The sequence below is a fragment of the Periplaneta americana genome, chromosome 13 (genome assembly GCF_040183065.1).
Source record: "Periplaneta americana isolate PAMFEO1 chromosome 13, P.americana_PAMFEO1_priV1, whole genome shotgun sequence".
Taxonomy (NCBI): domain Eukaryota; kingdom Metazoa; phylum Arthropoda; class Insecta; order Blattodea; family Blattidae; genus Periplaneta; species Periplaneta americana.
In genome coordinates, this window is record NC_091129.1 from 148,614,193 (window position 1) to 148,686,281 (window position 72,089).

Consider the following 72,089-nt stretch of genomic DNA (forward strand, 5'->3'; position numbering starts at 1 on the left):
CAATCGTAGTCAGAGTTTGTACACAAAAAATATGTGCTATCTATAAGGTTTGTACAAAGTTTCATAACAATCCGTTGGAATGAAGAGAAGTTATGAATTTTGTCCAGCTAGATTTGCGTTATTGCACATTGTGCCCCGCCGGGAATCGAAGCTAGGCCGGCAGACTCGCTACCACGGAGCTAACTCGGCGGAGCTAACGGAAGTCGATACAAAATATTAACTTGTAGTAGACGTAGTAGTCTATTTTCCATTACACAGATACAGTGTTAGCACATGGAATGTACGTAAAAAGAATAACAAGATTATAGAATAATATATAATTCATAAATCGTAATTACAACCTTTCAACAATGGATTTGTCTCCCAGAACTTTGAATATTTTTTTAACATATCTTACTTGTTTTCCTTGAATGCCATATTTCAACATAGTACCCAACTAATTCAAACATTTAAAAATCAAATCATCAAGAAACCGCTTTTCAGTGCAAGGACATACAGAATTGCACTGTGAGTATTCTATTCTATTCTAGTGTGTATGATGTATGAATATTTTTTCTATTCAATTGTGTATGTATAATAACATTTGCTAATTTTTATGTTGCGTTTTTCCAAGTACAAATTAAAAAAAAAAATTGGGGGTTTAGAAATTTTAGGGACCGAGCGGGCTAGCGGGGTGGTAGAGGGCTGGCCTCGCATTCGGGAGGTCCGGGGTTCGATCCCAGGGGCCGGCAATCTTAACTGAGGTTTTTCATGGTTTCCTCAGTTATTTCCAGGCAAATGCCGGGATTGTACCTCTTGAAGGTCCGGCCATGGACGGCGATCCTTCCCTTAATCCTTTCATATGTGTGAGTGAATGCTGCGTAATGTCTCAAATGTTTGTGTTGTATCGGAGGTGGCCCTGGCATAGAGCTGATCCCTCGTCCGGGGAGGCCCTCCATGTCCTTGTGTGGTCAAAAAAGTATGTATGTGATCCAGTAGATTAATTCCTCTCCCGACAGGTCGCGGCCCTGTAAGGCCCGGGTGGCGTGGGTCGTGTAAATGAACCTAAAAGGGAGAGGTTAAAGTGATGGAAAGAAGAAGGAGAAGAAGAAGAAATTTTAGGGGATTTTTAATATGATATAGGGGGATTTCTTATTCATTGGTTGGCAACACTGTTTATCCGTAATCATTATTAATTAATGGAATAAATTTTGCTCAATACTAACGCCAATTTCCATTTGAGCTCGCTACAACAGACCATTTACGTATCTATATAAACACAGTATAGCCTACAGTAAATGATACGTATCGAATTAAAATATCGAATATTTCGATAGTTCCTTGCTTCGACTGTTTCGAGATATCCAAGTATGAATGACGTAGCCCAGTATAAGAAATACTGTGGACTTAGTGTAGTGTTGCATCCGGGTAGCAGCGGGTGTCTGTGGTGAACGGGGAAACGTTTAGTCGAGTCTTAATTTTTTGTTTTTTGTTCGTTCGTTTCGCAGTTTCTTCGTTGTCTCGCTGCTAACATTGCATAATAAAATAAATCATTTCGTGATGTGTATGAGGGTTCACAGAGTCACTTAGTGAAAATGATACGGCAATATTCATTATGTCTTTTTTCTAGTTTGTTTTCTATTGGAGAATTGTGTCCGTAGAACATTCTGAATTGCTACAATGCTTGACTGGTAGAATATTGAAGCAGAGATGTCCACTCTACATATTAATAGTGAAGTACATTTCAACGTGTCTTTCAGACGCTTCCTTGTCAAATGGTGATGCGATATAGTGATTGAAATCTACAGGGTTTAGTGTCATGTTATCTTGTGTGTGTTTTGTGAACATTTATGCAAACCAAGGACGGCAAGAAGTTAAGGTAGGAGCTTTATTTTAAACTGTATTTAAATGTTACTCAATTTGTATGGGAATGAATTTGTTTAAGGCTACAGTTTACATTGGATTATCAGTTTAATAACATAGAAATCTCATTTCGGCCAATCTGCGTTATCTCCCCACAGCATACACGGGACTGACGTCTGATTTGCGTTTCGTTATGATTTGAATGGGTTAAATGAGGGGATAGATAAGTGACATGAGGCCGAGGTATGCGACCAGGTCAGTGAGTTGATTGAGGGAATAGATAAGTGACATGAGGCCGAGGTATGTGACAAAGTTAATGAGCTAATTCATTATTTGAGGGGATAGCTAAGTGACATGAGGCCGAGGTATTCGACAGAGTTAGTGAGTTAATTGAGGGGATAGATAAGTGACATGAGGCAGAGGTATGCGACAAAATTAGTGAGCTAATTGAGGGGATAGCTAAATGACATGAGGCCGAGGTATGTGACAGAGTTAGTGAGTTAATTGAGGGAATAGATAAGTGACATGAGGCAGAGGTATGCGACAAGATTAATGAGTTAATTGAGGGGATAGCTAAGTGACATGAGCCCGAGGTATGCGACAAGATTAGTGAGTTAATTGAGGGGATAGCTAAGTGACATGAGGCCGAGGTATGTGACAAAGTTAAAGAGTTAATTGATTATTTGAGGGGATAGCTAAGTGAGATGAGGCCGAGGTATGCGACAGAGTTAGTGAGTTAATTGAGGGGATAGCTAAGTGACATGAGGCCGAGGTATGCGACAGAGTTAATGAGTTAATTGAGGGGATAGATAAGAGACATGAGCCCGAGGTATGCGACAAGATTAGTGAGTTAATTGAGGGGATAGCTAAGTGACATGAGGCCGAGGTATGTGACAGAGTTAGTGAGTTAATTGAGGGAATAGATAAGTGACATGAGGCAGAGGTATGCGACAAAATTAGTGAGTTAATTGAGGGGATAGCTAAGTGACATGAGCCCGAGGTATGCGACAAGATTAGTGAGTTAATTGAGGGGATAGCTAAGTGACATGAGGCCGAGGTATGTGACAGAGTTAGTGAGTTAATTGAGGGAATAGATAAGTGACATGAGGCAGAGGTATGCGACAAGATTAGTGAGTTAATTGAGGGGATAGATAAGTGACATGAGGCCGAGATATGTGACAAAGTTAATGAGTTAATTTATTATTTGAGGAGATAGCTAAGTGTCATGAGGCCGAGGTATGCGACAGAGTTAGTGAGTTAATTGAGGGGATAGACAAGTGACATGAGCCCGAGGTATGCGACAAGATTAGTCTGTTAATTGAGGGGATAGACAAGTGACATGAGCCCGAGGTATGCGACAAGATTAGTGACTTAATTGAGGGGATAGACAAGTGACATGAGGTCGAGGTATGCGACAGAGTTAGTGAGTTAATTGAGGGGATAGACAAGTGACATGAGGTCGAGGTATGTGACGAGAGTAGTCTGTTAATTGAGGGGATAGCTAAGTGACATGAGCCGGAGATATGTAACAAGATTATTGAGTTAATTGAGGGGATAGATAAATAACGTGAGGCCGATGAATGTGGAGGTTTCAATTATTTTAGTACATGGTAATTACGTTACCGGTCATGACAACACCGATAAAATATAAAAATAATATTTTCAAAGTTAATGTCTGTTTAGGCGAATTTATTTATGTCCAAGTAGTATTGGTTATGTAATAAAAAGTTTCTTCTGTGTTTATTTGATTTTTGTGATTTTACCTGCTTCTTGACAGAATACGACCCTCCGGTGACTAGAGGTCCGTGTGTTTCTTGAAATTGTTAAATTACTGTGACTGGTTTTTTTCTGAATATGTACTAATTGGCATTCGTATAGATGGGAGATTTGATTATATTTCACGAAGTTAGATCATGTTATTGAGTGTTTTGGTTAACGATCGTAAATGAGGCAGTGCCCAAGATGTATGATTTGTGCGACGTTTGTCAATGGAACAGTTCCACAATTTCCACAAACATAATTTAGCAGATAATATGCCGTGTTTAAAAGAATTTATCGCATTATGCAAATCTTCACGGTGAAACGAGCGTTGAGCGACTTCCGCCGATTTTGGAATAGACACCGACGCACTTGAACTGCCAACATAGAGAACAAAAAAATCACACTCAATCGCTTTCACCTTCATCTTGACGGGATAATAAAAGCCTAACCTAACCTAACCTAACCTAACCTAACCTAACCGCGTCGGTGTCTATTCCAAAATCGGTGGAAGTCGCTCAACTCTCGTTTAACCATCTTCAGTATTCAACAATGGCCCCTTTGAAAATCTCAAATGTGGTATGTCTTGCATATTTTGTACACGCGTTTTGATAAATATGTACATAAATAGAAGTACGGTATAATTGTGCTACATTTGTGAGAAGTAAGTTATTTTGCCTTATTTTCCGTAGAATTATCCCTTTTTAGCCGCATTTTTAAATTTGGAGTTTCTAACATTTCGTGAAGTTTTAGAAATGTTAACTGTGTTTTCAGCGATTTTTCAGTAATTTTTGTTTATGAAGTACCACAAAATATGGCCATTTTAAAATAGAAAAATAACAAAAATAGGCCGTCATGACGGACTACCAAGTACCCTGAGTGTGAGGAAACATCGAAACTTCACGCTCATGTCTTGTGTATCATTCACAATTTTACAATGACGGGACATACGCAACACGACGTTACATAAATGACGGTCTAATAGGAAATCAGAATTTCATGACATCACCGCACAGATCGCGACGCAACGAAAGTTTAAATGGAATTAATCTGATCATAATTTCTCTGTGATTTTATAGTACATTATGCAACGAGCCTATAATGATAGTAATTAAGACGCAAGTATGGACGTTTATGAAACGAGCGCAACCTTGATTATTGAATTCGACATTGAAAAATGAGATGACAAATTGAATTTATTTGAATATTATTTACAATTAACGCTAATTATTATAGTAACAGAACATAATCTTCTGCGACAGTATTGGATTTCCAGCCTCCGTGACTTTTCGCTAATTCTCTTTCGATTGCATATCCGAGAATAATCGATACTTGCGGTTTTATAACGGTACAAAGCTGACTTGTCATTGGCTGAACACCTGTAAGCTGAGTTGTCATTGGCTGAACACCTGTACTTTAATGAGTAGGTGTACTTTAGTGACATGCATTAAAGGACAGCTACCAGGTGTATAATTACTACATTTCGGCATGGTCGAGCATAAAATTACTTAATCTACTAATGAAAGCTATAATTTAAATATTCCCAAAATAAAATTCATGAACATTATAATAACAGGTGGACTATTTAAGGAATTTGTGAAGGATGTAAAGTCGTGTAGCCCGTATCGAGTGTACAAAGTTATCGTTAAAAGCGAAGAAACAGCCCGCGCACTCTTACAAAAGCTCGTCTGTAAACTAAGACGGCGAACACGTATAAGATGAGTACAAAACCGGCATATGACACAACTGGTGTATAGTCTACTGTAGGCAATCGCGTTTAATGAGTGCTATTGGAATTTCAACTGTAATAATTTGTATTAGTTTTGCAATACAGTATTATATTCTTTTCATTAAGTAAATCAAGTACTGAAAGCTTTCCTACATAACCGAATCTATCATACCCTATTAAAACCGCGGCGAAAATGCGACTCACGAGCACATTGTGGCTCGCAGTGCTTTTCTCTCGCTTCCTACCTACAACCCCCACCCTCTCACTCACTGGAGTCAAAATCCGTTCCATGTATATTTGTCTCTGACCTGCGAGTGGCGTATCGTCGCAATGTCTCTTTCGAAACCATGTACCTCTATAAAAACGAAAGTTTCAAGTAGGATGAGAGGATGCATTCTTTTGCTTACAATATGATGAAAATATTAAATGTATGATTTGTTCACAAATATTACTAGGAAAACGGTTGTATAACATAAAACGGCATTATAAGTTACTACATGTTACTGATGAAACATTAAAAGGTTAAGTGTTATTATTATTATTATTATTATTATTATTATTATTATTATTATCATTACCATTATCATTATCATTATCATTATCATCTCTGTACGTCGATTCTTTTACAGCAGATGTACGAATAATGCGGTTAGATTTTCAATTTAAACTCACAGATTTACAATGTGACGTTAAATGAAAGCTAGATGTAAGGACTTGAAAGATATTGAACTTTTCAAATCTTTGGAAAAAAATAAATATTTGAAGCTTCGTTCTTTCGCTTGCTCTGTTGAAGCCATGTTCGCTGTAACTTACGTTTGTGAAAAATTATTTTCAACAATGAAAATAGTAAAACTCAAATTTAGATCACGACTGACAGACAAATACCTTCGTGATCAACTACGGTTGGCAGTAAGTGACATAATTCCTGATTTTGAAACTTTGTCGCAGAGACATTCTGAAGACAGTTAATTTTAGGTTGTGATAATGTGTCCTATGTTTCCTTGTTCATTTCTTTCTTCGTTACACGTCCTAAACATTAACTTCCCCTTCGGTTGTCCGCCTCCCTCCATAGGTGCTATGCACGTTGCAGCTTACACAGTGGCTCGGCGCACCATGGCCTTTTCGCCACGGCTGCCCTATTAGATCTTATGTAATATGTCGCCGTACAGTAAAATTACATTTAGATGAACTACGGGTTATAGCAATAAAATTTAAAATACTGCTACGATACAAAGTTCTAGTATAACTGTATCAATTAATTGCAGTTTTCCCCGTTCAATATTCCTTCTAGTGCATCGTTCAATAGGCAGTTTCTTTTCAGCCAGTGACCCAAAAAATTCCTTTTTCTCTTCCTGACCAGTTTCAGCCTCATTCTTTCTTCAACCACTCTTTTCAACACAATTAATTTCTTAATGTCTGTCCATTTCATACACTCAATCCTTCTCCATATCCACATTTCGAATACTCCTATTTGCTTCTCTTCACTCCGTCCAAATGACCATGTTTCTGCCCCATACAATGTCATTCTCTACACAAAGCACTTATCTAGTCTATGTTTTAGTTCTTTTTCCAGAGGTCCGCAGAAGATGCTCTGTTTTCTATTAAAAGCTTTCTTTGCCATTGCTATCCTTCTCTTGACTTCCTGGCAACAGTTCATGTTACTGCTTATAATACGTCCGAAGTACAGGGTGTCCGGGAAAGACCTGACGAAAATGAAGTAATTATATATCTGAAACTATTACAGTTATTACTTCAATGTTTCCACAGTTAGAAAGAGAAACTCAATAAGTTTTGTTATCTAGCAGCATGTTACACGCGTGTGCATACCATTGCGCTAGGAGGAAACGAGAAAAAGCTCGTTCTGCGCAGGGTATATAGTCAGCCTTGCTGTCAGAGCTGGAAATGCAAGTTGTGCGTGTACCAAGTGAACAGCCGAACAATGTTTACCACAGTAGAAAAAGCAGAATGCGTTTTATGACTGGCGGAATTTCAGTCAAGCGTGTACAACGTCGTTTTCAAATGGACAAGAGCTCACAGTAACAGGTAACACATACCTGGATATGCTGCGAAATTACGCTGTCCCACAACTACCACCAGAAACCGTGTTTCAACAAGATGAAGTCCCCCACACTATGCTAACCATGTGCGCGCTTTCCTCGATGACACGTTTCCTGACCGTTGAATTGGAAGAGGCGGACCTACACCATGGCCATCACGGTCACCGGATATGACCACACTTGGAATTCTTTCTGTGGGGTTTGTGAAGGACGTGAGTTACGTGGCCGAATCTACGAAACAATAGGCCTAGTCACACCGGAGATGCTTTCGTGTGTGTGGCAAGAGATTGAGTATCGCCTGGACATAGCCCTGGTCACAAATGGTGCTCATATAGAGGTACATTAAAACTTATTGTGTTTCTCTTTGTAAGTGTGAAAACATCACGACAACAAATGCAATAGTTTCAGAGATATAGTTATTTATTTTTCGTCAGATCTTTCCCGGACACCCTGTATTTGAAGTTGTCCACTTGCTCTACTGCCTCATTTCGAATTCGCAAAATGTACCTTCTTTATTTTTCTTCCAATAACCATGGTCCTCTCTTGTTTGCATTTATCTTCATTCCATACTGCTCACAGCTGCCATTTAGCTCCAGTAGCATATCCCTTAATATCGTGGCTTGTGCTAACAACGTCATATCTTCAGCAAATCTTATGCACTTTATTTTTATTCTTCCTACTGTAACCTCTCCCATGTTATGAAAACAGTTCTTCACTAAATCCTCCAAGTAGATGTTGAACAGGGTAGGTGATAAAGGGCATCCTTATCGTATTCGTCTTCCTATTTGACTTCCTTCTGACATTTGTTCTCCTATCCTGACTTTGATTCATTGTTTCATATAAACATATAAAGGTTACTGAATAGCCTTATCTCTTTCCAATCCACACCAGTTTTCTTCAGGATCCTCATCAATTTATTTCAATCCACTCTGTCAAATGCATTTTCCAGTTCCATAACACTTATATTAATGATATGTTTAAGAATATTGGTTTGGATGTAACAAATCAACGCCAAACATACAACAAATGTTGCTAAAAGTCCACACCTGTGGCGTAACGGTTAGCGAGTCTGGCTGCGAAACCAGGTGGCCCGGGTTCGATTCCCGGTCGGGGCAAGTTACCTGGTTGAGGTTTTTTCCGGGGTTTTCCCTCAACCCAATATTAGCAAATGCTGGGTAACTTTCGGTGCTGGACCCCGGACTCATTTCACCGGCATTATCACCTTCATCTCATTCAGACGCTAGATAAGCAAAGATATTGATTAAGCGTCGTAAAATAACCCACTAAAATAAATGTTCCTAAAATACGTAAACATCCTTCACTCTAGTAGTAGAAATTTAAAAGAAACAGCCTTAATAAATTGTATTACACAATCTTCTTCCTCTTTGATTGGCGGGGCGGATGGATACCAGTGCTTCGTCAACCATAACAACCAGTGGCGGCTAACCCATTTTACGTAAACTTGCAGACGCAGCTTACATACAATTTTTTAGATCAAGAAGGTGCCATTATATAGCACTTGTTAGGCAAACAAGATGCAACGTACGCCATATTTTTACTTGAAGTCGGCCTGGGTAGCGTAGTTGGTATAGCGCTGGCCTTCTGTGCTCGAGGTTGAGGGTTCGATCCCGGCCCAGATCGATGGCATTTAAGTGTGCTTAAATGCGATAGGCTCATGTCAATAGATTTACTGGCATGTAAAAGGATTCTTGCGAGACAACATTCCGGCACACCGTCGACGTTGATATAACCTCTGCGAGCGTCGTTAAATAAACCATAATTTAATTTTTTTTTTTAATTTTTACTTGGGAACGCAACTTAAATCTTCCCATAGTGGTAAACTGCGTTGTTGGTTCTCTGTAGGGAAACTTCATGCATAGTTATCCAGATTTTACACAATATCCAACAAATGATAGGAAGATGGATGGTTGGCTGTTATGACTTGCACATGTTTGCAACTATATAATATACTGAACAGACATTAGAGATCAAAACTGCCTGATGCTTCTTGAGATTAGGATTTTATGTCAGTGCTTAGCAACTTAGCGGATATTATCAGTAGCGTTACTTTAAAAAATGTGAAAAGTGCCCGCAAAACTTTTTTAAGATACAGGGTGTTTTGAAAAATGATAAAAAATTTATGGAGGAAAAGTAAAGACGAAGATAAGCAAAAACGTTCCAGTAAACATGAGTCCGCAAATTAACCGTTTACGAAATACAGCCATTTTGTGTCGTTTGAGCCCATTGAATGCTAAGTACTAATTCCAACAAAAGCAGTGACAATTTTATTAATTTATCAATCATGAAACCGTAAAATTCATAATTTTAGCTTCAACATCACAAAAACGTGATTAAACATACACAAAAGAAACTTTCTTGTTTGAATAACAGTAAAGTTTGCGGATAAACAAGGTACAGTACAGTATGAACATGTTAACTAAAGAATTTTACCGCACGTGTTCAAAATACTGACCCTGCACATGTAATTATGCATCTTATGATCATCTCCGCAAAAACACAAGAATGCGATCGAGCAATCCTGGGCCGTTCATTTGCAGAAAGGCATCTACTGTTCTCCAACGAGGAGATTAACCATGAAAGGAATGTGCTTACTATTGCGTCATCTATTGGAGCGAAGTAGATAGATAATATTACCGTTATATCGTCAGTTTAAAAAAAATGCGCTCTCCTGCATATGTTATTTCCTGTATGGAGGGATTAAAAGAGTGGTATAATTCAGTATAATACTATAACATAATAAGCTTACAATATAAAAATAGTAAATTATGCAACGAGCCTATAATGGTAGTAATTAAGACGCAACTATGATTGTTTATGAAACGAGCGCAAGCGAGTTTCATAATTTTCATACGAGCGTCTTAATTACCATTATAGGCAAGTTTCATACGAGTTTTTATGCTCGACCATATTTCTAACTTGAAATTATTTAAAATTAGGTCTTCTTATGGTTATGTGCGAACTGACCTGAATTGTGAGATGTGCGCAGACGCGAAAGTATTGCTTTTTTCCGAGGCCGAATGTCATTGACCTTGGCAGAGAATAAGATGAATATTACTCTGATATAACCTGGAAATTGATTTAGAATTGAAAAATTAGATGACAAATTGAATTTATTTGAATATTATTTACAATTAACGCTAATTATTATAGTTACAGAACATAACCTTCTGCGACAGTATTGGATTTCAAGCCTAATTCTCTTTCGATTGCATATCCGAGAATAATCGATATAACGGTACAAAGCTGACTTGTCATTGGCTGAACACCTGAACTTTAATGAGTAGGTGTACTTTAATGACATGCATTAAAGGACTGCTACCAGGTGTATAATTACTACATTTCGTCATGGTCGAGCATAAACAATATTAATATAATGAATCTGAGTAACTGTCAAAGCACAAACCATAACCAGGAGATTAACCGTGACATAATTTTGTAACTAGGGTAGTATAAGTATGTGTGTATCAGTGTTATTGTTTGTACTTTGAGAGTTAGTCAATGGAGATGCGTGTACCCACGTGTGTGACCTTATAACATCTTATGACATCAACTTTCAATCACAGCATTACCCCGCTGCGTCTAATTCCCCTCACACTTTCTCCTGGTTGGACTACAGTACAATTCCAGGTTGCAGTTCTTCATGTGTGGTGGGTCTGTTGTGTAAACTACGGCTTTTTTCATAATCCCATACACAAAAATCGAAAGGATTTAAATCCGATGATCTAGGTATAGGTCCTCCTCTACCTATCCACCGTTCACTAAATTGTCTGTTAGATATCGTGTCATAGAAGGAAATGAGATAGGGAAAGTGCGGCATACATACGAAGCATGAATGTTGCCGCTTTACTATATCCAGGAACTCGGTTTACTGGCGGCGCCAACGATAAAAAAAAGACTATCTCAAACGCTTAATTTGCGGTCCCATGTTAATTGGAACTTTTTTGCTTTTACTTCTAACCCCAAAATTTTTTTCCAACACTTTTGAAACACTCTGTATAAGCCAGGCAGTCAACGTTTTGTCAGTCTCCTGTGTTTGGGTTGCATATCTGTAGAATAACTTTTAATTAAGGGCTGAACGGACTTAACTTACACGATCTCATTCGCTAGTATTTCATATCTGCTGAAATAAACTCTTGCCTGAAGCTGTTGTTGTAACAAACTGTCTAAAAATCAGTACTTACCAGTAGTTTGTGCACCCTTGCAGGGCAACGAACAGCGCCTGGTTGCAGTTGATTTCAACATCGACATATATGTAACTGCGAAGATGCAAATTGAAATCGCGTGGGAGGGGAGATGGGGACAATTTAAGAGCAAATAATCCACGCAAGTTGTGCGAATACGACCCTGTTTGAGGGGTGTTTTGAGTTCGAAGGGATGAAATCGTAAACCTCTCCTCCCCCGGTGTTATCAGCGTGCCCCAGCTTTGGGGAAGGGGACAGAATCGATTTGTCCGAGAGCTCGACGGCGCGTCTCAGTTATTTCAACACCTGCGATGTGGCCCAAAACAGCGTGTCTGTTGTTTAACAAGCTGTGTGCTGTATATTGCGACACGCTACATGCTGCTGTCTACAAAGATAGGGAATTATAAAGAAGTTGAGATTCTTCTGTCTGCCGCTGTTGAGTAACGTTAGGCGCATCCGACCGTGAAACGAGCGTGCCCGGGTTCAAATCCAGATGAGGTAGGCCTACAAGTTTCCGAGGTTTCCCCCATTCAATCACTTTCGCCTTTGGACTTCGGAATCATTTCGTCTTCATTAATTTAAACTTCATCTATCAAATGTATCGTGATTTGCATGCAGATACCTACTGAGCGAGCTGTAGAAGAACAGAGGACCGTTCAAGGATCACTTTTATAGAGCCTGAGTGTTGTGCAGCTGAATCGATAGATGGTAACAAATAGTGAATGATGATACCTACAGTAATGCGATCTTCAGGTCAATATAGGATGCAGCAGGGTGTAGTGCCGTGACTAGCATATAGATTGCATCGATCTGATGATCACATGACGATTTGTGGTGAGCTGATCAGTAATGCTGATCATAACTGGAGACGAAACGATTCGCAACTGAAGCGACGCCATTATCGCCACGACAGGAAAACCGCGACAATACAGGTCAAAAGGCAAGGTGATGCTTGAACTGTTTTTTGATTCAAATGGAATTGTTCACATAGAATTCATCCCACAAGGTGCAACTGAAAAACAAGACCCGATACAAGGAGATTCTTGGCCGTTTACGCGATTCAATTCGTCGTAAGCGTCCTGACCTTAGCAACCAACGGCGACTATTTTGAGGGAGGATGTGGATCTGTTTAAGTGTACACCGTGTTACGCAGCATCTTGTGAGACATCTAGATTCTTGTGGGTGCATACTCTCCAGGCATCAGTCTCAGAACTTAATGACTGTAGCACGTAGAAGGACGAAGTTTTATTCTAGAATAGTTAGAGCTGGGATGCCAGTTAGATAGAACAACGTGCTAAGTAGAGCAAGCATACAAAAGTATTTCATTGACTATGAGAAATAAGGAAGGAAACTATTGTGTGTTACAAGACAAACATATTGGCCCGTGCAGAAGTCGGTAGTTCCATGTCCTCTTGTACTGAACCAGCAAGTGTAACGAATCTTCTGAACGGGCAACTGGGGTTCACTGCAGGCCAAACTGGATGAGGATCACCAAATACGTGATTGTTGTTGATAAAATCTGAAATAATACAGTTACAAGTGTAAATAATTGACAATACTGGTCTCCCTGGGAAGAGGACACTGAAAATTTGGAGTTCATTGTTTTTTCCTTGAAACTTGAAATTTGTTGTATACTGGACAACCGTACGTATAAAATTTAAATTTGAGTATTAAGGTTTTAAAAAAAAGGGGGCCCAAATTTGGCAATTAGCCCCAATTTGTAATTATTTACAAAAATTGATATAACTCAGTTTTTTTTAAAGATATTTGAGAAATTCTTTTACCATTAGATTCACAGGAAGATTTACTATAAAATGGCTTCACTTGATTTTTAATATGCTTTACAGAAACATTATAAGTGATTTTAGAATACCATGGATTTTGAAACCACTTATTTGCATATTATTATTTTCATATTCAAATTAAACATCAAAATTATAAACAAGCAATTTTTTTTTCAATAGTCTGTTTAAGATCTGTACAAAATTTGAACTTGTATTATTGATAATTTCTGAGTTAGATCAGTTTATAGTGAACACGGTGAACAAAAAATAAATTTATGGAAAAACACATGTAAAGAGTCTCATGATATGAACTCATAGAATATGTAATGTACTTTACAAAATATAGTATACCCTTTCACACAAAAGTACACATAGCCAAATTTGTTTATCAATATTTGTTGTTTTCTTATTTACTTACTTACTTTACAAATGGCTTTTAAGGAACCCGAAGGTTCATTGCCGCTCTCACATAAGCCCGCCATCGGTCCTACCTGTGCAAGATTAATCCAGTTTCTATCATCATATCCCATCTCCCTCAAATACATTTTAATATTATCCTCCCATCTACGTCTCGGCCTCCCCAAAGGTATTTTTCCCTCCGGTCTCCCAACTAACACTCTATATGCATTTCTGGATTCTCCCATACGTGCTACATGCCCTGCCCATCGCAAACGTCTGGATTTAATGTCTCTAATATGTAAGGTGAAGAATACAATGCGTGCAGTTCTGCGTTGTGTAACTTTCTCCATTCTCCTGTAACTTTATCCCGCTTAGCCCCAAATATTTTCCTAAGCACCTTATTCTCAAACACCCTTAACCTATGTTCCTCTCTCAGAGTGAGAGTCCAAGTTTCACAACCATTCAGAACAACCGGTAATATAACTGTTTTATAAATTCTAACTTTCAGATTTTTTGACAGCTGACTAGATGATAAAAGCTTCTCAACCGAATAATAACATGCATTTCCCATATTTATTCTGCGTTTAATTTCCTCCCGAGTGTCATTTATATTTGTTACTGTTGCCCCAAGATATTTGAATTTTTCCACCCCTTCGAAGGATAAATCTCCAATTTTTATATTTCCATTTCGTACAATATTTTGATCACGAGACATAATCATATACTTTGTCTTTTCGGGATTTACTTCCAAACCGATCGCTTTCCTTGCTTGAAGTAAAATTTCCGTGTTTTCCCTAATCGTTTGTGGATTTTCTCCTAACCATATTCACGTCATCCGCATAGACAAGAAGCTGATGTAACCCGTTCAATTCCAAACCCTGCCTGTTATCCTGAACTTTCCTGTTTTCTTATTTTCGGCATATTTCTGAACAAGGTAAGATTACATTCTGACTAGCGCTAGCGCTTGAGCTCGTAACAAATTAAGGGCCGTATTCATAGACATTTTTAGCGCGGGCTTCCGGTGGATGATCAGCGAGACTAACGTTTTTCATATTCATAAACCAATGTTAGCGATATGAATAATTCGTCCCTCCTCTGGCAAAGTCGGGGCTAGTTTAGCACGCTCGTAGCGGGGCTAGCGAAATGTCTATGAATAGCACCCTAAATGTTCAGGTACTGTCCACTCTTCACGAGATGATCTCTGCGAGGGGGAATGGTCCATGCGGGGTAAGAGACGAGGGTAAGGAAAGGTACAATAACTTAGCGCGTCTGAAAGAGCAGGTAGATGAGGGGGTGGCATTGACTGGCTGGGACAAAGTTCAGTAACACGCGACCTGAAAACGTTGGTTTTGCAAACTATGCAAGCATTTTAGTTACTGTTGAGATTTTATTGTTTGATATTGGTATTGCGAATACTGTGGATAACAAGTATAGTTTATACGGGGACATCATTTTATTTTTACTTCAATTTTTATTGTACCTGCGTTTCTGATTGTACTTGATTCCTACCCTTTCACTAATGTCCTTGCTAACGTCAGCCCGGTCGCTGACAGCTAGCAGTAAAGAAAACAGTACAGAGTATATACTTGGCTCGGAAACATGACGGCCTCTCTTCTTGGAATTGGTAATCCCTCATAAACCCCCATCCTCTACTCTACCCCTGGCCGCGTGGCAGAAATACAATAGATCCCAGCATTGCCAAATCTAGTAGTCATTGCCTCTACCTGTTGGGTTTCACCCGTTCTCAGTGTCTTTTTAGACATTTGTCGACGTGTTGTCTTATACCGTTGTGCGCTTCAATATGTGTAATTTATTCCGGCCATGATTAATGAGTGTTGGAGCAGATGATCCGCAGCCAGGCCTCCTGATTCACCTGAAGATCACGACAAGAACAAATAACACCGTTGAAGAAAACAGAATATCTTATTTGCAGAGGAGCGTAGCTAAGAAAACAAAGTGTTAAAATTGTGTCTAACGTTAGAAATTCTATCCATAAAGTAATCGAAAGTTCAGGCAGTTTAATAAGTATAAATCTTAATCACTTAACATCGGACGCAACCGGCGGAGTTGGATATATGGGCATAGAAATTAAGAATTACTGTTCACCGACTAAAGAGAAAATAAACAAATTAAAACAGAATTCGGTAAGATAGACGATTTTATATATTATTTACTTCGCCGAACAGTATGTGAACAGTACGCGAAAGAGATATCGCCAACAGCAACACCGTCCTTAGCAAGCTAAATAATAACATTATTCACAGCAGTGCTTAAAAGTTTTCTAACTTACAGCAGTGAATTAAATGTTTTTAAATCCCTCTACATGACAACCAACATATTAGCAATAGTAAAATGAATATATATGAACTTCTTCGCCAATAACACAGTACAAAGAAAAGCCCTACAATTTAAAATTAAATTTACATACCAGTAATGAATAAAATATTGTATAGCACACTAGAGTAAACAGATTTTATGCGTTCGTGGAAATTATCACCCAAGGCGAAGCTGATAAAATCTAACTTTACTCTTTTGTACTATAAATTCTATAACTATTCAATGATCACAGTTTCAGAAAATTTTACCAGCGCAACATTCTTAATTAAGTATAAAATTCTGGAACTTCAATAACATGACAATTTAACACTTATTATAGAAGTCTGCATTTTTTTTGTTTATTTAGGCAAAACATGTTAGTGAAAATATAAATATAAAATGTTTTTAAAATAAGTTTGTTCATTTTTATACCAATTTTGTTTTAGTAATTATAAATTAAGGTATATTTACAAAGATAATATAGTCTTTCTGAAAATCGCAGTTTCACGGAACACAGTTTGAAAAACGTTCGCAAATCACAATGACTTCAAGAATTGGCAACTCGGCTAAGGGTTTATCCCTTGCGCGTGCCTGCAGTTAACTGGTGAAGGGGATGAGGGAAGGTCGTCATGTTTTCGTGCGAAGTATAGTCTGTTTCAGAAATATGTTGCATTTTCTATAGAAGAAAGAGCTTATATTATTGGAGTTATAAAGAAGGTGTGGTGTGTAGCATAACTGAATTTATCTGTGTGGACTGAGCACAAGTGAAGATTAGAGTTACCGAAAGTACGGTACCCTATAATATGGTACAGTACTTCACAGCATTATTTAAAGAAGAGTTTTGTTTTACTGTTAGCAGGTATGAAGGACGATGATGGAAACTGGAATTGCAATATAACCGAATGTGAACAACAGGTTTTTTTTTTAACGCTTTCCTGATTATATCATTACGGAATATTTTCGTAGAAATGTCATTAATCTGGTAGATAAATTTAGAGCAACAGAGTGTACAGAAATGAAGAAAAGTGTAAGAAGGCCAACAAAGGTGACAGAAGATGCTGTAGAAGATGCTAGAGAAAGGATGCAGCGAGGTAGTAATAAGTCGGTCAAGAAGTTAGCTGTAGAAATTGAGGTTTCTTACGGAAGTGCTCACAAAATTCTCAGGAATAAATTAGGTTAGTAATATGCTGAATAAAATAGACATTAAAGTAGACATTACATAATGAATATAACTACCTGAAGAGTTGGGTTTGTGAAAAAAAAAAAATGTTACTACTCTACTGTCTTTTGATAAAATACCGTAAATGTAATGATCAAACTGAAAATCGTAATACTGTATTTCCCTGTAACATAAATGGCTACACTACTTTTCTCTCCTCCTATAGCTAGTAAAATGATTTGTTTACATATTGCACTAGCAACTCCAAACTCCTGTAATGGAACGGGGTAACAGTGTTTCCGAGTATAGCCAGGTTAATGTTAAAAATGTTGGTAAAACTAAAGTGATGTCCCCGTATTAAAACATTGTAAGTCAGATTTTAATTTCTTAAGTTAACTTAAAGATCGTGCCGGATAGGCTGCATTACGCTTTAATTAGGCAATTATCTTAAATTAGTAATTTAGTTAGACAATGAGTTACGAAGTTGTTTAGTCAGTGAAATATTTAGTTAAGTAGTTTTAAAGCGATGTAGAGTTCTGTTTGATTTCAAGTGTCGCACATCAGTTATCATAATGTTTACAAAGCGTAAAAAAGGGGAAAACTATACATAGTGAAGCACGATAAAGTCTAGCGAATGTAATAAAGATGTGTGATGAAGAAGCAAGGCAGAAGAGATTATTGTATCCTATGATTAATGCTACAGAAAGGGCTGGTAAATACGCAAGTATTTATTTATTTTTTGTAATTTAATAGTAATTTCATTTACACTGGCTTAACAATATTCTCATAATGTCAACATTAAATTATTGAAATTTACAATAACTTCAGTTAACCAGGGGCGTGACTTCGAGAGGGGAACAAATTTATAAGTTTAGTATACATGAAGCTTTAATATTTCTTTTAAATAACATACATCATTATGCTCGTAACAATTTTAATTTCTATATATTAAAAAAATCGCAATAAATTAAATGTAAAAAAGCCTAACTATTAAGGGGTTTGAAATTCTTACCTCCAGATTAATTTTTGCCTTCAGTATTATTAGATTATGTTGTATTCTTTCACTTATTTTGCAAAGAAATGCTATAAAATAGCCATACTTCTTCTCTCTATATTTGTTTTTTTTGTACATACCTATTTATATATTGGTGGTGTGGTAGGGAAGTCCTCATGGCCTTAACTCAGCTAAATTAAGTAAATAAATAATAAATATGGAGTAAAATCGGCTTTTAATTCAAATGGCATTACATTTATTGAACAGGTGTGTCCGTAGCGACAATTGAAAGAATAAGGCGACAGTTGAAGGAAAAAAGTCAGCGAGAACTATGCAGTGTAGGTTATTTTATTATTATTATTATTATTATTATTATTATTATTATTATTATTATATTGTAAACCAAAAATATAATATTTACATTGACTGGTGTGGTATAACACTGTCACTGAATAATTGTTTTCCGTAATTAACTTAATTATAGATATTAAATGTATAATATGTAGCCTGTATGAATTAATAATCCGGATACAAAGTTAATGTTTTACTGAGGGACAATGTTTTCACTGTAGTTGATAGCGAAAGTTTACAGCACACAAACCCGGTTTTCTCGATGTTTGGTTGTGAGGTGGGGGAAAACCTTACATTCCTTGCTCGGATCTTCTCGTGAAATGTGGACAGTACCTGAGTAAGGAAAACAAACCCACGGGACGACTTCCTTTGATATCGTGTTTATTTTTTATTCTCAAAACTATTGAACATATAAAAAAATTTATATGACCAAACTTGTTCGGGTTGACTCGATCTATTACGTCTGTGAATTAATGTAATAGATTCCCTTTTACCTGTCCACAACTGTGGAGTAACGGTTAACGAGTCTGGCCGCGAAACCAGGTGGCCCGGGTTCGGTCCCCGGTCCGGGCAAGTTACCTGGTTGGGGTTTTTTCCGGGGTTTTCCCTCAACTCAATATGAGCAAATGCTGGGTAACTTTCGGTGTTGGACCCCGGACTCATTTCACCGGCACTATCACCGTCATCTCATTCAGACGCTAAATAACCTAAGCTGTTGATAAAGCGTCGTAAAATAACCTACTAAAATAAAAAAAAATCCCTTTTACCTCTGAATATAATGAAACAGTACGTTCATTTTCATGGTACTTTATTTTTTAAGGTGTCAATTTTGAAAATCCAGTATATTTATTAGAAGACCGGGAAAAGACTCGACTGTAATAGAAAATATTGAAGTTCTCCTATTTCTTCTTAGCCTCAGCTTCCTTATTACCTACGGCAATAATTTGTCCCTCACAGGCAACCATTCAACTTTGTTATTGCACACTGCGAAACTACTATTCACGTCTCTAGTACATTATTTGTCTTATGGCAGTCTATTATCATCTTAAAGATTTAAAGAACAACGAGAAAAGGTTCAGAAAAGAATTAACCAAATTTCTACATACTCATACCTTCTACACAATTGATGAATTGTTTATGCTTGTGAATTGAATTATTCTACTTAAATGACATGTACAATTTTATATAGCTCAACTAAAATATGTTTTTATATTGACTTAATCTGTTTACTATGTATTGTATTTTTTGTTTAGCATAACTGATGAATTGTATGTACTGTAAATTGAATAGTATACTGTATAGGTCAACTGATGAAATGTTTAAGCTTATAAATTGAATTAATATACTTCATATGAATTGTATAGCTTAACGAAAATAAGTTTGTAAATTGAACTAATTTGATTGTATATGTTTGTATAGTTTGGCTGATGAGTTGTATATGTTCTTAAAATGATTACTAGTCTGTGTAGCTCTACTGATGAATTGTATATAGACCTACTGTAAATTGAATGGTAATATGTATAGCTCAACTGATGAATTGTTTATGATTATAAATTGAATTAATCTACTTGATATTAATTGCACAAATTTGTATAGCTTAATGAAAGTATGCTACTTTGTATTGTATATATTTGTATAGTTTTGGCCGATGAATTGTATGTGCTTTAAATTGAATAGTAATCTATATAGCTCTACTGATATTGTTTGTGTTTGTAATTTGAAGTAGTTTGCATGATATGTATTATCAATTTCTGTATATCACAACTGGTTGAATTGTTTATGCCTTAAATTTAATTAAATTGTTTTGTATTATAATATAGCTCAACTTATGAATGATCGTTTGCGTTTGTAAATTTAATAATCTGATTGGCTATGTATTGTATACTTTTAATAGAGCCATCGATGTAGCTTAGTCGGCAGACTCGCTGGGCTGCTGAAGCTGCGTTCGGGCTTGGGTTGGATGCCCCTTTGGACTTTGGTTTCTTCGGAGGTTTCCCCAGCCGTGGGACTGAAGCCGGATGGTCTATGGCGAGTCCTTGGCATCAACCACTTTGATTTGATTACCCCCTTTGATTTGATTACCTGATTGGGTTTTTCCGAGGTTTCCCCCACCGAAAAGGCAAATGCCGGGTAATATTTTTGCGAATCCTCGGACCTCATCTCATCTCACTACATCTCGCCAAAATGTAAAAAAAAATTGTACAAAATTGTAAAAATTGTAGAAAATTACTAAATTGTAAAACTATAAAAATTTGTACAAAATTGTAATTGTAATATTGTAAAATGTTGACATGTTCCACATCTTAAAGCTTCATTGCTCATGCAAGATCTATGGAATAAAATGAATGAATGAATGGATTAATGTTCATACATGTAATCATAAATGTTGACGTTATTTTTATGGGGAATTTGAACTTTAATTAACACAAAACGCAAATAAGTTAGTACTACAGTGTAGTCTGTTGCTTTAAATCAAGAGAGCGAGATAAGGTACATAGCTAATGGATATAAAATATTCCAAAAATATCACAGGGGAATTCTTTCGGTTAAATCCCTCCTCTTGGGAACATAGCGGGGATATTGTATCGTACCACACTGCTAAAATTACCTAGGTAATACACTACAGATACGAAAATACTTGGAATCACTTGTTTGTAAATAAATGATTACGCAGACTTCCAGCGCCATGTAAAATAAACAATATCACAGTATTATTGTACGTTCGCTCGGAGAAAAACCAGGGGTTGGGGCTGAATGCAGAAGGCCACACAAGTTACTGCTGCGGTTTCCTTCCTTCCGAGCAGAGGTAAACGCCACGTAGTTGGCAGTTCTGTGACGACTTGGAGTGTACGTAGTTTGTATTATCTGTTTAGTTTTCTTAGTGTCCGATGAAGATACGTGCGAATATTCCTTTCCATAAATTTGAGAATCCACATTTTAAACATTTCACTGAAAAGTGTAGGCCTACTACATACCTGCACAAACAGCGCTCAACGAGCGCGCGCGCTCCTTGGGAGCGGGAGAGCCGTGTTTTCCGCTCGCCGAAACGGAGAGGAAGATACGTCAGAATGACATAGACTTGCTGTGGGTAGAGAGGGGGGAAACGACCACTCAGTTAGGCCTATCTAGTGAAGTGCAGTGTGTAGGCCTATTCTCAGTAACTGTTTCACGTTGCTTACCTACTGCTACAGTACAGTATGGAGGAATCTAAAAGACGGAACATAACATTTAATATTTTAACGATTTACAGCACGAACGTATTGATCTTCAATGTGACCTAAGGGCTAAAGATCGTTTGAATAATACTACTAGCCTGGTTGAGTTTTACAAGACTAAACATTAGCAATAATATCCACGACTACACAGACTGGCTGTGAAAATGATTGCTATGTTTGGCTCAACATTTATATTTGTGAGCAACTGTTTTCTATAATCAACTTTAATAAAGGCAGACATCGAACATCTGTAACTGATGTTTCATTACGATCAGTAGGCTACTGTTCCTTTCAGCTGCCAACAGCATGAAACCTCGTTTTGATGTACTGATAAATAAAAATATAACAAAATGATATTGTACATTTAAGTAGCTATAGAATTTGTATTATTTCTGTAAAATAAATATTTCTTTATTAATTAATAATAGTCCAAGATAGTTTTGCAAAGACTGAAAGGGAATTCATTTCATAAACACTCGTAATAGTACTTCCTTTTGTGTACATTTTGTACGAGGTCACCCCTTCTTCCAGTCCACCCTTATACAGAGCGCAGCTAATATCTGCATTCCGCTCATGAGCTGTGAGCCGACTCGGAGAGCGCAAACCTTGTGCAGGCCTGGTGTACTACATCGAGAAACTTGCCGACTTCAACAACCGTGCGTACACAATATTTACCTTCGTGGTACGAAGTATCTTTAAATTCTATACGATCAGCTGTTGGTGATAAAAGGATTAAGCTAAAACTAAAGAGTGTTTTTGAAAAAAAAAATCCCACATATTCGAAACTCTGTGAAGTACAATATGAACTAAATAGTGAACAGACACAAGATTATAATAAATAAAAACTATTTCAAATTCGCACCAATAGCATCGTGTGATGCCAAAAGAACATTTTCTTGTTTGAGTGACAGTCGAAACAGATTTGAAGAGTCCACTGCAAGAATGATGGATGTCATTTGGAACACATTTTGCAGGAGACGCAATTGAAAGTTTGAAATGCTTAGCGCTCAAAGCTTAACTGTGATTTTCCGAGCGTTACTGGACAATGACTATCAGTATCAATGCCATATAACTCTCTATGTACATTCCATACCTATGTCTTAAGCTATGCATTGACAGTCTTGGTTCATTTTCGACAAGAAAGTGACATCCATCATTCTTGCAGTGGACTCTTAATTTGTATTTGACAATTTACGAATGTACGCAATTGCACAATGCAACAAAATTAGTGACACTTAAGTAAACCATTCATTTTTGTTTAAGATCTGTCATTTTTTGCAAAGAAGAAAATATGTCACTTTCGTAAATTGTATTACACCTTATTTGAAGGGTTCAGAACCATAGTGGGCCAAGCGCCATCTACTAAAACCGTAGAAAACGAGGGTTAAAATGAAGTTATTACCATAATTGAATGGAAACATATAGCAAGTAATATACACGTTAAAACTAAATGATATGTCAATCTTCATTAAACTATGGTATTCATTTAACTTTAACACTTGCTTTCTCCGCTTTTAATAAATGGCGCTTGGCCCACTATGGCTCTAAACCCTTTATTTATTTTAGTCATTGACTATACCAAGCAATGTTTTGATTCAAGCATCGAAATACTGTTTACAAGTCCCTGTACCACCCTGAGTTGATGTAAACACGATTTGTATAACATGCGTTGTAGTTAACTTCACAGCTTAGGTGTCCGAACTTCCATCTCTAGTTATTAGTTATGTCAGACATCAAACCAATTTAAGAATAGGCTAACGAGATATTTTTCTAACAATTCTTGTTAACAATAATAGCCGTTTCAGGTTTCTCAATGTTTAATGGTTATATATATATCACAGATAAATATCTAAATTATCTCATTATTATTATTATTATTATTATTATTATTATTATTATTACTATAACTATTTCTTACCAATGTTTATTATTGTCACACTAACATTACTTATCCAACTTTCATTATTTACTTTCATGTTGTTTTATGGTCTAGATATTAATGTAATAACTATGTAAGCAATTGTTTTCAATTAGAATTAGAGTCTGGCTGGGCGGAAGGGAAGACCTACTGGCCTTAGCTCTGCCAGATTAAATAAATAAATAAATTATTATTATTATTATTATTATTATTATTATTATTAATGCTCACATGTCTGAGGCAGGAATTTATAAGACAGTGTCTTTATATGCTCGAATCTACTGATCGAGTTTGAAATTTTATTGTTCATCTTCTTTCGTTTAAATTCCTCCTTCATCAGTGTGACAGCTCCTAGGCAGTTGCAAAAATTAACCGTAAACAATAAAATAATTCGCAACATGACAAGGGATCATTGCGCAAAATGCGAGTCACTTTTCTATGTTATCCTTAAGTTACTGGTTTATGTGATTCTTTGTTTAAATTTTAAGGCAAGTTAGGACAATCAGTTTAAGAAACTGAAGCGAAAACTATTTACAGGAATCAGGCCTTAATTTAAAATGAAATAATTGCATTTACCTTTTGCATTAGCAAACAATCCACAGCATAAAATCCACACGCGCTGAATCTGACCTTCATCCTTTCAACCTGCTTTTCGAAGCGAACCAGCTGAAACAGAAGAGCAGCTTATTGTTGTAACAGCTTCCCTTTCGGTACGGCGTCTGGGGACAGCTACGCATAGAACACGTCTATTAGTAACTATCGAACAAACAAAAGTTGAAGCACCATTGGAAAACTGATTGTCTTTAACTCCTGTGTTATTAAGTCTGCGTTCAGAACAAGTTCTGTTTCGACGAGTTCTCACGAACATTGGAACTTCCCTAAGGCTACCGACGAATCGGTGGATAGCCGACATAATATTACTAAACATAATTTATTATTTTTCAAGTCACCTTTGTCTTTCCTTATTGTCATTTTTCCGTTTATTACATAATTATTCATTCCACTTGATTTACATCTTTTCTTCCATCCTTTGCCTTTTTTCCTTCTAGCTTTTTGTCTTCCTTTCCACTTCCTTTATTTTTCTAGGATTCTCTACAACTTTTATCATTTTTCCTATTTTTTCCCAGCCTCTTGCCTTTTTCCCTAACCTTCTGTCTTCCTCTCCAGCTTAGTTTCTCTAGAGAAAGTTTCGTTTGATACGGACTGTATTGAATAAGCAGTCGCGGACAGCCGATGAGGGGTGGTCCTCCAGCTTGGGGGTTGGCGAAGGGCTAACAACCCTTCACCGTAAAAAACAGCTTGTTACGAATCCTTCAAATAAGCCTCGGAATGGGACTGATTCTCTGGTTTGGACTTTCACTTTGAGAGAGGAACATAGGTTAAGGGTGTTTGAGAATAAGGTGCTTAGGAAAATATTTGGGGTTAAGAGGGATGAAGTTACAGGAGAATGGAGAAAGTTACACAACACAGAACTGCACGCATTGTATTCTTCACCTGACATAATTAGGAACATTAAATCCCGACGTTTGAGATGGGCAGGGCATGTAGCACGTATGGGCGAATCCAGAAATGCATATAGAGTGTTAGTTGGGAGGCCGGAGGGAAAAAGACCTTTAGGGAGGCCGAGACGTAGATGGGAAGATAATATTAAAATGAATTTAAGGGAGGTGGGATATGATGATAGAGAATGGATTAATTTTGCTCAGGATAGGGACCAATGGCGGGCTTGTGTGGGGGTGGCAATGAACCTCCGGGTTCCTTAAAAGCCAGTAAATAAGTAAGTAAGTACGGACTATACCATTTTTATTGTTGTATAATAAACTAGAAAAGTGTCATAATATTTGTCACCTATTTCTAAAATTTTGTGAAATCGGTAAAATCGTATAGAAAAGTGAAGTAAAATTAAGTGCCTAACCTGAAGTAAGTATTTTAGAAGATGATTTCTCATAAAATACGGGAATTCTATTCTTGACAATTATCCTGACATTTATATTGAGCGAAACAAATCTGAAAATGATTTTTACAAGTATTTTTATTTCTTTTTCCAAATTAATTTATTAACTTCATCACTGATCCATTATCAAATAACCACAGTAATTAAAATATCGTTAAAACAACTAAAACTCCATTTGTGTCGTTCTCAGTAACCCATTCATTACAGCAATGACGACATACTATATATGTGAAATTGTGTGCTCCATTGTGTGAAAGAGTAAACGCGTTTTGTATTACCTCTTGACTAGCACGATGGCTCATGACGCTGAAGTTCAATTGAAACAGTTGACGTGCGGTGAGCGATGCCTGGAATCAGAAATATTTTGTGATTATAGCCAGTGTAAAAGCGGAAAATTGGAAGAAATGTTTTTACTGAAATTGTTGGCTTAAAAAATACTAAAAAATATTGAAATATTGCTTCATTAGTATGCAACAGTTTTTTAGCATGCATTTAACATTTCTTATAATTAAGCTGCCTAGATAGAAAGCATAAAATAATAAAAAATACAATTCTATTCATGCATTAAAGTATTCTGATGAATTTTGATAACATTATACTTCCTATAAATTGAGTGTCACATTTTAAATGGTTCATGTGGAAATAATTTTGCTGTCTTTTGTCCCTTACAGAGAAACATTTCGCACTGTACTCGACTTAGAAGATACCTATAAATCAGAGATTAAATATATGACTCTCGGAGCAATTTCCCCTAATTACCTCCTACCGATTTAGGTGCGCGCGATGGAATTGAGGGAGGATCGCGACTTCGACATAAACAACCCCTCTCTCAGCGTCACATCAGTGTAATAGGCTGGTAAGGAGGGTGGTGATACGTCACACACGATTTCTCCTCATTTACATCCATGCTATTAAACTAAATAGCCTATGTTTCGCTCTTATTTCAGTAAAAATGAAGGAATTAATGGGGTAGTGTTATTTGATAGAGTTTTGGCTCTAGAAGGTAAGTTCCCTTCGGATATCATCGCTACAATTCGGAGACAGGCGATGTTACACGTTGTTGGACCACGTTGCCTGATACCTACAATTATAATTAGTTTTCTGCGTATTACTGTTGTAGCGTTCTGGGCTGGTATTCGTGAGGTCATGCGTTCGAACACTACTAGTGCTTTTATGTTTTGTTGTTTTTAAGAGAGAGAAAATATAATTGCTCCTGTCTCTTTTATGACTGTTTTAGTAATTAACATCAGGTTCATGAATGTATTATGCCATGACTTTATCATTATTTATTGTGACATTATGGCTCCAAATGGAAAGAAAGAAAGATTTTATTCTCAACAAAAATATCTTTCGTGGCATAAACAAAACAAACGTACTGGCGTCTGCCTTAGAAAATTCAAACAATTAAAAGTAAAAAAAAAAAAACAAACAAACAAAACAAAAAAACACGATTTAATATTTAGTCATCTTTCTCCCATCTCGATCACATCTTGCAGTCGAGTGGGCATGGAATCGACTAGTCTTTTCAAATAGCGACTGTTCTCAGCTACGGCTTCCCAGACATCCTGGACGAGCTTCCACAAATTATCAGACGTCTTGGAGGGGGATTGGGGCAATTTTTCCGCATATGTTTCTCTACTTGTGCCCCCATAGCTCAGTCTAAAGAATATCGGAATTTAGGTGTCAAGTCTCAGGTTCAAATCCTAGTCACTCCTTTTCATTTTATTGTGTTTCAGGACAGTATAATGTAATAATATAAGAAGAAACAACTAACACTAGTATTATGCAAGTGTACTATTCCAAATTTAACATTATATTTATATTATTTATATCGCTAATAACTTGAATATTAATATTAATAATAATAATAATACTACTAATAAATTATTATTATTATTATTATTATTATTATTCCATTTTGTACGATTATAACCTAACAGCACTGAAAAACAAAGAAATGTAACCCGCAAATATAAACGAGACGATAAAAGTCACCCTCGGCTCTCTTTTTACGCATGCGCCATCGGTGTAATATTTCCGCTTCCGGTGTGATGCTGGGCCTCGTTGTAAGCATAAAAATTGTTTTATTCACCGCATTCTAGATTCACCCACAGTCTAATACATACAGTCACGAAACTTCAACACTTTTTCTGCCAACATTCGCGACACTAGCGCCCAAGCGGCAGGCAAGGCACTGGTCATAGTCTCGTTCAGCCAGCATATGCTTTAAAGGGATGAGAGATATTATAATAACGTTTTAATCATGCATCGGAATAAAGGCAATGTGTGCAATGACGAAAATTGCAGTAACAAGTTTAAATCTCCGAATTTGTCGTTCTTCAGATTCCCTGAAGACCAAGAGAAAATCATTACTCAGTCGTAACCAATAATCCACGTTGAAGGTAGCCTACGTATTGTATTCTATAAAACATTTATTAGTTATGTTACCTATTTGTATGTCAGGAAGGAGAGTTTAAATAAAACCAAAGTAAATACCTGTTACAGTATATTAATTTTTTGCAGAAATCATATGTGTAAATGTGTAACCATTCCGATTTTGGATAATGCATCTTAAGTTTTTAATGCAAGTAATTCCATAATTTTTGTATTCGTCTTTTTTTTCTTTATATTTTTCAAAAGTTGAACGTTATATTGCATTCAAGTAGGGATCATGATGTTAATTTTTCAAGAATTCATGGATTATTGTAATCCTTTTGCAAAATATTCACTTCTTGAATAAATCCAGACTGTGTCGATAAATTTCTGATGTGTTGGTGTAGATTCATGTGGCAGACGTATTAAGTTCTCAATAGCCTTCTTAAATTTAATATAAAAAGCAATCTTTTCTGTAACAATTTGCATGACTGTTATTGGTGTTGATTTTATATTCCCAGTGATTATTTGAGCCGTTCAGAGCAGAAGTGGTGTAAGTCAAAATTAGGTAATGAGGTTTAAAGTAAATATTCTGTAAAATACAGCGCAAAGTAGCAATTAATATATCCTTCGTGCTATTCACTGACTACTAATAGTTTAAATAAATTCAATATTAACTGCTACTTTGCGCTGTATTATAAAGAACGTTTACTTTAACCCTCATTACTCATTTTGACTTACACCACTTCTGCTCTGAAAATAAAATTAGGCCTAGATTTTCTGAGTTAATTGAAGTCACAATTTTTTCAACAAAATTGTGTGTTCATTTATTTGTTCTCACCTACGTCATATTAACAATAAGGACATGTAAATTACGTATTATATAAGTAGGATAAGTTAAAATTAAGCTTATGTGTGAAAACTGGAAATGTAATGTAAAATGCGGTAAACTTGCCATAAACATTTAAACCATAATATCAGCACTATTTGCCACTCAAAATAATAAAGGAAATACCGGTTCTTAAGAAATGAAAAATAATGAACTTCATAAATCAATGTCTGTCATATTAAGGTTTAAATCTTCCCCTTTTTATTTTCAAGTTTACCTCAGCGGCCGAGTTTGCCCCAATTTGCGGTATGGAAAATAGTTACTTTCTCAGGAAATAGGGAGAGGAATTCACCACGCAATGTACCCTACGAGATATGCCCTTCAATTTTGAAGCTATTAATTTTGACTCTTCTCACAGGAAATATAGAGTTCCAATGATTCATAAATATATTTAGGAATGAATTTAATTAACCATCCACGTACGAACAATTATATTATTTCAAACCATGATACGTGAACAGGACCATGATTCAGTTGTAAGGAGCAGAAAGAATTACGTTTATTCCCAGCTTCTGAAACTTGTAGATTAACTGCGTGTGAAATTCTTCTAGGATTCTAAAATAAAATTAATAAGAATCATATACACTTATACTGTATAGCATAAAAATATAAAACAAATTACGCAAAACCCGTTTTCTGATATGTTATCATGTGTCGTGTGCACACTTTTAACTTGCCTGCCGCTAGAGGGCTACTGTCGCGCCAGCTGTCAAATGTTGGCATATTTTATACGTATGAGTTGCGTGACTGTAAGTATTAGACTGTGATTCACCTTCGTCACGATCATATATTATTTACATTTCGGTGATACAAGTTACGTAATTATAATAATAGTGCATTGATAGATTTCACAATTATTACTCCAGATCCTGTTATCCAAGTCAAACGTTATTTTCGTATAATTGTATTCCAGAATATTTCCTCATAAGTCTTGATAGGCTATATGTATTAAGAGTTAATTTCTGGTGGTAGTATTGATATTAAACTTGGCTAACACAATATTCCATCTACAACTTCAGAGGGGCGGCAAGAACTAGCGCTGAGGTAGTTCTGTATATTTCAACTGTAAACCAACTTACGAATCTCGTGATATGCAAATAAATATCACCAAACGTAGGTGCCAACTTCAGAGGGGCTGCAAGACACTTTGTGTCCAAATTTATAAAACCAGGGGCATCACATCCAGTAAAATTAAGAGTGATCTCAGCCTTGTTAACAATTCGAAGAGATATTCCTATGTAAATAAAGCGGCGAAACTAGCGCTGAAGTAGTTCTGGTGATTTCGGAAGTGAAAATTGTTGAATTTATAAGGGTTTCTTTTTATGTAGATACAGTTGATCGTATATGCATCATAGACAAATATATGCATGGCGTAACAAAACCCTAAACTAACCAAATCTAACCTGTCACAGATTCGTATATGCAACATGTATATAAGCGGGGAACTACTTCGGCACTAGTTTAGCCAAAAATTGAATTAATTTGTTTGAAAGATGAAGTAGGTTATAGGCCAAAGATTATTATTTGAACTCTATAGAGAGTAGTGGTTTGGTTCGACTGGAACATCTCGGAAAAAAGAAGATATATATTTTTTTATTATTACCGGTATAGACCTATATTCATTATTATTTATTATTCCACAGTTGAGTAACAAAATGGACAAGGAACCATCCAAAAGAACAAATCGAGACACCCTTAGAACAATAGCATTTTAAATATCGTGGTAAATTAGAAAACATACCACTAACTTTATGAGTTCCTGTAGGCCCTAAATGTTTTTATCCATCTAAATCACTGATAGAGGAGGTCAGCTGTCGAACATGTTAGTAAAGCAATTCACAGTGCCGCTATCTTTCCTGAATTTGAGATCGGTGAATCTTCACACATGCAACAGAGTGACTCCACTTCTCTATCCATGATCCACATTTTTGTAGTTCAGTTCAAATCTATGAACTATTGGGATCGAACAGTAATGGTCCTAAGTCTTACCAAGCGGAAATAACACAGAGCTAACAGTTAATTAACAGTGTATGGTAATTATGTAGTAATAATCGGCCAGGCCTCCATATTCCCGCAATAGAGGTCCAGGGCACCTTCGTTATCATATGTATTTTCTTTTATTAAATTTCGTTTGTATATGATTAACTTGTCATCCAGTATCCACTTTACACCCTGGATCTCTGTTGTAGTAAGATGATGGCCTGGCCGATATGACCTGTCGATGGTTTGTTTCTACACAATTATTAAAATATATGTATATACTTGGTAATGTATCTATCCTGGATCTCTATTACTGGAAGATGGCCTGGCTGGTGATTACTACTTAATTACCCAAAATTTAAAACTAACCATTATCAACACTCGTTTTTAGGTTGCTTTTTTTTTTTGTTATGATCGTCGTCGTAGGTGTGTGCTCGTTAATTGATTAGCAACGGCTATATAACTACTGATAATGGATAAATGCTTAATAAAGAAAATTGTCCCCACTGAAAGTGCAGTGAACGGGAATACAATGATAAATTGGGTTATATTAATGATAGTGAAACTAATGGCTCATCGTCGGGTGGCGATCAAAACCTTGTAATTCCAAAACTGGAAATTTTACAAGAGAAAGATATAATATTACTGATACGATATCATGTTCACGTGCTCTATTTTATGTACATGTCTTAAATGTCTGTTTAAATTCGACTGTTTACTAAATATGGTACTGCAATGTTTGCATACCACAGGCATTATTACAGAAGTTTGAAAACTAATCCATCAATCTCGAATGAAAGTAAAAGAAATCCAGTTCACAATTACTGCGGTAAATAAAACATTTTTATGCTTACAACGGGGCTCAGCGTCACACCGGAAGCGGAATTTCTTCACCGATAGCGCATGCGTAATAAAGGGAGCCGAAGGTGACTTTTATCGTCTCGTCAAATATAACAGCGCCCAAATGAAAACAAATGCAATGCGAAAATATAGAATACATTCATTTCGATGTAGATCGGAGTAAACGCAGTCGTTTTTGGACGTTGACTATTATCTTTGCAGAGGTGTGGGTGCTTTCCTTTCGTCATTTTATAGAAACTGTGTACCAGCATAGAGGTTAAATGAGGTGTCGGCTAATTATGTTTAAGTAATAGGTGATTATGAATGGTGCATAGTTATTACATTTTAACCATGCTTACTTTTTAACCGTGGTTTCGTATGTCATGGTTACTGCATTTTTAACCGACGTTGATGCACATGGTCATAAATGTTGTGTTTGAGGCTATTGTCATGGATAAATGTATAATAGAATGAGAAGCTGCGGTCAGCACCATCTTGCGGCAGGGGGCTGAAATAAGATGATCAGGGCCCAGCGTCGTAGTTTGTGAACATTAGAACTACGTGTTGGGTACATTACCCAGAGTTCTCTATTTATCCGTTCGAGATATTGCTCGAGGAGACAAGATGGCAGACAGAAATTTGTTAATAAATGAACATAAAGAGATACTACGTGTGTGTATAAACAGTGATGTTTATGGACGTTGTAAAAACAGTATTGTTGAATGTATTGTAAAGTAATAGTAATATAATAAATTGAACTATCTAAGTAGTTCTTGCAGACTTTTCCACTGTATTGTACAATAAATACCCAAAGAATACAATCTCAATTATCTAATCTTTTGCTTTATTTTTTGTCTCTGAGTAGTGTAAAATAGATCATCTCTTTTATCTTCCTGTTGGTTCCGGAAAGAATTTTCAGTAGAAGATGCTGTGAGGAATAAAAATGTAAATGTTTTATTTTAAATTGGGTTAGTTTTGAATATCGATGAGGGTGGAAGGGAATACTTTCTGCACAGTTTAACATTTTCATCATCAGGTGCGCTGCTAAATGCATAGAGTAATTACTCTATTCGCTATTTGGTGCGCTGCTAGATGTAATAACGCCCCTCCTCCGAACAGGTGGCAGCAAGATCAATTTCTACAACAGCACCTCTAGAAGATATCAGTGACCCAACTGACAATACAGAACTCATATTCCTCATACAAGCAAAGCACAGAGCACGAAAAAAATGGCAAGATACTGGTGATCCGCAGTCAAAAAGATGCTACAATAGACTGAACAAAGCCGTCCGAAATAAAACTAAACTTCATAAAATTTCTCAATTTGAATCAGTAGTAAAGGAAATATCTGAAAACCCAGATAAAATGTGGACCTTACACAAAAGATTGTTAGGAAAAACAACAAAGACATCAAACACAACAATAAAAGACGAGGCAGGACGAGTACATTATTCCCCAATAGACAAAGCAAACATTATTGCTCATTCCTTAGAAAACAGATTTAGACAGAATACCTCTCCAATCAATCAGACATTTATTGATAATACAGAATGTCAAGTTCAACAATATCTCAGCCTTTCATCAACGAATACTATTACTCCTACATCACCATCAGAGTTAAAATCTATAATTGCGGAACTCAAACGTAAGAAATCTGCAGGACCTGATAAAGTGATAACAGAAATGCTTGTTTATATTCCAAAAAAATGTTACTACATATCTCACAAAAATATACAACACTTGTCTAAAATTGCAGTATTTTCCTAAAGCCTGGAAACATGCTCACATAGTCACTTTTCCCAAACCAAGAAAAGATCCGATGATTCCAAATAATAGAAGACCGATTAGTCTACTGAACATTCAAGGAAAAATTCTAAAGAAAATTATTGCAAGAAGACTTCTACCAATTCTTCAAATTCCATCAAAAGTACATCACGAACAGTTAGGTTTCAAGAAACATCACTCAACAATTCATCAACATAAAAGAATCACAACCCATATCACAAATAACTTTCAAGCCGGCCAACATACAATAGCTACATTTCTGGATATAGCATATGCTTTTGACACAGTTTGGCACTCGGGTCTTTTATTCAAATTAATTAAACTGTCAATAGATGATAGCCTTATTCACCTAATACATATTTTCTTAACAGATAGAACTTTTCAAGTCAAAATGGATGGCACATTATCAATAATCAAGAATATCAAAGCCGGAGATCCACAGGGTTCCGTCTTAGCAGTGCATTTATATTCAGTTTATGTACATGATATTCCATTGATTGCTGAATGCAATATGGGATTATACGCAGATGACACCACCTACTTCACCAGTGACATTTCAATCAACATCGCACAACGTACTATGCAAAAACAACTAAAAATATTGGAAATGTGGCTAAGAAACTGGAGAATAAGTCAATAAAAGTAAAACTCAAGCCATCATTTTTACCAGAAGAAAGCCAAAAATACCAGATCACCTCAATCTCTTCTCCGAAGATATCTACTATAAACAATCTGTAAAATACCTCGGCGTCACACTTGATAAACAACTTCGATTTCATCACCATGTTGAAGCAGCTCGTAACAAAGCATTATCCAGATTCATTCATCTATATCCATTGTCGAAGTCACCTTACATTAGACTTCCCTTGAAAAAAATCCTTTACACTTCTGTTATAAGATCTCAAATGACCTATGCCTGCGAAATCTGGAGCAATGCAAAATTCCAAATTATCAGACGTCTTCATGCTATACAGAGAAAAGTATCCCTAACTATCACTGGTGCAGACTATAGAACCACCAATAAACAACAACAAGACATGCTTGAAATAGAATCATTCTACGACATTATACAGAAATTTACAGAAAACTTTCATAAGGACTTGCTGTACCACCCCAATCCTCTGATAAGAGCCCTGGCAACAAGAGTATAAAGTAACAACTACCGTCAAGATCGGTCACCTCAATTAAAAATAAAATGTTACTGCATGTTAACATCTCTGTTAAAGTAAAAGCCTTTTAAGGCTGACACTTATGTACCATACATGTTCCTGTTAAAAAGAAAAGCACCTCTAGTATGTGTTACGGGAAACTCAGTAAGTTTCGCATCCTATTATATACTCATCCATTCTATTGTATTATATGAGAAACCTGAGTGATAGGCTATATTGTCTCGATCTGGAAAAGCTTAGTTTTTAGAGACCTGAGCACTTACCTCAGTAGACACAGTCTCGCTGCGGTAGCAGAGGTGTAACAGCCGCATAATTCTTAACACAGCCGTCATGATCAGCGGCACGCAGTAGAATGAGCCGCGGGAACGCGAGCCCACCAGGAACTCGACCATCACGTTGTACACCGCTATGATGAGGATGACGAGCGACGAAGAGGTAACAACCAGCATCTGGAGCCCATAGCAGTAATTTACGTCCTCGCATAACGCGTGGATTTGCTCATGAAGTTGCCGAAGTCTGCACAGGGTATCGCCATTCCACGTAATCCTCCCATCGCCGACGTGTTGGAATGACGGCAGAGCTTCTAATATCAGAACATCGTGTGAGAATAGACTGCGCTCGTGGACAACTGTTGTGATAGGGTCCCTAATTTCCGCAGAACCAAAAGTTTGTCTTGCTTCGTTAGCAACAGTTCTCTCATCTTGGCAATCTTCCATGCTTGCATTTGGTACAGCTGCTCCTATGGAAATGTAATTCTCGACTCCACCGCCCGCCTTATAAAAACTGTCGTTCGTGCTTGTAAAATCTTTTCTTAAACGTCTCTTCTTCCGTCTGTTTCCTCTTTCCATATTAAGTTTTCCAACTTTACTCGCAAGAATTTTGTTAGGCCTGTTGTGGCTGGCAACTGAAGCGGTGGGAAGGAGATGTTCGAGGTCTCGATTCACCGTTTTGAAAAAGCGCTCCAGCATCGAACACAGGGCAGTAAACTGGCATTCTACTGCTATCGGTATCATGAGAATCCAAATCCATTGTAAATCTGTCAGCGTCAGAAAGTCACGATCAATAGTCTGCGACGTGTGTACCAATCCAAATGCTACTTGTAGAATTTGAAATGCTTCAAAGAATAGGAACGTGAAACCACAGCCAGTTGGCAGCACTTCTTTGTAGTTATTGTTACTGACTTCATGTAGGACGTCGCACATCTTGTTGAGGGTTTTCAAATGATGACATTGGTGCCATAGAGACATGATGATGCAGACGAAAGCTGACAGGGCATTTGAGGTTAGAATGATGTTGACACCGAACCCATAGTCACTTGCAAGTGCAGCGCCGTAGCTGGGGTGTTTGGTGCTGAAAGCGGTGTGATCGTACAAATAAACGAATCTCCCCACGATCCACATAGATAGTGTGTTGAACAGGCTGACCACGTTCACAAAGATGCCATATGGAGAACGTTTAAAAATGTGTTGAGTTTCATCGTAACGTTTTTGAACTGTTCCTACAGCATTGGCATTATAAGATAGAGGTAGTACGCCCAAATGCTTTGAAATTAAGAAAACGTAACCTAAAATGGGCGGTAAAATCGACTTAATTACAGAAGAAAACATTTTCGATTTATAGTAATGAAATGTTGGATCCAATTTCTGGGAGAATTTATTTTATAAATTTTCTGTTTGTTGAAGATTAATTATCTTTTCGATGTCTTCGTTTGTATCTTCACTGTGTGTTCTTAATTCGTTCAGTAGACACAGAAGAAAAACTTATCCAGTAATCTCTGAAACCTTATTGCTTTTAAGTGTAACCACTTTTAACTTGCAAAACACCTTTTGGTTAACTTCATAACCTCCCAGGATAGTCAATGCCTTGTAACAAAATGGGAACTATTTTACACTTCATATCATGAACTACAGTAAAGTCAAATGCATAAATTATAAAATAAATAGTTCGCTCAGTATTAAGCTAATGTTTTGTTTTGTTCTTACTTTGGTCACTTTAATTATAATCTTTGTTTTACAGCTTCATATCAAATTTTTCTCGTACAAGGGTTGAGTAATCAGTATTCTTTTGCATGTTTGTTGGTTACAATTTCATATACATTACATTTGACATGCTTCATTAGTGTGATTATTAATCGATATTACTTCACTTAATTTTTCCTATCGACTTATAGAATTTTGAGTGTAGCCTATAGAAGAAGTTGCCTGAGACTTCGGATTAAATGCTTCTTCTGTTTTCTATCTTCGTTTTGCTTTTCCCAGAGATGCTCAGTCAATTACTGAAATCCACTTAAAAGAATTATTTCTGTTCTGTTTATATGTAGTTATACATACTCACCACGACTAAAAACTAAACGTCTGAACACTTTTGAAGAGTATCGTCAAGAACCAGACGAGATACATTCATACCTGTGCACTCCTGGTACATTCACAATAATATAGAAATTGTACGTAACATTAAACTGTTCAATACTTTCTACATGCTTTTTTATATTCAGCAAACAATTTTCTTTCCACCTGAAGTGCTTTTATATTGTTCAGTAACCTGTTATTTTGTTTTCAAGTGTGATGGAAATAAAACAAAATTGTTTCGGTAATCTGTAGTATTTTATACATTCCTGCCTACGGAAAACATTGTCAATATAACACTTGAAAAACACGTACTGTATTGTTATTTTTCAAATAACACCTTTCTGTTTATTCAGTATTGCATTTATTTATTGTAAAATCGTTTCAGGAAACTTACGTATGAACTACTGGAATATTTAATAAGTTTAATCGATAATATTTTGTTATTCATTGAGTCCTCAAATATATCTACGAAATTATACTTAGTGTAACTTTCTCAATGTTTCGATGCAATTTTTATGCATATTTTTGGTACCGATCCTTCAGAAGTATTGAAGGAATAATTTTGTTTATGCAAATCAAGATTTCAGGTATAACTCCCTGTAAAGTTGATTTGAATAATTTCGAGGGAAAAATTATTCAAATCAACTACGTCACTGTTCGTTAACAGAAAACCACAATTTAAGTCACACGGAGTTAGTGTGCACTCGAAGTTGGTTGCTTGACGGTTGTCAGCCCACTTTGAGGTCTGTGGACATAGAGGGAAAAATTGGAACGGTGTCGGTTAGAGTTCCCGAGTAGCTCAGTGGTAGAGCGTTGGTACGTTAAACCAAAGGTCCCGGGTTCGATACCCGGCTCCGGAACAATTTTTCCCTCGAAATTATTCAATTTTGTTTATGTTTAGTATCAGTTGACATATATTCGAGGCTTCCGAGAGAGTTGTCTATTTCATTCAAGTACATGTTTTAGGAAAGTAAATATAGGGTGATTCAAAAGTCCAATTTTTCTGAAAAACTTTGGGTTCCAAGCTTCAAAATGAGGGGCCATTTATTAAAATCCGTTCAGCTATTTTCCCGTAATTTCCATTACAAGTTCAAATTATGTATATAGATTTGGAATTATTAAAAGGTAGCTTTGAAATAGAAATTATTTTTCAACATGTGCAACATTTCCATAGTATTAAAATGTACAGTATATTGTGATTGTGATTTAATTGACGCAAAACTTTAACCAGAATTGTTCTCCCTCTGTTCGATCCTTGGTCACACATCGTTTATGTTTACTCTTACCGGTCGGTGGCATTCAAACAGTCAGTGAAGTAGCTATGGTTATTATTAGACAGAGCTAACGCAACATTTACAATAAAAAATATTTTTACCCATTTAAAAAAAGGAAGTTAACTCTAATATCTTGAAAATTAGTTAATGTACAAAAAATACATTGCCTGTACCAGATATCCCCTTGTAATAGTGGGTTTGTTTATATTTGTTTTCACACGCTATCGGAGCTGAAAGAGTTAAATGAGCCATTCTTTAGGACTATATATAGTTTTTTTTTTCACATTTATAGTTAATTTGTTTTCTTTCAGTCAGTTTTGAATCATTGCATTTTACTTAACATAACATCTACATTGGTACCAACATAAAATACAGCTATATTAGGGCTGAGGACGGAGCGGTTCGGTTCGGAGCAGTTACTGTGACGTACAGTACAGAGTACAAATTTGTGGCGGCAGATTTAAAATTTAGATAGATTGAGTCGATTTTAGAACGTACTTTGAAAGTGAAACCAAGCGTGTTTTAAAAGCGTTGAAGTAAAGCGCTTTCGTTTTGCCAATTGACGAGGAAAAAAGTGCTTCCCTTCATTGCAAAATGGCGGTTTCAAATTTCATTTGCGTGATTATAACTATTTTCGGGGTTATTTTGTATGAAAGAGCTATTTAACTTTCTGTGTTGTTATATATGACAGACGAAATAAAATTGATAAAATAATTTATAATACTAACAGCTAATAAATTAACATGTGATGCAAACGTTAAACGCTGCAGCTAATTAAAAAAGAAGATAGAAAGAAACGGGCTCCATGAAACGCTGCCTAAAACACTTAAAAATAACACACAGAATTATTTAGTCTACTATTACGGAAAGTGGATAAAATAATCAATAAAACGTGGAATCTTAAACTGAAGAACATAATGTTTATTTATTTTATAACATTACTAGCCTTCAATACAACCATGTTCTCTTTGGTGAGGAGTAATATTATTGGTAAATTAAAGTAATTAGGTAGCATAATTCGTAGAAATAAATAAAAATAAAATTATGACTGATGAGGTAACACAAATCCAATAAACACAAATAGAAGGAAAATGTAATGCACTTCTTTTTTTAACATATTTTAATATTAATCAAACACACTAATATGATGATGATGATAATAGTAATATATTATAATATTATTATTATTATTATTATTAGTATGTATAGTAATATGTTCAGACTGTCAATGTTCATTAGGTCCAGTTGACAGGTCATATAATAGGATGAACTCCTTTTCAATACTAGAGACCTTTCAGCCCGCCTTTGGGGATAAAGAAATAATTTGTCCTGCAGCAGAAAATATTTAAATACAACAGTACCTACGTTGTTGTCTGCTAGAATTAAGCAAAATACGTGAACTCTGTTTGAGTAACTCAACAGTACTCGCTCCGTCCCCAGCTCTAAGCTATATCATCAGCAAATAAAACAATTTTACCATTAAGTGGAAGTTCTTCAATACTACTAATATATTAGAAATAATGATGGACCAAGGACTGACATTTGTGATGTTGGATCTGTAAAAAAAATTATCCTGGAATGGCGTAGGAAAATCCTGAAAATCACACACAAGTACAGGGACATCATTTTATTTTTACTTCAATTTTTATTGTACCTGAGTTTTTGAATGTACTTCACTCCCACCCCTTCTACTACTGAAGTTCAACCTTCCTGCACACAGATCCAAGGCCGCATACACAGTCATAGTAGCCTTACGGTCATAGTAAACAGTACGTTCCAAAAATATGTTCGCGTTTTCCAGAGACGAAAGAGCTTTCAATATTGAATCATTTTCGCACAGGTACTGTCGTCCATTTGCCTACGTCGTATCCCGGTTTCCGCCACCTGCTTTTATTCGCCAGCTAGTGGCTGGGCTGTCTTAACTCTTTTCTGAGAACATTAATTTCTGTTAGGAATTGGACGTCTACGTAATATTATACTTACTTACTTACTTACTTACAAATGGCTTTTAAGGAACCCGAAGGTTCATTGCCGCCCTCACATAAGCCCGCCATCGGTCCCTATCCTGTGCAAGATTAAGCCAGTCTCTATCATCATATCCCACCTCCCTCAAATCCATTTTAATATTATCCTCCCATCTACGTCTCGGCCTCCCTAAAGGTCTTTTTCCCTCCGGTCTCCCAACTAACACTCTATATGCATTTCTGGATTCGCCCATACGTGCTACATGCCCTGCCCATCTCAAACGTCTGGATTTCAAGTTCCTAATTATGTCAGGTGAAGAATACAATGTGTGCAGTTCTGTGTTGTGTAACTTTCTCCATTCTCCTGTAACTTCATCCCGCTTAGCCCCAAATATTTTCCTAAGCACCTTATTCTCAACCACCCTTAACCTATGTTCCTCTCTCAGAGTGAGAGTCCAAGTTTCACAGCCATATAGAAGAACCGGTAATATAACTGTTTTATAAATTCTAACTTTCAGATTTTTGGAGAGCAGACTGGATGATAAGAGCTTCTCAACCGAATAATAACACGCATTTCCCATATTTATTCTGCGTTTAATTTCCTCCCGAGTGTCATTTATATTTGTTACTGTTGCTCCAAGATATTTGAATTTTTCCACCTCTTCGAAGGACGTAATATTATACAACTGTTTAAAATAACTTAAATAAAAGGGCCTCGTTAAGTATTTAACTGTCACGTGATTTCCTCCCTTTCTACGACCCTACGACATAACCACTTGGACGGACAGTAGATAGTAGCCTATGTCTGAGTAATTTTATCTTTTCGGATCGGGTAGAAGTGAAGATTGAATTTACAGTACGTAAGGTATTCTTTTATAGAGTAGGTACAGAATTATTTCAACATGAGTTACTAGTTACGAAGGACGAAACTGGTAATTGGAATTAGGGACAATAGCCTATATTGCGATAATATGGACATTATAACTGAAGCCTGTATCGAAATGAACAGCCATCATTTTCAAAAATGTGTTTAAATATCCATATTATGAATATTTTTCAATTTAACTTCATTATCTATATTGTACGCTAATGTGCTGTAGACAGTATAATATACACTGCATAATGAATACGTCCACATGGACAGCTCAGTTCATGAGTAAAAACACTTATTGTTAATACTATACTGTATTTTGATTAAAAAAAAACCTAATGAAAATGATCAAACTCAAAATCGCGATATTTCATAGTTTACGTAAATGGATGAGCTAATTTTCTTTCCTCCTATACCTAGTAAAGTGATTTGTTTGTATATTACGCCAGTATCATCGAACTCCAGTTGTGGAAGGGTGTAGGTAACGGCGTTGATCCATAGGTTAATATTAAAAATGTTAGTAAAAATAAAATGATGTCCCTGTACCAGAAAAGGAGTCGCACGCTACGGATCTGATTAAAAATTCCGAGTGGGCAAAACACAGTAAACTCACGCTGTAAGAATCTTCGGGTAGGGGCGTGGTGCGCGCGCATTCTTGTAGCAGTTTGATCACGTCGGCCCCTGAATGAGAACAGGTGGATCCGTCATCGAGCTCCACACTACAAACAGCCAATTGAATATAATGGCTTCATAGATCATAAGCTCCGAACAACCAGCCGGTGATGCAGGTGTCCGCACGTGTTCTGAACTACTATGACTCTGCACCAGTGTAACGATGAACAGATGTTCTCCAGTGCTGTGATACAGTCGGTTCCCTTAGCCTTCTTTTGATGGGCTTAGAACGCAAGATAATCAATGAAGAAAATACAATAGATTTTTTTTTTATTTTAGTAGGTTATTGACTTACAGTCTTACTAATAAAAACTCTATATACAGACGTTTAACAGTCTTATACTTATACAATGAGTAGCTCGTTTATACGTCGTGTGTAAATTCCTTACTAATAATCACTACATACGTCGTGTATAACAGTATAACTCAGCGATGCCCAACCCCTTCTCATAAGAGCTAATGACGTCACAGCATGGCTTTACCCCACCTCCTTCGTTTGGAGGCATGACCGTGGATGAACCACTTCCCCTACTTTTATTCACTCAGGGGCGGCTGACTGTAATGGCAGGTTCCAAGGCAACCAAACATACCATTTTCCAGAAAGAGTGGGAGGAAGAATATTTTTGTGTTGCAGAGGAAACGACGGTCAAGTGTCTTATTTGCAAAACTCATTTATCGTGGGTTTCACGATATAATATTAAACGGCACTTCGAAAATAACTTCATGAAAAAACAAGTAAGCATAAAAATGTAAAATACTCATATTTAGTATCCATTATAACGTACCCCTAAAATATAACTGGTTTGTTATAATTTATAATATTTATTATTTGTAGGGCCATGAAGTTCCAGAACTAACTCAAGAAGAATGGCTGTGTGACCTGGCTTTTTCGACCGATCTATTTCATCACCTTGATATCCTAAATATGAGTTTGCAGGGGAAAGATAAAAACGTAATTAGTTTATCTAATCGCAGTGAATACATTTATGACAAAATTAACACTATGGCAAAGTCAACTGGAAACTGGCGACTTATATCATTTCCATTCCTTGGAATCAATTTTTACAATAAATGTCACTCTGTTAGAAAAATATGTAACAATTATAAAGGAACTATTTGACACTTTCGAGTCCAAATTTCGAGACTTGAAAACAATAGAGGCGAAAATTAGTCTTTTTAACAACCCGTTCAATTTTGCTTGCAAAGATGCTCCGCATGATCTGCAAATGGAACTAGTTGCTTTGCAGAATTCTACAGCCACGAAATGTTCTCAGAAAGAAGGTTGGGATTTGTTTAAATCTTTACCCAGGGAAACATTTCCCAGATTGCGAATGTTTGCTGCGAATTTAATGACAATCTTTGGTTCTACATATATCTGCGAGCAGATGTTCTCGAGAATGAATCAAATAAAAAGCCAATCTCGAAATAGAGTAGGGCACGAACATTTGGTCCACCTTTTAAGACTCTGTTGTTCAGCCTTTGCGGCAAACATTGACGAACTGGTTGGAAGTAAACAGTGCCAACAAAGCCACTAACAGAAAAGGTGTTCAAGATGCTTATTTGATTTTCTTTCCATCACAAAATAATGACATTGAAATTAACTGAAGCCGCCACTGTAATAAGAGAAGTTTGTGACGTCATGAGTACATGAATGCGTAGTAGCTTCGTAAAAAGAGGGTGGAGGTAAATCCGCCGACTCCTCTTGCGGTTAAGGTTGGGCATCGCTGGTATAACTGTTACGCAGCTACGTCATAGTTTCGTCATTACTTCGTTACGAAAGGTGATAGAATATCTGAGGTTCTCTACTGCATCCGGTAGAGCGCTCTAGTGTGGCATGTTAAATATCGATAGTACAACTGGCTCTAATCGATTACCACACTACATTTTGGTCAAAGAATAAAAGCTACAGCAATATTATTCTAATAATTCTATGATCTTTGGTTTGTTCTTCTGTGGTTACAAGGTAACCATCATCATAAAATGACAGTCGATACGAACAGCTGTTAAAGGGGCGGCCATTTTTTCGCTATATACAACGCTTAAACAAGGGGTTTCGTGTATATAACTACTGCAAAGCAATTCCCATTGTATAATTACAGACTGTTTATACGTCCATAGCTTATTCATGGTTTATTAATAACGTTTTCTGTCTCAACTCTGCATAAGTCTCGTATAAAAACTATAAACGGTTTATTAGTAAGACTGCTAATATATAGGTACCGTAGAAGTGGATAAAGTCAATCAGTGGATGTATAATCGATCACTTGCGATTTTTATTGAAAATTATATATTTTCTCAGTTACTTGTTAAAATTTTGTTATGCTGACTTCATTGCCTTACATTGTAAATGTAAGCGAGAGGGACAACAAAAAGCCTGCGAATGCCAACAATGGGAACACTGTGTAATTATCATTGAAGTGAAAATGGTTATTTTCAACTTTTTCTCTTTAATGAAAACAAAGTCTTACAAACTCTAAATTATAGTCAGCAGTGAAAGGAGACAGGAAATATACGTAAGTACTTTTCGTTGAGATTGTATCCTGAAATAATAGTTTTGCAGTTCGTAAATGTTAGTATTGAAACTTATTATTTTAAGAAAACTTGTACCTTCGTAGGGTTAAGTCGATCATGCCATCGACCTACTCGAAGCAGATAGGACCAGCAGGAAGAATAAATTGTTCACCGAAATACCTCCAACTAACACTTATAAACAGAAAAGTGTCATAGTATAGCTTATATTGATGGGATAGTTGGGAAAGAGGAAGGCGAAATTATGGTGAATTTCTTGCGTAAGAGAAGCACTGCCAAAGGAACGTATGTTGTATATCCCTCTGTACCTGACGATGGGAACAACGTAGTTTCTAAAGTAACATATGCTGTAACATCTGACATAAACATAAGCAATGCTGAATTTCATTTTAGATTATAATTGAAGTGTGGTATTTCAATGTAAATTTTGAATTCTTAAATCTTTGTTTGTTGGTATGTGAAGTATTAAAATGTGTTTTTATGTTTTATGAGTTGGCAATTATAGTAAAGTTTGTACACTGGAGACCTACGGGCCTAATTGTATCGAATAGTATCATCACAGTAACAAAAGATACGCTATATTATAATGCTATAGGCATATATTGTAGATTATTATTTTTTACACCCCTTATAACAAATAAAGTATATGTAATACACTTAATTTGTTTTTTAAAAACATAAACAGTGATCGACTTTACGCCGCAATATTTTAAAATCGATCTTAAACTAAAAATTCAATGGTGATGGACTTTACCCTATTTAAGCAGGTAACTTCGATCACAAGTCAAATAAAAAAATAAGTTTTTTTATAGGTTGTAATTCAATTCTTGTAACGTGCCTTCATAAGTGAAGGATATGACGACAAAATGCTATTTTCTGAGGAACTTCTCTCCATTGAATAAACTCGATATCATAAAAAAATTGCAAAATTTTGATCGACTTTACCCTCTTCTACGGTAGTAACAATAAACTATAGGAAAGAATACGGAAATGACATTCAGTTGCTTTTGATGGTATATAAATGCATTAATTAGAAACACTGAAGCAATAAACAGATAGAAAAAATGATAATAGAAGAAATAACTTAGTTACAGTCAGTTAGTGCTGTATATTACACAAGGATGTTATTGTACGGAGAAATGGTGGAATGCTTTAAAGAGGAGCGAGAATATGCTGCGAAAATTTACCCCAAACATCAAAATTTTCCTTATACTCTCCAAAATTTGAACCCAGATCTTCGGCATGGTTAACAGAAGCTCCAGCCGGTATGATTGTATTAATACCTGGTTCACAGATTTAAAAAATACGGACATGCTGATAATACAATTTTGACGGCTATTATAAGCCCTATAGTATTGCCTGCCGTACTAATTTGTAGGATTCCAATCGCTGACAGAGTAACTAGCATTCATAACTCTTAGTGCCGTCTGCAGCCAACTAGACTGCACTGCATTCGGCACCCCCAGTTGCGGTATAAATTAGCAATTTGTAATCATATCGGATCCCGATATCGCCACGCTCGCGGCCCTATCGAGTGTGCAATTTGTTCTCCGGCTACTGCGCAGGTCCGAACAGTTGAATTCGTTCATGCGATATTCATGGCGCTCCAAATACTGAACAATTTATTTATTGATTGTTTAAGACCCTTCGACTTTTTGTCAGCTGAAAAATTTAGCGGAGATTGTTTCAACTCAATTCCTTTCGCAAAGTGCTAAATGTAGCAACAAAGTGATCTTGCTTTTTGCTCCCATAGCGACTTCCTAACGACGATTTTAAAGTTGAATAAAAAGTTTCATAATAGTACATTATGCAACGAGCCTATAACGGTAGTAATTAAGACCCAAGTATGTTTATGAAACGAGCGCAAGCGAGTTTCATAATTTTCATACGAGCGTCTTAATTACCATTATAGTCAAGTTTCATACGACTTTTTATGCTCGACCATATTTCTAACTTGAAATTATTCATAAGTATTAATATTATTCTTATCTGACTGAAGAGCGGAACTGACCTTGTGCAATACCTCGTAAATTGTGAGATGTGCGCAGAAGCGAAAGTATTTATTTTTTCCGAGAAACAGATGTCGACATTGACCTTGATATTGAAAAACGAGATGAAAAATTGAATCTATTTGAATATTATTTACAATTAACGCTAATTATTATAGTAACAGAACTGACTTTATTTCAAATATAGGTGATTTATTGATTTTTTGTTGTCTTTCGATTGCATATCCGAGAATAATCGATACTTGCGCTTTCATATTGCTACAATGGTATTTTCTGATTGGTGGAACACCTGAACTTTAATGAATAGGTGTACTTTAATGAGGTCCATTAAAGGGCTGCTACCAGGTGTGTAATTACTACATTTCGGCATGGTCGAGCATAAACTAATTTTGGATTTCTCTTATTGTCTCGTTAATAGAGAAACATGTTTCTGTGCATGGACTGTTCTGTTTTCAGTCTTCAATAGCGTAACTAAATTGCATTTAATATTGATCTGCTGTAAATATAACGATACCTCCACAAATAATCTTATAGTCGTTACCGAATCCGGAATTTATTTTAATAATTCCAATACTAATCAAGATATTGCGATGAAATTTGAAGACTATTTACCTCATTCTACGAGAAATGTGGCGACATCATAACAGATCCTAGAAGTGCCCGCTATTTGCATCCAGGCAAGATTGAATTCGTTGGACATGGTTTTTTGCACTGCAGCTGGTGCTTGTTTATAACTGTGAGACTGGTTGTAATTGAAGTTCTTGCATGATATCCTCATTTCTTTTGCGGTCCAAGCGACTATATCCTAGTGTTGCTTCATAAATTTCATTTCATAGGTCGTTATTCTGCCGATATCCGTACTTCTCAATGCCCATGCTTCACTTCCGTAACATAGTACAGGTTATCTCAGATTTTATCAAACATATTCTTGTGTTTATTCTTGTATTCACGTACCAAATAACGCCACCTTAACACTTAAGTTATTGTTGCTCTGGAAATAAGTTATATACAAACACAAAATTTATGACAAAGAAATTTTAATTTTATCTTTAGAAAATAGCACAATGGAAATGGTGATATTATATAATGGAGAAGAATTACAACTCAAATAGGAAAACTTTGTATACTGGCGTTAGGAACAGCTTGTCCAATTAACCCCACCTATTTTCTAGTAACGTATACATTTATAATTATTAATGAATTATTTTTCCTAAGCAATTAAATTTGAGTTTATGTTAATAAAAGGTACAAAATCATTCGATATTAATGAAATATTCTTGATCTGAAGCTAAAACACCAGATGGATTATGAAAATACGTTGTCCGGTAACTCCTTACTTTCAAAAAAGAGGCGAGATACAGTAGAAAGTTATAAACATAAAATCATTGACCTTAGTTAAATAGCAATGTTTTCTCAAAAGTAAAACAAAGAATTAAGAATTTGATAAGCTATTGAACCAATATCATCACTATGCACATTCTGGACATCTGTAAGTTGAATGGTTAGTGTTTTTCCTGATGTTTTTTCACTAATCATGTAAACACCTCACACAATAAGAATATAACAGCAATGAAAATGCTATTAAAACTGAGGACTATTGTTAAACAAATGAATACCGTACTAACATAACCTAAAATTTTATCAGTAGACCTTTAACGCCACGTGGCGTTACAGCGCTACTGAGAACTTGATAACATTACACTCCTGTTTCTCTAACATTTGCAAATGTTATAGATAGCAAATATTTTCTCTGCATAGAAGAATCTTTAAGGATCACGAAAATATATAGTTTATTAATATAGTTATTATTTGCTCAACACACAAAATAAAATATTACCTCTTATCTTGATATAAGAACTTCCTTTCACTAAGATCACACAACAGCAAAATGGTGGAATATCATGCCACTCGTAAATGTCAGCGGACAGCTAGTAACTCATTTCATCACTAGATTGCAAGCGAATGCAGGCTACTGTAGTGCACTACCGAAATCTGGTGTCGCTGAGAAGAATTAATAGGGTGGCGTTAAAGATATACATGGCGTTATTTGTCTCTGGGACCTTATAAGCCAGGCATGTAAATTGATGCCCACAGGAACAAGCGCGCGCTTTAGAGCCCAGGAGAGCCTGAGCGCTTTACAGCGGAAAGGAAAGAGACAGACGAAAGAGGTGGTATATGCCGCTTGGTCGAGCTATTTTCAGGGATGGCCAGCACTGTTTCAATAGATAAATGGAAGAGAACTTATTAAAACTGTATCCATGATAATTTTTAGATTTGCCTGAGAAGTAAAAGTGCATTATAAGAATGTAAGTTTTAATTTTAATGCTCATTTTTCACAAGTTCGATTTTTTTATTCGAAAGAAATATTTTCTCAACTCTTCGTATAGAAAAAGTGAAATTTTCAGGTATAGGACTATTTATTTAGTAGCCTTACAGATTGTTTTCGTAAATGTAATATACCGTATATACGTATTACTGAATAGTGTATTGAAAATTTTGAAAATATTCGCATGGAAATTGTTTGTAAGGAAATGAATTAACAAAGCAACTACTGTTACATCATAAGCAAAAGATACGTGCCCATGTGTTGTAAAAATGTCAGCTCTATAGATTTCGAGAAAATAATTTAATATTCTGATGATAGGAAGTTGCTCACAAATATTACCTTAAAAGCATAATGCGATAAGAGTTTTGTTATGTCATATTAGTTACACTTAAAACAGATACAGTACCTAGGTAACTTTGCTTTGTATTGTAATATTGTTTTGATTAGTTTATTGATTACTTTTGTAAGGCTAAAGATACCATCAATATAAATTCCAACTTATCATGTCATACTCAATCCCTTTCTTTGGAATATCACTTTCTTTATGAATGATGTGTTTCATCTACTTAATAGAGTATAATATTATACTACTATGGAATTTAAGTGAATATTCCTTCTTAACTCTCTATTATGTTATTAAGATTTAAAACACAAGTGGAATATTAAGAAATCAGTGTTAGTACTTTTGTTTTACAGACAATATAGATAATATTAAACAGAAAGAAGCCATATAAAAATAACGACATAAAATTTCACGTTCCGTTTGAAGTTTGTGCACCACTGTTTTCTTAATCCAACAGGTTACTTATTCATATACATAACCCTTCCTCTTTCCATAATTAGCGCTTGCTGCCCGCGCACGACGTCAAGGTCAGAAAAATGCGCTTGCTTTGACATCACTGTTATAAGCAATAAAAGACCGATAAAAAAGTAGGCTATATTGATTCGTGTTGAAGTGAAACTAATTTGTATTGCATCCTCCATTGTCGGTGGTGATTCAGAAAAATGTGATAATTATATCAACTTCCGAGGCCTACTGATAAGATGTGATGATAATGACAGTAATAGTCATAATGATAATACTAGAATAACGGCGGCGGAAAAAGATAATAATAATAATAATAATAATAATAATAATAATAATAATAATAATAACTTGACAAAATAGTGATAATGATGCCAGTAATGATAGTGACGATGATAATAGATAATAGTAATTGAAATGGTTCTCATTGAATTTTGCAACTTGTAAGCACATAAACGCTGCTGGCCAAGTATCCACATATCACATATCATGCAGTCTCCGAAATCTCAACAGAACATAACTTAGTTGCAAGAACTGAAAGCTATGTCCACGAGGCTGGTTGATTTGCATTTTACTGGCTGTATGTACGTTGTCATGATGCTGTATTGTTTTAATGCTTCCCGTCGGCTCATAAATTGTGTGGCGTGCTTGTCCGGACGGACTCACGCCGTGCCTTGGGACATTCTTATGTCTTTATCAAATCAACATACAGGTTTCTACTCTCGTCATTTTTGCACAGTCATTTGTTACGAAGTAATGATTACTACAAGTAAATCTGGACGGAGTAATTTGAATTCATTATCTGGACGGAGTAATTTGAATCCATTCTTACCCGTGTTTGTAGAAAAAAATTACCCATTTTGAAAATGTTGGATGAATTTTCACACCGGAAATACACTCTTTAGCAGAGGTCTGTATCGGACGTTTTCGCTCAAGCGCCAAGTAGTTCATAGTATAATCCGATAGGTAGCGCATATGCAATATGGGTAAAATTGTTACGAGCGATAAATCCTCGAACGGTATAAGCCGAGCGTTAGACATTCGTTCGTGTTACAGTGATGAACTGTGTAGTAACATCATAGGTGCTTATCATTTCAAAACTTTGCAGTGTTTAACTAACCTCTCCATAGTACAACTACAAAACTTGCTTTAAAATGTAACATAAATGTTGCGGGTAAATGTTTTTTTTCCACACAGGAGTGATTTTATTTTCGCCACATCTGATAGATGTTATTGGATGTAAATGTAATTATTATAAACGGAGAACACAATCACGATAATGCAAGAACTGTATCAAGTTTTCTAGTAATAATAATAATGATGATAATGATAATGATAATAATAATAATAATAATAATAATAATAATCTCTAATAATTAGTATATCAATCTTTGCGTCTGTAACAGTTGTGCAGCATGATTATTCGTTTTATTATATTTTCTGTGACGTTATCCCTGAACTAATATTATTAATCTACTGCTACAATCAATAATATTTTGTAAAACGTTTCTACATTGTCGCAGTATATAGGCGGAATACTATGTATGGACCTATCATATTATATATGTGGTAAATCAAATATTGTATAATTATTAATTAGCAATAATAACTGTATATAGAAGTTTTTCATGCTATTTTATTTATAACTTCATGTTCCTGTTTTGGTACGTTCCATTGACTGTTCCATTAAACGTTTGTCATAAACGCAGAAAATAAAGCCTTATTTTTACCGTGTGAGCAAAATCTATGTGTATCTTACCTGTCGCTTACCATATAAGATAAGACATGTCGGTGAGATGACCTTGTACTGTGCTTCTATTTCTTAGGAGCGTATCACGACCGATCGTATCTCATTCGAGGGTGCTACACTCGACCGAGTTCAAGCGAGCGATTTAACTCCAATGCAGCATTCTGTCTGTAGTTTTATAACTACAAAAAGTTTAAACATGAATTTTAAAGTAAAAGTATATTAACTTAATCACTTGCTGACTTCTTATCAAGAAGGGGGCTGGAACAGCCTTTTTAATATGCGGATGGAGAGGTTACGGGGAAAATATGTATTAGAATGGGAGAAGACAATCTTAAAAAAAAAATGTATACGTCATGTTGTCAATTAAGAGTGTTGTTTTTACGCGGTATATGACTCGGAATGGCATTACTACATTTTTCTTCGATATTGAAACTTAAAAAATTGGAAATTTATCTTTTGAAGAGGTGGAGAAGTTCAAATATCTTGGAGCAACAGTAACGAATATAAATTATACTCGGGAGGAAATTAAACACAGAATAAATATGGGAAATGCCTGTTATTATTCGGTTGAGAAGCTTTTATCATCCAGTCTTCTGTCAAAAAATCTGAAAGTTAGAATTTATAAAACAGTTATATTACCGGTTGTTCTGTATGGTTGTGAAACTTGGACTCTCACTTTGAGAGAGGAACAGAGCTTAAGGGTGTTTGAGACTGAGGTGCTTAGGAAAATATTTGGGGCTAAGAGGGATGAAGTTACAGGAGAATGGAGAAAGTTAGACAACACAGAACTGCACGCAATGTATTCTTCACCTGACATAATTAGGAACATTAAATCCAGACGTTTGAGATGGGCAGGGCATGTAGCACGTATGGGCGAATCCAGAAATGCATATAGAGTGTTACTTTGGAGGCCGGAGGGAAAAAGACCTTTAGGGAGGCCGAGACGTAGATGGGAAGGTAATAAAATGGATTTGAGGGAGGTGGGATATGATGATAGAGAATGGATTAATCTTGCTCAGGATAGGGACCAATGGCGGGCTTATGTGAGTGCGGCAATGAACCTCCGGGTTCCTTAAGAGCCATTAAGTAAGTATTGAAACTTTAAAATTGAAATTCGTTCTAACGTGTGAGAGAAATTTGTTGTTCAAATTTTGATTTGTGCAATATTATCTCGTAATTGGAAAGTAAACGTAAGCCTTACTTACTTACTTACTTACAAATGACTTTTACAGAACCCGGAGATTCGTTGCCGTCCTTACATAAGCACGCCATCCCTATCCTGAGCAAGATTAATCCAGTCTTGACCATCATATCCCAACTCCCTCAAATCCATTTTAACGTTATCCTTCCAACTACGTCTCGGCTCCCCAACGATTTTTTTCCCTCAGGTCTTCCAACTAACATTCTATACACATTTCTGGATTCACCCATACGATATGCATATTCTTTCCATCTCAAATGTCTGAATTTAATCTTCGTAATTATGTTAGGTGTATAAAACAATGCGTGCAGTTCTGCGTTGTGTAACTTTCTCCATTCTCCTGTAACTTCATCCCTCTTAGCCCCAAGTATTTTTCTAAGTACCTTATTCTCGAACACCCTTAACGTCTGTTCATCCTCTGAAAGTGAGAGTCCAAGTTTCACAACTATACAGAATAACCGGTAATATAACTGTTTTATAAATTGTTACTTTCAGCTGTTTTTGAAAGCAGAGTAGATGGCAAAAGTTTTTCAACCGAATAATATCAAGCATTTCCCATATTTATTCTGGATTTAATTTCCTCCCAAGTATCATTTATATTTGTTACTGTTGCTGTAAGATATTTGAATTTTTCACATTTTCATAGGATATATTTCAAATTTGTACAGGGACATCATTTTATTTTTACTTGCATTTTTATTGTACCTGCATTTCTGAATGTACTTCACTCTCACCCCTTCACTAATGTCCTTGCTCCCGTCAGACACACAAACTTACGGCCGCTGTTGCATTCGAAGTTTTCAACCAGTGAAGTAAACACTGCAGTGTATAGTGTGTTTCAGAAATATGGTTACGTTTTCTATAGAAGAAAGAACCTATATTAATAATATCGTACTAAAAAATTATATTCAAGAAACGATAAATTAAATTTCATAGAATATGCTTCAAAATGTTTTTAATAATATGCATAAAGAATTGAAGCCTGCATTGTAATGAACGGCAACCATTTTCAGCAACTTGTTTAAAAATTCAGATTAGCTTATTTTGAATTGAGGTGGCTAGAAGCAAAGGAATGCTAGTGACATATGTAATAACATGAGTTGAGTGCAGCCAGTGTAAGCTAAAGTATCTAAAATTTTAGTGGCAAAGGGATATTTTAATCGCATCACACATTAAAATTTAAATAAAACATTTAACCGATTTTACGAAAGCTTAAATATTTAAACCCCATTTTCTCAAAAGTAACTTAAGTGCACTTACAGCCCTTTACTTATGACCCCCTCAATTTAAATGCACTCTCTATATTGTATGTTAACACCAATAATTAATATGCTAAATAAAGTAGACATTACATAACGAACATAGCCGCCTGAAAAGTTGAGTTTTTGAAAAAAAAATGATACTATACTTGGCTCGGAAACATGACGGCCTCTCTTCTTGGAATTGGTAATCCCTCATAAACCCCCATCCTCTACTCAACCCCTAGCCGCGTGGCAGAAATACAATAGATCCCAGCATTGCCAAATCTAACAGTCATTGCCTCTACCTGATGGCTTTCACCCGTTCTCAGTGTCTTTGTCGACGTGTTGTTTTATACCGTTGTGCGCCTCAATATGTCTAATTTATTCCGGCCATGATTAATGAGTGTTGGAGCAGATGATCCGCAGCTAGACCTCCTGATACACCTGAAGATCACGACAAGAACGACAAATAACACCGTCGAAGAAAACAGAATATCTTATTTGCAGAGGAGCGTAGCTAAGAAAACAAAGTGTTAAAATTGTGTCTAACGTTAGAAATTCTATCCATAAAGTAATCGAAAGTTCAGGCAATTTAATAAGTATACATCTTAATCACTTAACATCGGACGCAACCGGCGGAGTTGGATATATGGGCATAGAAATTAAGAATTACGGTTCACCAACTAAAGAGAAAATAAACAAATTAAAACAGAATTCGGTAAGATAGACGATTTTATACGTGATTTACTTCGCCGAACAGTATGTGAACAGTACGCGAAAGAGATATGGCCAACAGCAACACCGTCCTTAGCAACCTAAATATGACATTATTCACAACAGTGCTTAAAAGTTTTCTAACTTACAGCAGTGAATTAAATGTTTTTAAATCACTCTCTACATGACAACCAACATATTAGCATTAATTAAAATGAATGTAAATGAACTTCTTCGCCAACAACACATTACAAAGAAAAGCCCTACAATTTAAAATTAAATTTACATACCAGTAATTAATAAAATATTGTATAGCACACTAGAGTAAACAGATTTTATGCGTTCGTGGAAATTATCACCCAAGGCGAAGCAGATAAAATCTAACTTTACTCTTTGGTACTATAAATTCTATAACTATTCAATGATCACAATTTCAGAAAACTTTACCAGCGCAACATTCTTAATTAAGTATAAAATTCTGGAACTTCAATAACATGAGAATTTAACACTTATTATAGAAGTCTGCATTTTTTTGTTTATTTAGGCAAAACATGTTAGTGAAAATATAAATAAAAAGTGTTTTTAAAATAAGTTTGTTCATTTTTATACCAATTTTGTTTTAGTAATTATAAATTAAGGTATATTTACAAAGATATAGTCTTTCCGAAAATCGCGGTTTCACGGAACACAGTTTGAAAAACGTTCGCAAATCACAATGACTTCAAGAATTGGCAACTCGGCTAAGGGTTTATCCCTTGCGCGTGCCTGCAGTTAACTGGTGAAGGGGATGAGGGAAGGTCGTCATGTTTTCGTGCGAAGTATACTCCACTGTATTTTGATAAATTGCATAAAAGTGATGATCAAATTGAAAATCGTAATATCGTATTTTCCTCCTATACCTAGTAAAATGATTTGTTTACATATTGCACTAGCAACATCAAACTCCTGTAATGGAAGGGAGCAACAGTGTTTCCGAGTATAGCCAGGTTAATGTTAAAAATGTTGGTAAAAATGAAGTGATGTCCCTGTATATTTCCAGTTCATACTATGTTTTGGTCACGAGACATAATCATATACTTTATCTTTTCGGGACTTACTTACAAACCTATCTCAGACGCAAACATATATTAATATAATTATTCAATTTTCATTCCTGGTTAGATGACATATTTTCAGTTTATAATAAAGTCGCAGATATAATTTTAAAGATTTTGACGTCCATGCGTGTCACAGGAAAGTGAAGCATCAAGAAGATGCTTGTGTGACAGTGGGTGGAGTTCAACTGGTGGTCCACAATGATCCATTTCACTTTAGTACGCAGTATTCCCTGGGGAGTGGCTCAGAAACTTGAAAGCCTTCCCGAATTCTTTATCCGCCAGCACTAAAGTCCTCCATTTAGCAAGTGACGAATTCTACCACTTGGAAGAAGAAATAGCATTTTAAAGCAGTTGTTTTCCAGGTCACACACTTCCTTTCCCCAGATTCTTTAGTGGATCTCGGGGGTTTAGCACTAAGTTCAGTATCAGTATTACATTATTGCAAGTTAATGATTTTGTTCAGAGGGTTGCAGAAGGAAACCTTTACCAATATTCGCACACCAACATCAATGTTTATTACATGGATTGGGAAGAGGAGGAAGAAGAGGAATGTAATTAACCGGAAAATAAAAATAATAAATCGTCGGTTTACAAGCAAAACACGTAAAGTAAAATATATAACTTCTGAGAAAAATGCGTAGGTAAGGCCCATATATTGTAATGTACATAATGTATGTTTATGACCTTAGAATTTGAAAAAATAAACACACATAAAGAGAAATAACTTGCTAAAAATAATATTTTGAGGATTGAGTTTTGTCAGGAATATTAAAACACTTTTTTTCTCAGACGTAAATTTTTTACTTAACGTTTTCTGCTTGTAAACCGCCGAAATTTTGAATAACATATTTAGTGTGTATTATTCCTATATTTGTATATGTTTATTATGAATTATGCTTATAATTGGCCACTTCTATGTATGAGTAGTTTCTTATTAATACTAAACCGTGAAATGAATTTATCTATTGTAAACGGTATAAATATTGCTACAAATATATAATGCATTTCGATACAATTCGAATCAATTAATTGTACTGTAAGTATTGTATTACGTTTAGTTAATGTCTATCAGATTGTTTATTTCGTTTAGGTTTAGTTTATTTCGTTTAGGTTTAGTTTATTTCGTTTAGGTTTAGTTTATTTCGATTAGTTTCAGTTTGTTTCGATTAGTTTCAGTTTGTTTCGATTAGTTTCAGTTTGTTTCGATTAGTTTCAGTTTGTTTCGATTAGTTTCAGTTTGTTTCGATTAGTTTCAGTTTGTTTCGATTAGTTTCAGTTTGTTTCGATTAGTTTCAGTTTGTTTCGATTAGTTTCAGTTTGTTTCGATTAGTTTCAGTTTGTTTCGATTAGTTTGTTTGTTTCGATTAGTTTCAGTTTGTTTCGATTAGTTTCAGTTTGTTTCGATTAGTTTGTTTGTTTCGACTAGTTTCAGTTTGTTTCGATTAGTTTGTTTCGACTAGTTTCAGTTTGTTTCGATTAGTTTCAGTTTGTTTCGATTTGTTTCAGTTTGTTTCGATTAGTTTTAGTTTGTTTCGATTAGTTTCAGTTTGTTTCGATTAGTTTCAGTTTGTTTCGATTAGTTTGTTTCGATTAGTTTCAGTTTGTTTCGATTAGTTTCAGTTTGTTCCGATTAGTTTCAATTTGTTCCGATTAGTTTCAGTTTGTTTCGACTAGTTTCAGTTTGTTTCGACTAGTTTCAGTTTGTTTCGACTAGTTTCAGTTTGTTTCGACTAGTTTCAGTTTGTTTCTTTGGATTAGTTTCAGTTTGTTTCTTTGGATTAGTTTCAGTTTGTTTCTTTAGATTAGTTTCAGTTTGTTTCTTTAGATTAGTTTCAGTTTGTTTCTTTAGATTAGTTTCAGTTTGTTTCTTTAGATTATTTTCAGTTTGTTTCTTTAGATTAGTTTCAGTTTGTTTCTTTAGATTAGTTTCAGTTTGTTTCTTTAGATTAGTTTCAGTTTGTTTCTTTAGATTTGTTTCAGTTTGTTTCTTTAGATTTGTTTCAGTTTGTTTCTTTAGATTAGTTATAATTTATTTTCATTAGGTTTAGTTTATTTCGATTAGGTTCAACTCATTTCGATTAGATTCAGCTCATTTAGATTAGGATCAATTCATTTCTACTAGGTTCAGCTCACCTTGATTAGAATCAGTTCGTCTCGATTAGAATCAGCTCATCTCGATTAAGTTTAGCTTGTCTCGATTTGGTTAAGGTCGTTACGATTATATTCAGGTTATTTCGATTAGATTCAGCTCGTTTCGATTAGGTTCAGCTCATCTCGAGTATTAATCTTAATATCGATTTACTTGATAACACTTACAATATTTAAAATAAGATAAAAGTTTAAAAATTGAAAAACTTAAAAATATCATTGCATTAAAATATTCATAAAGAAAGATAATATGTTTTGAATACGTCATATGGCCGATGTCTGTTCACTCTCTCGTCAGGGGTTAAACGGACTCCGAAACAACCGTATGGTGTATTCAATATCTATTACTTTTTTAACAATTCCTTAACACAGTGAAGTTTTAAAGTATTTGAATGTTTAAACTTTTATCACCTCTAATAGTTTCAACACACTTCCATTAGTTTGAACTCAGCTTTATTGCAATAGATTCAACTCACTTATGTTAGAATTAACTCACCTCTATTAGATTTTAGTCACTTATATTAGATTCATCTTATTTTAAATATAGTCGGATCACTTCGATTCAATTAATTGCAGACGAAGTCAATTCAATTCAGTTTAATTGTGTACAATTCAATTTAATCCATTCTATTCAGTTTAATAGAACATAGTCCAAGCTCAGTTCACCTCTGGTTTAGTTTAAGGGTATATGTACGTGAATGACCACAAATATTATCAGAAAATGCAGGCTATACATTTATAAAATTTTATAAGAAAATGAACTCACAATTAGACAAAAATTACAAGGTACCACAACAAGACTTATTAGAACTTACATATCTGATAAAAGTATAAAAAAATTACTAATATTTTTCAAACCAGTTTGATCAAAGTATGAAAAAAAAAAAAAAAAAAAAACAAAAAAAAAAAATTCTGCAGTTACATCATTTGGTAACCAAACATTGTTATGGTCTTTCTGACATCTTTAATATTTTTCCTGCATGTAATAAACACTTATTTCTGAAAAGTAGACTACTCTCAGACATGTAGAGTTGTTTATTTTAATATAATTAATTTTTTATTTGTCCTATATAAAATATATCAAAATTTACATAATGTTTTTTCACCTAATTTTTCTATTTTCAAAGAAATGGACATTATTGTAGTCTACCTTTTACATAAATGCATGTTAAATAAGTAAACACAGTTTTATAATTCTATCTCTAATGGTTGAATTTGTGAAATACATAATATATGGGAAAATTTTCGAATTTTGGAAAATTTAATTTAAAGTAAAAAGTAAATTTAAAAAAAATATATTATTAGTAACCTTTTTTTATACTTTTATCAGATATTTAAGTTCTAATAAATCTTGTGGTACCTTGTAATTTTTGTGCAATTATGAGTTCATTTCCTTATAAAATTTTAGAAATTTAGAACCTGCATTTTCTGATAATAGTTGTGGTTGTTCACGTATATACCCTTAAATCAATACGGTTCGGTTAAGTTTTGGCTGTGACGATTATTTTTGTCGCTTCATCTTTTACTTCATTTCGCAGTTGTGTTTTTAACTCTTTGTGCAAATTAGGTTCATAACTCGGCTTTAGTAACGTTGCCAGTAATGTTACACATAATTTTGCTCACTTGTGTACATGCGAGGTCCTTTAATGATGAAGTGCTGGAATTAAAAGCAGAGTTATATTATTAAATAAAAATATATCAGCAAGAGATCTAAAGTTACAACTCGGAGGTGAAATAAAGCGCGATGTCGTGGTGAGAACTGGACCTAAGCATCTGACATTTATATACAGCGCTCAGTGTGTGCCATTTATTTTATTTTGGAAATTCAATCCCTCCGTCGAAAATATACATCCGAAATGCCGGTTTATTTGTCTGTACATAAGGTATGGGGAGAGCAATCACGCCGGTATTGTTTCCCATGTAGATTTAACTACTTGCTGATTATACTTTCAAATGCGTTCTTGTAGTGGCTGCTGTGCTGGAATGTGGATGGCTGGGGTCAACAAGCCCCTTTCGCTGCTTTATCCTCGAATTTTATACCGGTGGCGTTGGTGGTGGTGCTGGATTTATGTTTACTGCCACTCTGTTTTGCTGTGAGGCTGATAACGATCAGGATAAGGAGCTTTTAGCCATCTTTCCGACAGGAGAAACAACCAGAGTTCTGGGCCGATCGTTTCGCGTGTCTGTCTGTCCTCCATTCCCATACACCTGTCTGTCTACTGATTTTCCTCCTCACTATAGTATGTTCTCTGTTCGAGTTACTTGGTTTAATTAACGAGATAATTTATAGTCACTGGTTACTTAGCTTCTGAGTCAATGTGCCTTAGTCAGATGACGGCATCTCACCAACTCAATCTCTGATAAATGATGCAAGGTTTCCGTGCAGAAGAATGAGGTTGAAATATTGACGAATTCAAGTGGAATCTAAGCTGTACAAAAACTGTTTTGTGCGAGATAGTGCGTATTTGCTTGTTTTCCGCACAGAACCAATACGCGCTAAGTGTGAAATACCACATTCAGTATTCCCAACTTAACACACACAACAATTTCCCTCTTCTTACCGCTTAAGCGCGACATTCATTTTACTGCTCTAGGCTTTTAACATATTATTTTTAGAGACGTTTAACATAGTAATAATTATAAATTGGAAACTTACCACTGCAATTTCACCTAAATTGCAATGTTAATTATTGTTTTTAAATATTTGCAAAAATTAAGTAAAGTCTACTACTCCACGAAACTTATTGCATTCCTGATAGAAGTAACATTAAGGAAGCCGTGAAAAAATCAACAAGATTCCAGATGCCGATGTTATTACTGCAATATGTTATATAAATAATATTGTTAAAATATTAAAATGAAAAATAAATCATTACATAACCGTACCGTTTGTTTTAAGTTCGCATTTATAGACTGGGGGAAAAAAAAGACAGACGTATATCACGGCCTGCTGGAGTATAGTAAACACAGAAAACATTTTATAGCAACAGTGTTGAAGAAAGATATTTTGGTTTTCCGAAGTTGCCGTCATTAAACAGAAACCAACATGGAGATTTCATTGCAACTAATTAGAAATTCGTCTTTCAGGTATGTAATAAACGATCTTCGCACAAAAAAAATGTACGATACACGAGCGGTATGTTTGTTTTCATGTTCTCGGAAATTAAAAAAGCTCAACTACGTTTCGCTTTTTCAATCTTTTCCTCGAACATGAAAACGTCAAAATACCGCTCTTGTAACGCATATTACTATTGGACAGAAGTTTTCGCGTGTGCTAGCCATCATTAGACTAATTTTTCAGTTGATTCAGTCATGCTGTTACATATTCTTATGCTGGCTAGCTGGCTGGATTTTCGAGGTCCGGATACGGAATAGATTTAGTAATTATTTTACGTCGCTTTATCAACAGCTTAGGTTATTTAGCGTCTGATTGAGATGAAGGTGTTAATGTCAGTGAAATGAGTCCGGGGTCCAGCACCAAAAGTTACCCAGCATTTTCTCATATTGGGTTGAGGGAAAACCCTGGAAAAAACCTCAACCAGGTAACTTGCCCCGACCGGGAATCGAACCAGAGTCACCTGGTTTCGCGGCCAGACGCACTAACTGTTACTCCACAGGTGTGAAGGAAGTTACACAACGCATAACTGCACTCATTAAAATGAAACGTTGTCAGGATATAGGGTAATATGTCCGTTCAGTTTTGAATAATTTGTACCTTCAAACTCGAGGTATTAGCGTTACGAATTATTGGCGGTTCAACCATATCATATTGCTAACAGTAAACAGACAAACCTAATCGAAGTTCACAATGAGTTTAGAGTCACATTAATTTGGTAATAGGCAGTGCAGTGACACGAATTTGTATGTTTGAGAGCGTGTTCTGTTAAACTCGTTACAAAATACAACACACATATATAGAAGTGACATGAGGTATAAACGACACTCGTTGGTAATTTTGGGAACCTTCTAGATTCTCTTTTGTTTTCGCTGGTATTTTATTGCCGCGCTCTGGAGGGAATCATTGTCTCTAGTTACCTACTCTAACTGGTTTTATTTGTTCTGTCGTGGTAACAAAAGACAGGCTAATTTGTTGGCTTCGGAAAACGTTGATTCATCCGCTGTGATAAAAGCAACGCGGCGCTGCCTACAGCGTTTCGCATTTGTTTCGTTTTGTTCAACGTATTTCTAATGCGCATAATATTTTAAAACGGCTAGAGAACATTTTAAATTGTGAGGGTAATTAAAAGGAAATCAACAAACACAGCATTCAGAGACTGGGTGGAAAAAAGTGACACTAAGGTCGTATAAGTATTTAAAAAAATTATTTGAAGTTGTGATGATCATATTTTATCTAGATCGTTGCTTTTGGGGCACTGTTTGGGGGGGGCATAGTTGCGCCCCACGGTCAGATAAGATGCAGCAGATAAAAAAGGGTCCCTGTTTTGTGGGCATAGTTGCGCCCCGGTCCCATCAGGTAGAGAAAAGGGTACGGCATAGTTGCGCCCCGATGAAATAGGTAGAGAAAAAGACATTACGGAAACTCGAGTCTCATAATCAACCAACCTTATTGATTTCTTATACAATTTAATATTTATTAAAATGAACACCATGAAGTTGACAGTAGTACTTCATTAACTGTTTTTCTACTGTTTATGTAGTGATTATCAATAGTCTACCGTTAAAATGAACACCATGAAGTTGGCAGTACTTTATTAACTGACATAATTATTCAAATAAGTGAGCCGTTTGAATATGGGGCCTTAGCAGTCTTGACATTTTATTAGTGATTTTCAAACCGTCTGTGGCGTGTAGTGAGGTTAATTTAAAATTAATGTTAAGTTTAGTGAAAAGGGTGAAGAATTAATAATTCACAATGGTTCTAAGTTTCAATTTTCGAAACTCTGTACCGTAGGGTTAAGATATCGATGTAGAAACAAAAAATGCAGTTCATTTATTGTGTGTGATTAATAAAAAAGTGTTATTTTAAATAGGAAAATTGATCATACGCTAGGCCTACCTGATTTTAATGCAGCTATCACTGTAATACTTTTAAGTAATTTATTTATTTTATAACAATCACTTTTGTGTGTACTGTGCCCATCGGGGCGCAACTATGCCATGTCCCTTCTGCTACCTATTTCTTCGGGGCGCAACTATGCCATGTCCCTTCTGCTACCTGATTTCTTCAGGCCGCAACTATGCCATGTCCCTTCTGCTACCTGATTTCTTCGGGGCGCAATTATGCCATGTCCCTTCTGCTACCTGATTTCTTCAGGCCGCAACTATGCCATGTCCCTTCTGCTAGCTGATTTCTTCGGGGCGCAACTATGCCATGTCCCTTCTGCTACCTGATTTCTTCAGGCCGCAACTATGCCACGTCCCTTCTGCTACCTGATTTCTTCAGGCCGCAACTATGCCATGTCCCTTCTGCTACCTGATTTCTTCGGGGCGCAATTATGCCATGCCTAGGTCTTCCAATTGACCGCGGGGCGCATCTATGCCATACCGGTTTGAGGTTACTATTGCCATACAAGCAGGGGACCGTGGTTGTGACTCGGAAGAAATTTGAGGGAATATAGGAATCTCTCATTTTTCAGACACTGCAACGGTGTTGAATTTAGTAACAGTATCGAGAGTGCAGGCACATGTACGTAAGCTAATTCTTTAAACGACAACAGAATTGGTAGTGAAAATATTCGAAAGATGCATTCTATCTCGTGTTATTGCAAGGAATCTCGGAATGATGTAGCGGCCAGTGTTTCTCAAACTTTTCTGAAGTGGGGACCACTTTTTTAAGCCAGAACAGTTCCGCGGACCACCTACTCTTGTTCCCTTCGAAAGCAAATTTATAATTTATGTTGCATATGTTAATACCAGTATACTTACATTTTAATGTAGAAATAATTAATTCAAATCAATTTAATTCAATTAATTTTATATTAATATTAACTAATTAAGTTAATGTTAATAGACGAAAATTTCTTATATTGTCATCTGTAAAAACAGAAATAAAAAAATAATGCAGAAACATGCCCGATTTTCAACACGTAAAAATACAGTTTTGCATGTTATATTATTGGTGTATGACGTACAGTACGTGACCATTTCAATGTGCAGGCTGAGTGCCTGCAAACTATTAAGTCATAAATACATGAAAAGGTTCGGTACTTTGGTCCTGTTATGAATTCGGGTGGTCCGTGGCTGGGTTACAGGCGCGGCGCCAGATGTGCAGGGAAAAGATAGCGAGAAACACCACGTTCATAGTGCTTTAAATCCCTCTTTTGTTGCTGAGAGTAGAGTGGGAAGTCTATAGACGGTAGGGTAAATAAATTTCATAAAATGTCAGTACTGGGAAAAAAAAGTGAAAGGCGGTTGCCATGTGTCATTTAAAAACTATGAGATTTTTCAGCTATAGTGTGATACGCAATTCGTTTGAATTTTATGTTTTGTTCTGTCTTTTTTGAAGGACCACAAGGGCAGACCTCGAGGACTACAGGTGGTCCGCGGACCATAGTTTGAGAAACGCGTAGCCTAATAACAATGTGAGCACCAAGCTTTCTGGCCACTTATCTCAGTCCGCGGTACGCTGTCCTACTGAAAGGTAAAACTGAATTTTTACATCTCTACGTGCCGCAATTCTATAATATCCCCCCACAGTTTTACTTTCCTCTTCTAGGAAGCCACGTTAAGGATTATATCGTCCTTCAAAATCCATCACTCTTAAGGACGACGCGATACAGTTTCTCTTTCTTTTTTTTTTTAATACAACTTTCAGTGTATCTTTTTAAAATGTACGTTATATTGACTATTACACTTTTACTACGTCATACTACTTTCGACCAATAAAACGGTACGAAAGGACGTCTTTCAACCAATCATGACTGCTTATCGCACAATTTTATCGCATCCCTAGCATTTGTTTAATTTTATCGCTTCCCTAGCATTTGTTTCTTTGTTTGCCAACATTTCAAACTGCACTGGTCTGGACGTCAAAAATCAGAAAATTACAAACCACTCCAGTCGATGCACAGCAGTTTCAAATATGACTCGCATTGGCATTCAAGAACAAGAATAAAAGATCACTGGTCATAGCTATGCATCTTCCCTGAAATCCTTTACAAATAAATGAAGAGCACCATTCGGAAATCCTGAATAAGTTGAGGAATACACCATGTAGGCTTACATCAATGAATTCCATTTCTTTTACGCACACGTCCAGTACAACATTAACTGAACCACCAACCACTAAAACATTCAAATTTGAAAATTGTACTCTCAACAATTGTTCCTTTTTAAAATTATACACGTTTATTTTTTATTTATTAATCTTAATTAAAACTTCTTGTTTATTTCATTATCCCTAATTAAAACTTTTCTAACACTCGTTTATATTATTTAGGTTATGTTACAGCTTCTGCTATATGAAGATATGGATAGTCACGTATCATAGATTGTTTAATACTAAGATTTATTGAAAATCATCTGTCAAGTGTCGTTGATTATTGGGATCCGGATAATTGAAGTGGAATGCAACTGTGTTAATAAAAGTGAAACTGAATCAACAAAGCCTTCTTGACTAGTAACCGTCTACAGTGTTCAATGAATATTCCATAGTTGGCACAATTGATAACAAGAAAACAGTTAATCATAACACACTACTGCCATCTAGCGTAATATTTGTAATTTAGAGATTGAACAATAATACATTTGAAGGCAGTTGTATGTTCGTAAGTCAATTAATAGTTTATTGTATTGGAGTACTTCGTTTTACTTCTAATCTTCATACACTTTCTTCTAATCGTGTAATAGTCAATTAAATCCCACTCGAGTTTTGATTTTTTTTAGATAAATCAAAATCTCTAGTGAGATTACTGTTGCTAAAATACATGTGCACAATTTTTCTCAACATTTTATTTTGAAAAAAATGTGGCCAGAAAAAATGTATCTCTTCATACTTAAAAATAATTTATATTTTTGGTAAACATTTATCTGGTCCTCGCATAAAGATAATCAATTTTCTAATAGTTTAAAATGAAGCTAAGACTCTCTGTAATGAAATTGTGCATTGGGTTTTCCCTGGTCAATATAGATCCTTTATTAGTAAAAAAAATACTTTGAACATTTTGTCTCTTTTTTTGGCTTTTAACATCATCACTGTCTGACATAATAAATCACAGCTTTCTTAATAATAATAATAATAATAATAATAATAATAATAATAATAATAATAGCCTACACGCCAAAACTCAACTTCAACTTTTCATGTCCTTGACTCAACAAGACTTTACTTAAATTCACTTTGAAATATTCGTGATGCTTTAGAACTGTGCTAAGATTTTGTTAAGTTTCCCAGCTTGGAAAATTTTCTACATCCACCCTAACTTAAAAATTATTTTTACCCTCCCTCCGTAACGAAATGTACATTGAGTCTCCCGTTTGTTTGGGAAAGTTATTGCCGAGCCCTCAGCAAACTTTTGAAGCAGTCCCCTACTTCGCAACGTTGCAGCGCTCATGATGTTTCATCGATTGTCAATTTCACTTCTCCGTAGGGAACGACTTTTACACAAGCGACCGACTAATTCAATGGAGGTTTGACTTTCCGATTACATTCTACTCCCAACGCTTTGGCAATTGAAGAAACGCAGCTAATCCTGTGGAATTGTTTATCGGTTCTTGTATTGAGTTTATCGTTCAGTGATTTTGAGAATGTTGAAATCGGGGTTTCCGCTATCTCGTGCTATGGAATGTAAAACTTTTACACGTAGGCCTTCTGCTACGTGTAAGTTAATGATGATATCGTAATCCAACAATAGAAAATTTACGAAATTGTTCTCTGTATCTATACTAATAATAAATCTGTAGCCGAAATTTTTCTGGTAATTTTCGATTTTCCAAAAATAATTGGTCCTAACATATATAATTAACCGCCCTGAAACCGAAAATCGCTTTTTTGAAATTTTTGTTTGTATGTCTGTCTGTCTGTATGTTTGTTACCTTTTCACGCGATAATGGCTGAACCGATTTATATGACAATTGGAATATAAATTAAGTTCGTTGTATCTTACAATTTAGGCTATATAGCATTCAAAATATTTTATTTAAAAGGGGGGTTATAAGGGGGCTTGAATTAAATCGAAATATCTCCCTTATTAATTTTCATGAAAAATATTACATAATAAAAGTTTCTTTAAAAATAATTTCCGATAAGTTTTATTCCATGAAAAAATTTTATAGGACTGATATTTTATGAGATAAATGAGTTTTAAAATTAAAATAACTGCCATCTAAGGCGGTGTATTGAAATAAGAAAAATGACTTAGTCTATAAGGGGCGTTGGACACAACATTCGAAAGCTATGAAATATAGCCAACAGACTATGTTTCTGTGTTTGTATGAAGTAATATAGGAAGCTAAATTAACCGATTTGTATAATTAATTATTATTTCATCATTGGAAAGTGTAGTTTCTCTAGATGGACATAATGCTGTAATGTTATTACAGTAACTTGTGAGTGAATTGAGGACAGGTAAGATTAAAATAGCTTCTTATGCACAGAAAACTTGATAGGTTATTCTGTATATTCATTTCCTGTATTTCTTAAAATAATGTTTATGAACATATTCATTTTTATCTCAGAGAATTAACGAACAACGAGAGTGTATTGATTTAGTATGCAGTAATAGTACGTTAGCTTAGCAATCCATTATTTTATAATTCAAATTTTAACTATGCTCAATTGAATCGTGTTAAAATACATACAATATATATGCAATAAATGCAATGCAAAAAAATTGGGTAATGAGCCAAGCAGATTATGTTGCGCTGTTGTTAAAGCTGTTCCTCCTGAGATTCAAGAGCTCCCACAACAAATTAAAAACTTTCTAATTCGAGTACATCCGTTATCAACACACTTTTTACATAATATAATATAATATAATATAATATAATATAATATAATATAATATAATATAATATAATATAATATAATATAATATAATATAATATAATATAATATAATATAAACATAATATAATATAAACATAATAATAAATCTGTAGCCAAAATTTCTGTTAATTTTCGCTTTTCCAAAAATAATTGGTAATAACAATTAATAACATGTTAAAGGAATTGTCATTGCACCAAATGAGTGGTCTCTGGATCAATATTTTAATATTTTAAATACAATTTAAATTAAGTAACATAATAAATTATTTATCCTTCTATCAAACACGAATGTTCCCTGGATCATACGTCCTATTTTAATTATATAATTACTTTATATTTATTTCTAACGGGTGCAGCGGAGCGCACAGGTACGGCTAGTCAATAATAAAACTCTAACTATTTTTTTTTTTTAGTAATTTTCGCTTTTACGAAAATAATTGGTGTTACCTGATGTCACAAAAGGTTTGAGATTTCTCGATAAATCTCAGATCTCAAGTGACATTTATTAGGACTATTTCGTGAATAAAATAAAAATTTAAATAATATATCCCTAAAATTAGCTCACAAAATGTTAATAATTGTATATTTATGAATACTTAACCTATTCAGACATTATAAAGTTGAGATAGATGAATAACGATCACTGCAATAAAGAAATTTGATGTTATTCAGTAATGCCAATTGAGAAAATCGAAATACAGGTTTAACAATGTTTTTTCTCTTGTTATTATAACGGAAATGCATTTTCATAATCTGCTGAAATCATAATTTATTAATTGTGAAGCTTGGGCACGCCAAGATGGAGTATATTACTGGCCACTGAACGAATATTGCAGACTGTGTTCTTCTTCCTGGCAGTACGGTCTACTTCTACTAGATGGCTCCCCGACACGCGTAGCTGGGTTGCCAATACATGCAAACGAAATGATACTAAACGTGAAGAATGCTGCTACAGGTGGAAGGTTAGGTTAGGTTTTATTAGGTGTGTAGTATTATTACTATGTTGGCGACACTGAAACTCACTATGAAATCAACGAAATATGGCTGCATTCTTCATTAACAGACGACGATTTTCGTATATAAGTAAAGTACCTATTTAGGGCGAGTTGGGTGGGCCCACAGCTCTCCAAGTGATCACATCTATTTGTACTAATGAATACTTTCATTTTATAGTTTATTTCAGCGATTTTGAAAAAGGTAAAAAGTGGCGTTCCTGTAATTCACAATTACCCATAATTTAATTTAAATAGTTTATAATATAATTACAAATAACCTGATTAATATGTTAATTAAATAAACAATTGAGGGGTTTGCCGGAAAAAGGGCGTATACGTCAATATGGCGAATTGAGATGCATGCAATTTAAGATTTTAAAACGCGCCTGAATAAAATGTTACGCACGCACGGAGCTCTGTCCTGCAGGTATGTACAGTACAATCAAAACAAAATTTCGCTACTATAATTATTCACTACATTTTAAACCCTTTTCCCGAAGAAGGGCGTATAGGTCTATCCGCCTTTCTTCCGGCAAAACCCTAATTATTGGTATTGTAAATCTATTCCAACTCAACAATGTAACTTTTATTCAAAGCAACAATAATTATCACTCTCTACAATTTAATTTCACTCCCGGTAACAATGGAATTTGCTCTCCACACAGTAACACAGTATCCGTTAGTGCACTCCACAGACGACAATGAAAGTTTTACTTGGACTATTACGAACAACAATGAACTGTTAATCTTAACTAATATTCACAAAGCACTATTTACAACACAGAACTGTCATTTCTCAGTTCACAGCTCGTCTGTCTTGGCTAGTTCTTCTAGCTCAGTCACTCGCGTTCACAGAATCTCGAACCCCAGACCTTCAGAGACAGTCCACTGTGCTCGAACTCAGGTCCCTCCAACTGCGGTCCACTACACTCGAACTCAGGCCTTCGGATGCTGACACAGTTGCGGACGCACACTCAAGTCGAACTCCGGTACACAAGACTGGCTGGCTTGCTCTGTTCACTGACTGTAACAGCGCTGGCTTACTGACTGGCTGAGTAAAAACTGCTCAAGTTCACTCGCGTTTCTTCTTTTATAACTAAACCATAGTTACGAGAAATTTCTACGGTTGTCCAGAGATAGCTCTCTCGAATTATCTGGATATCTCCAAGCGTCACTCGAACAATCCGGACCCCTCTCCTCTCTTCCGCGGTCGCTCTTTCCCCTGTCTTCTCTCCGCAGCACATGCCACAGGGAGCAGATGCGCGCGCAACCCGCCCAAAACACGGCCGACTTAGCACTTCCTTCTGCTGGTCGTGAGTTCGAACCTCACGTGGCCGTCACAGTATGAAGGATTGTCTTCTTCTTTAGATACAATGGACGTAGAATTAAAAGATGAAGATGTAGTTGTGGAAGTAGGATTTCGCACTTTATTTAATACAATGGATTCATGCTCATCGATTTACGGGGAAACAATTGGCGACATTGACTAAACAAAAGAACGACCATGCTATAAATTGGTAGTGATAAATCGAGCTGCAGAAATTATCGCTACGTATGACTGCCATTAGTTGGAATTCATAATTTCATTAGGCCTACACTTCATTGGTCGAAAATGGAATGACTTCATATAAACGAAATAGTCGTGTATAATGAATTGTCCTGAGAGCGAAAATCGCATTGTTGAAATTTTTTGTTTGTATGTCTGTTATCTTTTCACGGGATAATGGCTGAACCGATTTCTACGAAAATTGGTTGGCTATATAAAAAAATTACGTCAACTTAGATTTTAGGCTATATTGCATTCAAAGTAATTCCTTTAAAAGACGGGTTATAAATAAATCGAAACATCTAGCTTATTATTGATTTTTTAGGATACTATGTATAAGAAAATTTGTTTTAAAAAACGTTTCCGACATTATTCTGAGTAAAAATTTCCATGGGACTGATATTTAACGAGATAGTATACAAGTTTTAAAATAACAATGCGCTTTGTATCCGTGACGCTCAATCGAGCTGATACTAGAATTAAAACAAATGACTCTGTGGTTGTTTAAGATGGCCTTTTGTAACAAGCGGAAGATATTCATTTGATACTCTTTTTTTAAATCTATTGAGTATGCCCGATCGAGCAAATGCATCGAATATACAATAATGCTAATGATGATAGTAATAAAATAATAATTATATAATAATAATAATAATAATAATAATAATAATAATAATAATAGCAGTAATAGTTAATTTAAACACCACTATGATATTCTTTTTATTCTCCTGATTCAAAATAAATCATAGTGTTCAATGAACATGGATGTTATTTATGTAGGCCCTAATATAATAATACATTATGCAACGAGCCTATAATGAAGGTAATTAAGAAGCGAGTATGGATATTTATGAAACGAGCGCAAGCGAGTTTCATAATTTTCATACGAGCTTCTTAATTACCATTATAGGCGAGTTTCATACGACTTTTTATGGTCGACCACATTTCTAACTTGATATTATTAATTTTAATTGTATCTGACCTTGACCAATGTCCCGTATGTTGTGAGATGTGCGCAGATGCGAAAGTATTGATTTTTTCCACATTGACCTTGCTAGGCCATAAGAACCTACAGAGATAACATTGAAATTAAATTAGACATTGAAAAACGAGATGACAAATTGAATTTATTTGAATATTATTTACAATTAACGCTAATTGTTATAGTAACAACATAACCTTCTGCGATAGTATTGGATTTCCAGCCTCCGTGACTTTTCGCTAATTCTCTTTCGATTGCATATCCGAGAATAATCGATACTTGCGGTTTTATAACGGTAGAAAGCTGACCTGCCATTGGCTGAACAGTTGTAACCTGAGTCGTCATTGGCTAAAAGACCTGACCTTTAATGAGTAGGTGTGCTTTAATGACATGCATTAAAGGTCTGCTACCAGGTGTATAATTACTACGTTTCGGCATGGTCGAGCATAAATATTTTTATGCTCGACCATGCCGAAATACTACACCTGGTAGCAGCCCTTTAATGGACCTCATTAAAGTACATCTATTCATTAAAGTTCAGGTGTTCCACCAATCAGAAAACACCATTGTAGCAATATGAAAGCGCAAGTATCGATTATTCTCGGATATGCAATCGAAAGACAACTAGCGAAACGTCACGGAAGCTGGAAATCCAATACTGTCGCAGAAGATTATGTTCTGTTACTATAATAATTAGCGTTAATTGTAAATAATATTCAAATAAATTCAATTTGTCATCTCGTTTTTTAATGTCTAAATCAATTTCAAGGTTATATCAAGATTAATGTTTATTTTACTCTCTAGATTATATCAAGATCAATGACATTTGTGTCTCGGAAAAAATCAATACTTTCGCGTCTGCGCTCATTTCACAATTTACGGGATATTGCACAAGATCAGTTCCGCTCCCCAGTCAGATAAGAATAACATGAACGCTTATGAATAATTTCAAGTTAGA

General features: G+C 35.5%; 1 protein-coding gene across 1 annotated transcript; it reads right to left on the minus strand.

The window, feature by feature from the left end:
* Positions 1–12,950: 12,950 nt before the first annotated feature.
* Positions 12,951–35,370, minus strand: LOC138711617 (putative gustatory receptor 28b). Its single transcript, XM_069842752.1, has 4 exons — positions 34,978–35,370; positions 25,957–26,025; positions 24,301–24,390; positions 12,951–13,107 (listed from the first exon to the last, which is right to left on the minus strand). The coding sequence occupies exons 1-4, from the start codon at positions 35,161–35,163 to the stop codon at positions 13,051–13,053; spliced, it is 402 nt and encodes a 133-aa protein (XP_069698853.1). The 5' UTR covers positions 35,164–35,370; the 3' UTR covers positions 12,951–13,050.
* Between the last annotated feature and the right edge of the window lie 36,719 nt (positions 35,371–72,089).

Coding starts and splice junctions, on each gene's coding strand:
- LOC138711617 (XM_069842752.1), bottom strand. CDS start 35,163: ATGCTGGTTGTTACCTCTTCGTCGCTCGTCATCCTCATCATAGCGGTG. Junction 24,391..25,956: donor GCCATCGTGCTAGTCAAGAG/GTAATACAAAAC, acceptor CTTCTGTTTCAG/CTGGTTCGCTTCGAAAAGCA. Junction 13,108..24,300: donor ATTGTTTGCTAATGCAAAAG/GTAAATGCAATT, acceptor GTATTATTTCAG/ATTTTATCAACAACAATCAC.